The sequence below is a fragment of the Rousettus aegyptiacus genome, unplaced genomic scaffold (genome assembly GCF_014176215.1).
Source record: "Rousettus aegyptiacus isolate mRouAeg1 unplaced genomic scaffold, mRouAeg1.p scaffold_m13_p_6, whole genome shotgun sequence".
NCBI classification, from domain to species: domain Eukaryota; kingdom Metazoa; phylum Chordata; class Mammalia; order Chiroptera; family Pteropodidae; genus Rousettus; species Rousettus aegyptiacus.
Window position 1 is genome coordinate 15,725,721 of NW_023416309.1, and position 66,494 is coordinate 15,792,214.

Genomic DNA, 66,494 nt, shown 5'->3' on the forward strand with positions numbered 1-66,494 from the left:
TGAACTGCCACGTGTGGCTGGTGCGGATGCACAACGGTGTGACCATTTTGGCAGTTTCCTAAGAAGTTGTGAACACACATCTACCATATGACCTAGCCATTCCACTCCTAGGTGTTTACCCAAGAAAAATGAAAGCATCCATCCATACAAACACTTGTATGTGGAAGTTCATTGCAGCTCAAAAACTGGAAATAACCCAAATGTCCATTAATGAGTGAATGTATAAACAAATCGTGATGTGTGTTGTAACATCCAAAACAATGTAATAGTATAAAATAAATTTTACTTAGCCATTAAATGGGAAAAAAGCTCTAAATAACATGAAACTAGATGGGTGAACCTCAAAAGTAATTATGCTGAGTGAAAGAAACCAGACACAAAAAGAGTATATATACTGTATGATTTCCATTTACATAGAATTCTAGAAAATGCAATCTAATCTACAGTGACAGGAAGCAGATCAATAGCTGTGCGAGGGCAGAAGAGGAAATATTTAGGGATGAAGGATATGCTCGTGATCTTGATTGTGGTGATGGTTGCACAGGAGCATACATATGTCGAAACGCATCAAACCGCACACTTTAAATATGTGCAGTTTATTGTAGATCAATACCTCAATAAAGTGTTTTTAAAGGGAAAAATATAATATCGCCCCCAGGGTCACACAGCTAGTAAGGGGCAAAGCACGATTCAAAAGACTAAGTCTGCATTTGTAGCCGGCTCACTTAACCCCTGAGCTCCCCGAAACAAGGGCACGAAGGAAAGCGCTGGAAAGGAGCCGACGCCGGTCGCAGCTGGCCGGAGTTAATGATTACGGGTGGCGCTCCTCCGCGGCTGCGCTTCCCGCCCCGGGGCGGCCCGAGCGCAGCCGCGCCTGACGGCCGCCCTGTGCACCCCGCGCCGCGCTCGCCCTCACCGCCGCCACCTGCTGCTCGACTGCGTACGCGCTGCGCCCCGACATGGTGAGGGGGGATAGCGCGCCGCCGCTACCGACGCAGCCCCGTTAGGAACAGGCACGCAGTGGGGTGCGCAGAGAGTAAGGGGGCCACGCGGGGCCCCAGGCCCGGCCGGCTGCAAGGACAGGGCGGGGCAGGGTGGGGCGGTAGGGTGGGGGAGGGTTCCTCCGATCCCCTCCCAGACAGACACGCGCCGGTTGGAGGGAGAGTCGGGGTCTGCGCTCTGCTCCCATCCCGGATGGTGCCGCAGGGATAGCTGGGCTCCGGAGAGGGCCGTGGCGGGTCCAGGTAACAGCCAGGCCTGCCCCTGGCTCTCAGGCCAGAGCCCCTGGGCGCCACAATGCGTCGGGCGGGCCTTAGTAATCGCCCTATGCGGAGGTGGGGCGGTGGGACTAGGGACAACATAGTGAGCCCGCAGATATCTTTCCCCTCCGTGGTACGACGGTTCTGTTCTGTATTTGAGGAAGAGAGGTGGGGCAGGCGGTGACACCTGTGTGTGAGGAGGAAAGGCTGAATTTGTGTGTTCCTTTGCATGCCTGTTTTCTGCCCTTCCGGCTTGCTCTTCTGGGCACAGGAGCTGGCCAAGCCCTCTGGGCACCCGTGTTCTCCCGGCCTCGGAGCCAGCCCTGGGACCTAGTTTGAGGCCTTCACCCAAGCAGTGGGGACATGATTGATTGCTCAGAATCTTCCATCCTCCAGGCTGTTTCCCCCAACGCCCAGGGTCCCAGGCCCTGTGCTCAGCCACGCTTCAACACCCCCACCCCAGTTAGAGAGGTGAAGGTGAGACCTGGGGGCAGCCAAAAGAGGGGAGGCCCCAGAAGCTTTACTTAACAGCCCATTTTTGGCTTGAATGTGTTTGAAGCAGTCCAGACTACAACTACAGTGACACCTAGGAGGGCATTTTGATGGCTATGGCTCGGAGGCAGAGGAGGTACTTGAGTGAGGCTGTGAGGTGCACCAAGGCCCCAAAGATGCAGGGTGTGGGTAATCAGTAACTCCTTATACACTCCCCCAGAGGCAGGCAGGCCTGCTCCATGATTTACTAAGTAAACACCACCCCTTCACCCTCTCTGAGGGGCTTGTCAGTTCAGCCCCAGGCTTTGAGTCCTGGGGGATTCCAAAAGACTCTAGAGAGAGGGAGGCGGGGCAGGGACCTCCCAGGAGCTCACTAGTACCCACCCATTCCTTTCAGAGCCAAAGAACTAAACAGTGGGCTCTGATGCCTTGGCTGACATCTGGTCATCTGGTTGCCTGGATACGTGGACCAGGCTTATCAGCCACTGAGAAAGAGCCAGCTCTGGAATAAAGATGGGGGCTGGGCATGTGATGCGGATCTCTACTGCTGTCTCTAGACTTCTGGAGCCTAGGAGTGGAGACAGACCAAGTCAGATCTTCCAGAGTGGAGACAGACCAAGTCAGATCTTCCAGAGAACACACGTTTTCAGGAGGGAGAAAAAGGCCGACTCATCAGAGTGCTGCAGTACTTTTCCAATTCTACCCCAATCTGCAAGGCCCATCATAAGCCTACTTGCCCCAAGAAGGCTCCTTTTTAAAAATGCAGATGACATTCCCTTATTAAAGGGTCCCACGGGCTCCTCTTGCTGATGTGAAGTGGACGTTCTGGTCCCCTTTTACCCATGAAGCCAAGGAGTTGAGTGTGCAGGGCCATCTGGCTGGAGAATGGCAGAAGTGGGGCTTGAACCGGTCCTGCCAACTCAACCCAAGTCTGTGGCCTGCCTCATAAATGCTAAATTTAACCTCCCTCACATCCTCTCCCTAGACCTTCTTGATTGATTTCATCTTTCATTCAGCACTCTACAGTTTGTCCTTGGTTAGTTCTATTTCAGGAGCCTAACCTCTGGGATCCCTTATGCTCCTAGATGTGGATCCTCCCAGAGGATGGGAACTTTGCTTCCTTCTGTTCTCTGAGGGTTCTGAACTGTACCAATTTGGGCTGCCCTGAGGGCACTTTGCACAATAGGTAAATATATGGATGGGGCACCAGGTTTGCCAGCCACTTTGGCCAAGTTACTTCCACTTTTAACAGCTGTGTGGCTCCAGCTTCTCAGGCCGACAGAAAAGAAGGTGGAAGTCTGAACCCTAGGCCTGGCAGCGGGGAACCAGAGGCTGCATGGGAGCATTGTGGAGTACCTACTGGGAGGTAGTGACAGTGCTTGTCAACTGCAATGTGGCTAAGAATCACCTGGAAGTTAAGTGCTGGGTCCTTTGCTGGCCCCAGGGAGGCAGAGGCACAGATCCACTTCGGGTACAATGCCTGTGCTCTCACTGACTGGGGGTGAGGGTGGGGGAGAACAGTGGTCATTTCCCTCTTTAGGCCTCAGTTTCCTTTTCAGTATACCTGACAGTGTAACAGTAGGGGCAATGCTGGACAGTGAGGGGGTACTCTTTGTTCTGAAAGGCTATGTTGTAATACATAAACAGCTGGGATTGGTTTTGCTTTCACTGCCTCATTAATGTAAGACACCTAGCTTTCTGGGGAAAGGGCTATGTAAGGTTTTGGGGACAAGGGTGGGGGAGAAGTGTTTGTTAGTCCCAAAGATTTACATCATACCTCAGGATTTTCTGTTGAGTGGAATGTAGAATCTAAGAACCTATCAGTGCATGAGCCAGGGCCCCACCTCCAGGGCAGGGTGCCACCCTAGACACCTCCCAGTCTATTGCTTTAGACCAGCTGCCCTTTGACTGTGTCACCCCACATCCAGAGCAGCCGGTGGAAGCTGGCTCAATTCCCTCAAAGGTCTGGCGCCCTCTCGTTTGTCCTGTACAAAGAATTGCCCTTGGGCCTCTGTTTTTTCCCTTTCCTAGGCTGGCAAAGCACACAGGCTAAGTACTGAGGAGAGGGACCAGCTGCTGCCAAACCTGAGGGCTGTGGGATGGAACGAGCTGGAAGGCCGAGATGCCATCTTCAAGCAGTTCCATTTCAAAGACTTCAATAGGGTATGGCACCAGGGGGGGACGGAGTTTTCTGAGACTGGGATTAATGGGGTCACACTCCAGAACTTGTTCTCCCCCTTAAAGTCCTGTTAGCCAAGACTCTCAGACACTATTAATTCAGGAAGTGTCATCTGTGGGGACTGGAGAGTGGGCAAATGAATCTTGGGCTCTCCACACCTGGAACTTTGAGAGGATATAATTAAGTAGGAAACATTTTAGTAGACAGAGAAAAGATTGGCCAAGACTAAATACCTTGTTAGTGACCCAAGTAACAAGACCTTCCTACTCCAGAAAGACTGCCTTGAACTCCAGCCTCAGAACCAGTGGCAGGATGCCAGGTAGAATGATTAAAGCCAGAAGGGGTTTTCTTACAGGAAGCTCATCCAACCTCCTGATTGAGGCCTTACACCGGCCATATAAAGGTGCCCAGCAGTCTCTTTCTCAAAACACTAACTTACTTCACTAACTAGGCTTTTGGCTTCATGACAAGAGTGGCCCTGCAGGCTGAGAAACTGGACCACCATCCTGAATGGTTTAACGTGTACAACAAGGTGAGTGATGTGTGCCTATTGTGCTCAGCCCTGTCCCAAGTTCTGAGAACGCCACCTCATCCTGAAGGCCCCTTCCTTGGATTTCCCTATGTACCTTCCTCACCCATAGGTTGACTGTCCTCTCCTCCTGCTTCTTTCATCTTCCTAGAATCTACATAAACACTCAGTCTCACTCTACATTAAAGAAATGCAAATTAAAACACTGTGAGATAACCTATGGTTAAAGTAGACAGTAAGTAGACATCAAGATGGCAAAACCCAAGGAAGGAAAGCCCATAGGAATCAGACATATTCACTGTTAGTAGCTCTACATGACTTAAATCTTTCTGGAGGTATGAAAGAATGAAAATGTAATAAAACTGAACTAAGAAGAGCCATGCACAGCAAACAGATCAGACTGTCTGCTGAATGAACTGGAACAGTCATTAGATGCCTACCATGTGCAAACAGCTATCCTGGATTCTTTCTAAAAACATTAAGGCTGGAAAAGATGATCTGTAAATGGATAGTGTTTAGGGAGCTGGAGTTGGTTTTGGCCTAGTCTTTCACTTTTATAGGTTGCTGTTAATATTTGGATATTTCATTTACCCTATAGCTGAAGTCACCATTGTTTTTGGAGATGTAGAAGATAGCAATGTAATCAAATGTCAGGATGGCAGACTCCAGGGGAGATTGTAGTGTCTGGCTATTACAGGCATGCCTCAGATATACTGCAAGTCAATTCCAGCCCACCACAATGAAGTGAACATCACAATAAAGCAAATTAAACAAAATTTTTGTTTCCCAGTGCATATAAAAGTTATGTTTGTGCTATACTGTAACCTATTAAGTATGCAAAGCATTATGTCTAAAAAACCAATGTACATACTTCAATTAAAAAATACTTTATTGATAAAAAAAAAAAAATGCTGAGCCTTGAGCGAGTTTTAATCTTTTTGGTGCTGGAGTGTCTTTTATTTCAACTGGTAAAAAAATGCAGTATCTGCAAAGCACAATAAAATGAGGTATGCCTATTTTCTAGAGCTCTTGATGTGGCTGAGCTGAACAGCTAGTAACTCTCTTGCCCTTAGGGTAAGTAGTGGAATCAGCAGGCCCTGAAAATCTGCTTTTGTTTCAGGTTCATATCACCCTGAGCACCCATGAGTGTGCGGGACTTTCGGAACGGGACATAAACTTGGCCAGCTTCATTGAACAAGTAGCCGTGTCCATGACATAGACCCAGCCTTTCTGCTTTGAATTCTTCAGGGAAAGAAGTGACTGAACTGGAAATCCAGAGAGAAGGAATAGGGGAGCCCCAAAATGTTGCTACAGTCAAAATTGACAAGTCCACCCTGCTGCCTCCATGGAGGGGTGAGTCCTTGCTGTGGAAACAGATGCCAGCATCACTGCCGACACCAGGAACTTAGACCTTTTTCCCCCACACTACACTCTTCATCCTTGGGGCTCTATTAAATGTACCCTAATTTGAATAAGACCTTCCCATTCTTTATAACTTCTCGGCAACAGCAATGATTTTCTTTCCAGGCTGTGCCTTCCTTTCTAATTCATTTTTCAGGAAGCTGTGATAGAAGCTGTGCTTAAGACAAAATCTTATCTTAGAAAAAGCCAATCCTATCCTATGTGACAGAAACACATACGCTCTTCCGCCTCAAATAAAACTATCCTTTCACTTGGCCTCAGGCTCTAGAATCTTCTTTTCCACAGGTCAAGCATTTGAAGCACTATGTTCAAGGATCTGGGGAAAAGGAAATCAGACCACCCTGCCTTCAAGGAGTTCTTATCATCGAGTGGAAATAAACAGGAAAACCATTAACTATTACTAGGCAGGATGAATTAACACTAGATGCAAGGATAAGAAATGAGCTAGAGAATAGGAAGTGATTAACAAGGGTCAATCTGGTGGCTTCATTTGAGTTGTGCCTCAAAGACCTGGATTCTTTTTTTTTTTTTTACCACCTCTTTAATTCGCCAACCCCCTCCCCAATCTCCCTCCCTCCCGCCGCCAACACACACACACACTTCCACCCCTGACTTACGGATGTTGCTGTTTCCCCTTGAGAACTGGATCTCTGAAGCCGGGGTGTCTCTTCCCACACGCTCGCAGTGTGCACCTGGATCCAGACGCACCCAGGGGGCTTGGCACACTTGGGGCCTGGTGCACCCGAGGCCTAGTGCACCTGGGGTGTGAACCCAGGACCTTCAGCATGTAAAGCAGACGTGCTAACCACTACACTATGGAGCTACCCCCAAAATCTGGATTCTTGAGGCAGAGATGGCTGAGGGAGCATCATGAACAAAGATAAAGGTGTGCAGGGCACCTGTAATATACGGTGAAACCTGACTAGGAAGGCAATCTGGGGCCGCAGTATCAGGAAGATTTCTAATCCTGATGGTTTCTGCACTTGCTTATAAATTTAGCCAGTCTTAAGGCTTGCCTGCTTTTACAGTATAAGGACAATGACAAAATCCACAGACAAAATCTGGCAAAGTCTGAATGGGCTGAAAGCTAGAATAAAAAGCTTGGTTATCTGAATGACAGCCTTTGGAACCTGAGTGACCCTTTGGAAAGACTTCTCATTTCTTAGTCATAATGGAATAAGACGTCCAGCAGTTACAGGTGCAGACACTCTGAGGGGTTCTATCAGCTCCCAAACCAAATGCAGGGTTTGAAGTCAGTGTTCTTGGGTGAGACAGAGCCGCTGTCCAGGTAGCTGAAGACTACCTCAAATGGCTCAATCTATCATTAAAGTTTAAGTAGAAGTTGGTGATGAAAATGACAGAAAACATAAGGCAGGGTTCTGGCCCTGGGGAATTAAAGACTTGAGTTCCAGACCACCTTAAAACAGGTACTACCATTACTCCTGGCAGAGCTATGAAAATGCTGGGAACTAGGCAGGAGTGCTGCTCATTCATTCACTTCTTTGGCCCTCATAGCAGTGATCGCATACAACCGTTTCACCACAAGGGGGCGATCTCTCACTAGCAGCCAGTTCAAGAGCTGCCAGTACCCCATCTGGGCTCACACATGTGCACCTAAATAAATAAATAAATAAATGCAGCCATCCACAACAATTAAGATTTGGGACATTTAATTACTTAATTGCTTTTAAAGAGATTATTGCTGCAATTATGTTAAAGACAAAAGATTTAAAGGAGACAAGTACCATTTTCCAAGTATAAAACAATATTAAAAGTGTCATGGCAGTATATACAGAGGACTACTTCTAATGCAGAAACAAGACAGTACAGTTTTTGCAGAGGCAAATGTGACATCTGCTAGCAACGTGGTATCACCTAGACATTCCACTCACCTCTGCTAGAGACTGGGTGTTACTACATGCAAATACACACAGAATGGAAAGCCCCAAAGAGTTAAGTCAAACTAAGGCTCATGATCATAAATTAAAGTGGTTACAGTAGGTCCCTTTGAAAAGCACCCCCACCATCACCAACCCTACCCCTCCCTGGACAGCAATGTTGTCACAGAACAGAGGAAGGTCACGGGAGACAACAGAAGCAATAGAACACTCTGTAGGTCACATGCTTCTCCATCTGAGCAGCTGACAAACCACAGTGGTGCCTGCTGAGTGGGTCTGGGGTCCCTGGACTTCCTCCAACATAATGAATGCAATGAGACGCAAGAGACAATTCATATACAGCTCTGACCACACCTCCTCTCAGGAGGTGCCCACCAGTTCACAGCAACTAGAGGGAACATTACCCCCAGTCCAAAAGATCTGTCTCTTCCTCTAACACACACACATGCGTGTGCACACACACAGCGCCCAAATATTCTTGGAACCCACAATAGACAGGAGGAAACACATACACACCAGCCCTGCAAAGACATGGCCAGTCACAGTTTTACGTAGGAAGTACAGTGCTAAAGAACAGTTCAGACAAAAGTGGTAAGGAGCTTAGGGAAAAATCTGGTTGTCTTGGCTTTCCTGGCCACCAGCATCCCAGTGAAGGAGGTGAGCAGATACTAGCATAAAGAGGCTGAATATTCAGGAGTCCCTGAGAAGGGTAATGGAACAGAGAAGTTTTTCCTGACTTATCCTAAGTACTCCCTTAACCAAATAAAAATCTCAAAGACTGATCCATCCCCCCCCCCCGCCCCCCGCCCACCACCACCACGGCCTGGGTTAGGAATAGCCCACCACTGCTCCCTGCTGAGGAAAAAGGCACACACAGGATATGTCATCATTAGGGTGGGTAGGACAGTGGCTTAACTTAGATCCTGGCCCCAAGCAGGGAAGAAGAGGGTAGGAAGTGGGTGCAGGGTTTGGTCCTGTCCCTGCACCACCCTGAGCAACTAGTCTTATGAAGAAATCCCAGGCTCTAGGCTACAACTGACACCATCATGGTTTCCTATTCCAAAATGTTTACCTCATCCTAGCCAGGGCTGAGAAGCGTCTAGTACCTGAGGCTAGACTGCCATATTACCTTTGGGAGTTGAATAAATGGGGAAATGACAGGAAAAACACACTAATGGAGAAATTTTTCCTTGCCTTGGGGGCTCTCTCACGCCCTCTTTGCACCACCTAGGGTAAATCAAGGCACAACTTGTGAAGGTGCTTTGAGTGGTCTCATACACGATGGCTTAAAACCGTGGGTGAGGGGAGGACCACACCAACTTTGGTGACATATTTGCATCTGGGTGCTCATTCTACTCTGATTACTCAGAAAAATAAAGGAAAAGGTCTGGTTTCTGATCATCTCCAGCTCTGGAGAGGGCTCATATGTGCTCCAAAGACTGCCAGTTCAGAGGCAGCACTAAGACCAGAAAGTCCTACATCCTCTGGGAACCACATTCTTTTCCTAGCCCACGGAAACAACAACAAACCAGTGAGAGCACAATTTCAAATAAGAATCTCCAAAAATGGTGGCAACCAAGTATCAAATGAAGACTGCACTCCAGAAGAGGACAATGGACCACTCCATTCTATGCTGCATAATAGCAACAATGGCCTGGTCAGTCATGTCCTGGAAAAATAAAATGAGTTACAATAAAAGTAACTCCAAGAGAAACAACTAAATTACTCAAAGAGCCAGGCTGAAAAAGCCTCCTGCTTAGAGTATACCTAACACTCACTGGAAGAAACGTGTTATGTGACTGCTTCCCATGTGACCATCCAATCTGCCTGAGATTCCAAGGAAAACCTTTTTCTATCTCATAAACTGTATCCCAGCCGCCCTAAGAAATCAGGACAGGTCAGAACTGCCACACGATTCAGTGAGGTTGAAAGCTAGAGAGGTTAGAGAAGGAAATGGTTAAAACAATGCCTAGGGTGACATTTAAACCAAGGGCAAAATAATTACGTAATGGAATCCTCCAGGGTCTTCATATGAAAAAAAAAACACACACAAAAGGATGCTAAAAAGAGGAACAAGAGTTCTGAGGATCGAGCTGTCTCATGGTCTGTCTGTCTTGTGCTCTATGGAGCAAGACCAGATGTTGAAACTGTGTAGCCTCTTCAACACCCCTAGAACCTTCTGAAGCCAGAAGTTCCTCGGGGCTAGAAAGGGTCCAGGCTCAGCGGGGTTTTGGAGTGCCATTCATCTGGCTGCCCTGAGTTACAGTGTCTGTGCTGAAAAGGCTGTCCAAGAAAATGGAGGACAATTCTGCTATCTGGTTCCTGTCGACGGTGGTTTGGGCCATGCCGTAGATAGCACCCTACAAACGCAGGCAAAGAATCGCTGTCAGTGATGAGGGGATAGGAGTGGTTATGACCTCCCTCTCCCCCCGCCTCGCCCTCCAGGTGCCCTCCTCTCCCCGACTCCGTTCCCGCCCCCGGCTCCATTTGATCAAAAAGACAAATGGCTTTCACTGGTACATTTTCATGGGTACTTGACAGTCTGCCTTTCTGCCCAAAGGAACTATCCTATGGGATTTGCTATAGAAAATTCCATTGAAAACAGGTTTATTGTCATTCCTGTGTCAAACTTTTCTTTGCAAATGGACACTAACATTACCCGCCTTTGTACACCACAACCAAACTTATAAGGTGCTTTATATATACTATACCTCATTTGAAACTAAAAAACCTTAGGAATGGGTAAGGAAGACATCATCAGCTCCAAGTAAATAAGGAAACAGGTTTGTGGATAAGGAACAGAGATAGGAACAGACTCAAGGTCATCTGATTCTTTCAAACCACTCCTCCCCCCAACACCTAAACTTCCACAGGAAGAAAAAAACCCCACGTGTCCCTACCATTCCTGTGGTCTTTGCTTTAGGGTTCTTCATAATCTGAGTGACAGATTCCCGGATGTCCTTCAGGAACTGTATGGCTACACGCTTCCGCGTGTGTACCAACGTGACGCAGAAATGAATACTATGGGTGAAGAAAGAGGCACGGAGAGGTGAACGTTGGGAAAAAAATTCTAAAATAAAGCAGCCCCCAATAAAGGAATTGACTGGTTGCTTCTTCATGTTATTTGTGACAGTTTAGTCATCCAAATTATACCCAGCCCTGGGCATCAGGGTTCTCAAACACACGGGTTGTCAAGCATGGGCTTGCATGAGGTTTTCTCAGTGTGATCAAGAACCAACTTGACAGAATGAATACAGCTGGCTGTTTTGTCCCAGCCCTCCCCTCGAAAACTGTTCACCAGTAGTCCTGCACCTATGTGACCACCAGCGGGATTCTTTTATCTTAGCTGATAAACCCTCATGGTGATAGGGACAAAGGCTGGGGTCTTAAAAGGATGTGAGGGCAAAAAATAAACTCTAACTTCCCCTGGAGAGAGACTGGAGTACAGAAGGATTGTGAAGAGGAAAAATCAGAGTCCAGACGGGACTGGCAATGGTGCCAACATGTGAGAGGATCACAGGTATGTGGAGGAGACTGAAGTAACCTATTCTGTTGGGTGGAGTGTTTATTTAAAGGCATCAAGGCAGATTAGATTAGAAAAGCATAAAGAAGACAGTAGCAGGCCTGAATGATTAGAGGCCCACTAGAAGGTTTTGAGCTAAATATTACTCAAGTAACGAGTCAGCTTAGAAGAGCCATCCGATGACTGTACAAGACAGACTGGAGAGTACTGAGCCTAGAAAGAGAGTGCGGATAGAGGGATCTTATGATTGACTGCTGATCTCAAGAGGCTGCTACCTAATTTTGCCAGAGTCTAAAGCTAATGGTCTTATTTTGATACTGAATAACTCCAGGTGACAAGACAGAAATCCTATAGATACTATGATTGCCACTATAGTGCTGGGTTCTAGCAGTCAAGCTCTATACTCAGGTCACCTTATTACCTAAGTTCTTCAAAAGTCATGGAGCAAAGGGAAGGAAGAGGATTATTCAAGCTTACCTGGATGGGAACTGCAACTGGTTCAAGTTCCACCCCTTAGCAGTCATCAGGTTAAATAATCGGTAGATGTCAAAATCATGGGAGCCCAGAGCAATGACTGATAACTGAGGATTCCCCAAAACAAAGATGCCTTTGATATTTTCCAGTCTTAAAACAAACAAGAAAAGGAACAAAAAGAAAATTCAGCCACATCTATTCCTCTAGTCATCATCTCTTTTAATCAACTACTGTCTCCCTTATAACACAGTCTAACCCTTTAGGGCATTAGTGTTCTCATCTTCTAAAATAAGGTGGCTAGACCGAGATTGGTGGATCCTACACAGCACAAATATTTGAAGGCCCAGATCCCCTTTAGATTCAGTGAATCAAATTCACTGGCTCCTAACCCAACTCCCAAATTATGATATGCCACCAGGGGCATCTGAGGGTTAGAAGATGTACTGTTTTAACAAGTCATATATATAATCCCTAAAGCAAGAAATGGCAGCAGTTCTCAACAGATTGGTATGAGACATGCCCACTGGTCGCTTTCAATCACCCTCGAGACTCTGAAAAAGCCTCCCCAATCCTGGTGATACACAGAGAAACAGGCGGGTAATATGTAAACAGATGTGCTAGATGAAGCATGCAGCCTAGTTCTAGCCTTAGCTTAACCTGAGATTTCATCACCCCACTTCCTGTTCCTTCTATCTCCCCAACCCCCAATTCTTTTCTTAGTCCAATGATTCTCCAAGTATGATTCCTAGACCAACAGGCATCAGTATCCACTGAGGACTTCCTAAAAATGCAAATTCTCAGACCCCTTCACTGTTTCAGATGTACTGCATCAGAATTCTAGGAGTGGGGCCCAGCAATCTGCATTTTAATAAGCCCTGCAGGTGATCAGGGTGCATTGGTCAAGTTTGAGAGTCACTGTCTTAACCAGGTGTCCGTCAGCACCTGGTAAGAGCTCCCAGTTAAGACATCCTTGGAGACAAGGTCGCCTACAAATGAAGGCCAGATTTGAACCTCCAAGTCATAGCAGAACAAGGGCTCTTATCCTCCCAGCCCAGCACCACACTCTTAAGCTGCTATCCTAAACTCTTGGTCTCTTAGGAGACACAAAATAGGCTGGGACTATGGGTGCTTAGCCAGGTAGAGGCCTTGAGCCCAGCAGCAGACAAAGCAAGAGACGAGGCAGAATCCCAATCTTTCACACATACTCTGACTTGAGGAAGCGAGCAGTTTTGATGATCTGTTTGGTAGCTTCAACATAGCTGCTCTCACCGAAGTGCATCAAGGTGGCCCAGCAGGCTGCACTAATGCCACCAGGCCTTGAGCCTGCGATGGTTGGGGAAGCGTAGATACCACCCTGCCAATCTGGATCAACGAAGAACTGAAAGCTCCTGTACTTCTTGTCACTGTATAACACCACTGAAGAGCCTTTGGGGGCATAGCCATACTGAGGGGGGAAGAAACAGACAGGTGAGTGTACAGTGCTGTATGGCAGGCCTGTCTGGAAACTCATCCCACAAATTTCTCCTTCACTTGTTAGTTTCTCTATGATGTTTCCCACTCATGTTAAAAATTCAAACTTAGAAAGTTAAAGGGTAGAAGGAACTGAAAGGATGGAGCTGAAATTCTCTATTAGGGATGAGGAATCTGAGGCCCAGGTAGAATAGCACCTTGACCAGTTAATCAGTTTACTTCCCCTCCCCCGCCCAGTATGTGGTTTTCCTTATTTAAAACATTACTCTGTATGGACGCAAAGATAACTTTCCACTGGAAGCCAGGGAAGGATGGAATTCAAGTCTCTTGGAACTACTGAAATCACGATCTGACTCCCTTCTGATCTTTTTTTGCTTAGTATTCCACTTCCTTTTTAAGAACATCATGGTGCTCACAATCTAGAAGCTACTTAATTCGGCTTTAAAATAAACTGATCTAGACTTTACCTCTGTCCACAAAGTGTGGCAGGCATGGATGGACGTTTCAAACATTACAAGTCAAACATTCCTAAGCATGTTAAGTTCTTCCCTTTTTCCAAAGGACTCTCCCATCAACATACTCCTGTCACTTAGGTGCAGGAGCCCCAGGAGCATGGGAGCTACATTGCTAACATACCTCCTCCTCTCTTAGGAATTCCAAAATCAACCTCACTTCTACCCTCACCCAAACAACCTGAAGGCTTTAGGGAATTCTTGTTAAGGGCCACTACACTAGCAGGTCCATTACATACAGAAATTCTCTCAGTCATAAGACATAAAGATAATAGGTTCCTTTCCACTACTGCTTGTCACCTCTGTCACTATACCTTATCACCTGAATCGGCTGCCCTGGTGAGAACAAGGAACTAGATTTAATTTTACAAATTGAGGGGAACCTAATGCTTTAACCAATTATAACGGTCAAAATAATCAACCGTCAACTTATTCTCTTCCAAAGCTCACCTTATGAGTGTCCGCTGAAATGCTGGTCACACCTTTCACCCGGAAATCAAATGGTTGCTCCAGTGGGTATCCTGCTTTCTCCATGAAGACGATGAGGAAGCCCCCTAGACAAGCGTCTACATGAAGAGGTATTTTGTATTTGACAGCCAGCTGGTCCCAAAAAACAAAGACCACACGAGAACTTCATTTACAGCCCTAAAACAAAAATTCTGCAAGACGTGAGTGGAAACATGGCTATAACCACAAGGCTATCATGCTGTATGTCTCCCATGTTTTAAAAAACTGGCTACTTTTGACATTCCTAATGAAAGCTCATTTTTCTAATGTAGTTAGCCTTCAAAACAATTCATATGAAATGTGGTAGCTATTTTATATTTATATATGCAGGTCCTTAAACTCATGGCAAAATCAAGCAGGAAATGAGTAGTACTGATTTAGGCTGCCTCTGGAGGAGGAAGGAGGTTCTGCTTTATTAACTGCAGAGTACAGAAGGACCGGGGGTGCTATGGGACAGCATGTTGAGTACCACCCTCTGGCAGGCATGCTCCTAAATGAAGATTATTTCCTGCTCTGAATCAAAATGTCAGTCCTATTTCAGAATATCCAATTTAAGCAAAGGCTTCTTCCTTTTATTATCTCTCCCCCACAGCAAAAGGTAACTTTCAGAGGCTCCGAACACAGCTGCAGACTTACCACAGAGCTGAGGAGAGCCATTCATCACTACTGTGTTAAAATCTAACTCGAAATCGCTTCTATCTGCCAAGTACTGTACCATGAGATTCTATTTAAAAATTTTAATTTGACTGCTTAGCAGCCCATTCCTCTCATGTACCTTGGCCACTTCGGGGACAGGATCTATCACACCGTGAGGAAACTGTGGGGTGGAACAGACGAGCATGGCAGTGTTCCTGGAGATGGCTCTTCTCATTGCCTAGGGTTTAATGTTGAAAGGAAAATGAGCATCCACGTCACAGTTACTCTTCCTGTCACTGCCAAAATTAATCTAGGCTACTAACTTAGAATTTCAGTTTCGCTAGTGCCCCCTCCTTCACCTCTCCAACCTGGGAGAAGACCACCTCCCCACCAAGGTTGTAGAAAACAAACAAAGCCAGGTGAGTCCATTTCAAGAAAATGGTCTGAGAGCACAATATAAAAACAGCAAAATCACTGTGGGGATAAAAGAATACTGGGCTAAGAGGAAAAAAAGACAAATACCCCGCCTACTAGCAGTGAAACCTAGAGTAAACCACTTCGCCAAATCTGTTTCCTCGTCTGTGAACTGCAATAACACTAACAGCTTCTATGACCTTCTTGGGCATCATAAGGTTCAAGTGCAATTCTGATAGCACTCTGAAAACTGGAAAGTTCTACACAAATGCAAAGCATAAAAATAATTACTAAAGGATTATTATTCACCCTTTAAAAGAAATCCTGCCATTTGCAACGACCTGGGTGAACCTGAGGGACATCATGCTAAGTTAAATAAGCCAGGGACAGAAAGATAAATATTGCATGATCTCACTTATACGTGCTATCTAAAACAGTCAACTTCATTAAAGCAAGAGTAGAATGGTGGTTGCCAGAGGCCAGAGCATGAGGGAAATAAGGGAGATGTCGGTCAAGGGATACCAAGTCTCAGTTATGCAAGGTAAGTTCTGGAGATCTAACATATTGCCATGTGACTATTTAACAAGAATTGTTAACACTGCATTGTATGCTTGAAATTTGCTGAGGGATCTAGTTCTACATATTCTAACCATTAAAAAGAAAGAAAACAGTAACTATGTCTATGCTACTGATTGTGATTATTTCACAATGTACACTTACATAAAATATTAACTTGTACATCTTAAATATACACAATTTTTTCTTTGTGAATTAATTTGTCAGTTAATACCTCAATAAAGAAGAGGGGGATAATGCTAGTGCTAATAAACAAGAACAGTTAAATTCTGAAAAAAAAAGGTACTATTATCATAGCAATGGTACTATAATTCATGCCAATCAAAACCACAGTGAGAGTCTTGGGGCAAGTTAGTCCATGGTCATTTTACAGAGAAGAGAAAGAGATGGTACTAACAGAAAGACTTTAAAGTCTTTAAAGTCTCCAGTTAGAGACTAGATCACCTTCTTAATAGAATTCACCAATCTATGAAAAGATGAAGCTGCAACCAATCATCACTGCCAGTGGTCGTTTCTGCAACTGTGGCTACCAGAATCAAAGGTATTTTGAGCCAATCTGCATGTGACACTGGAAACAATAATCAATCAGGTAGTATTTCCTGCTTCTCACATCCCAAGGCCAAAAATGGCCTTTCAAAGGGACTCACCTGAACATTGACCTCCATCATTTTGTTCAGTGGAACCCGTATAATCTTCATCCCAAAATAATGGGCTGCTTTGCTAAATGCGGCATGGGCACTTTGAGGGGCCACACTAAATGAAAGGGAAGAAGAGAATAACAAAATCCAGATCAAAACGGGGCTCAAGAGAGAGCATACTTAGCAGCTAATCTAACTCATCAGGAGTAAACGTCTAATTATTTTTCCTCAAATTTTAAAAAATGCTTATATATTTACTTTTTAAACATAAAAGAAGTCAATTAATACTCTAGAGAAATCTCCCTATTATTTAGGAAACCATTTTGGCAATAGGAAGAGCTCAGAAGTAATCCCACAGCAAGGGATCCAAAGCATAAATTAGGGCTGACAGGTAAAAGTGACAGAAACTTTGGATCACATCAAGCGGAGCTTTCTAGTGGTTGTCTATCCAAAGATTATATAGGTACCTAAGTGGGAAGAAAGCTTCCTGACATGTTCAAGGAAAAAATTGTAAGGTTGTGTGACAGGGATGTTAAAGCAGCAGCCAAACATCAGGTCACTGGTCCCCTCCATCTCTAAAAGACCATGACCCTCTGAAAAACTAAAATCCCCATTTTCACTACACACTTGGAAGCAGCATTTCAAATAGTACTGAAAAAGAAAAGTGAGTCACAGTTAAGTATTTGCTTCTAGACATCTCTCAATTATTCAACTTTTATAATTCATCTGTTCCCTTTAAGGAAGAAAAATCTCTAATACTGATTAAGTACCAAGCACTAAAGATTTATGTATGAAGAAAGATGGCAGCCTGATTTGTTTTCTTAGGCTAAGTATGAATCAGCATGAGATCATATTCAACAAAACCCTTAATCACTTGCAGGAAAAACGTTAACCCAAACAAGTAGTATAAACAAACTGTACAAGGAGGGTCTAGAGAAAAAAACGCAGCCAAGTACCAAAACTATGTCTGTGGGGTACATACAATATGGGTAAATCTCAAAAAGATTTTTAAAAATGTTACTCCCAGAAAACAGCCCTCAGGATGAAATTTTCTTAGGGAGCACCCCAAGGCAGCCTATTATATTGAACTAACTTTCACTGAACTAAGAAAAGCAGAGAGCTGTCCTTAGGCTCCAGGTAATTTATTGTAAATATCACAGAATTCAAAGATGTAGTCCTGTCGTTGTTACTTTTAGAAAAAGAATCTCATTCTTGCTTACAGCATATACTATATAATAAACTGGGAGGGGGAGGGGTGATCTTGAAAATTAACTGGCTGATCCACCTAGGATTTTGCTAAATATGAAGGGATAAAGGTCAAGGTTACAGGACAGGAAAAAAAGAGGACTAGAATTGCCAGAGGAAGAGAAGAAGTAGAAAAGAGATCATCAGTCTGTTTCATACAGCAGTATTCCAAATAGACAAATTTAGGTGGGTGTGGATGTGGGGGCAGCAACCACATATACATACATTTCTGGAGTTTTGATGCCGTTCTCTAAGGCCAGGTCCCGATAAGCTTTGCAGGCCATCAGTATGCTTTCTGTACCCCCAGAGGTCACCTGTAAAAACGAAGAGATGTCATCCATAAAAGACAGTTAGAAAGAGCTGTCAGCATGCACTTCCTGCCCTGATATCTGATGCAGAAACAGTTAAGGTCTTGCATGCCGCAGACAAGACACTGCTATGTCTTCCAAAAGGAAAATTCTTCTTTGTTGACTAAGCACAATCTTGGCACAGGAGAAGAGTAAAAACTACAAAATAAGAATGAGCGGCAGCTCTGCACTGCCTGGACAAATTTATGTCTGCCCAGATTTGTGCACAATCCATTTCTGCATTAATTCATCTGGTTGCAGATATGCTAGGGCATTTCACACCCTTCAAAAGCATCAGGATTACTGACTTTGATTTAAATTTTCAATGCCCATTGAAGAATGTAAAATTGTGAAGTTACAATTCTAGTAAACTATGTAATACATTAAAAGATCAACTCAGGCATTCCAAAGGGAACCTGTGGCTTTTAACAAATTTGAAAGAGAGAGAAAAGCAGAAGCCTCTACTTCATTTATTATATTACTTATCTGAAATCAAAACAAAAATCCTTATGTTTTTAAATGAAATAAAATGTCTTCCTGAAACTAGGTCTAGCCTCTTTGACACAGGCAAATTTCTTTACCAGAGTTGATAACAAAACGGTTAAGAGATTATTTCATTCATTCTATTGTCCTCACTGTAGTACAAATTCACGAAAGTGGGGACTTTACAGCAATATTCAGTTTACAGCAATATTCCCAGCACCTAGCCTAGTAGCTGACACTTAAGAGAGCCTCAACATTTCTTAGTGCCGGATTTGACTCTTCGTAAACCCTGACTAACAAAGGCATATCATAGCCTTCTGGCTGTCTTTTGATAACATCGAAGAACAAATAATTTTAAAACAAACAAGAAAAAAAGAGCCATAGCACTGAGTTAGGTAGATATTTTCTTAGATTTATTGTTTCCGAAGATTCATACAATGTTACAAACCTTTTTCATTTTCCGGGTGAGAAAACTGAGCCACTGGGAGACTGAAGTAATTCACCCAATGTCACCCATTAATTTCTGTATTTAGTATAGCTTAATATGAGATGGAATGAGAGAGGGTGGTTACTGAAATTTCCCAAAATAATATCCACATATAGGACAAAAATAGCATTGGATACAAAATGCTAGTGGTCAGGAGTTATATGGAAGATTAGTTGGGGAAAGTTAGGTTTTGATTCCGGAAGTCTTCATGAAATAGGTATCCAAAGTAATGCAATGAACTTGGGCACGAAACACGTGTTGTAGGTTTCTGCATTTTTATGCTAGAGCAGACAAAATTCTTACGGCTGTCAGCTCTGCAAATCAGCAGCCTATTCTGTGGTCTAGCATAAAACCTCAGAATAGCGCGTGAGGAACCAAACCAGTTATGAAGAAAATCAGGAAAGGACCAACAAAGTCCAGCCTCCAGGACATTGCTCTTTTACTATAGGGCCAGGCATGACCTCAGGAAAAAAATATTTCCAAATACTTAGTCACTCACCTCACATATCCTATTTTAATAACTAATCAAACCAACATCATTATCTGTAAGGCAAACACCAGTGTACTTGACTGTAAAAGCAGGAACACCTAAATTCTACTTCTAATTTTTATTTCTGATCCCCAAATTCTATGTTGAAATATGCTACTACTCTTCCATTTCACTCCACACCCTTTACTCAAAGGAAAACAAAAATTTAGTTGTAAAATAAGAAGGTACAGACCTCAGTAACTACTTGTTATGTTAGTCAACTTCTTTCAACATTTATAAAAACTCTCTAACACATGATATCTATGTCAGAAAACAAGAGTAAAATGCGACCTATTTGGAAATTTTTCTTTTAGATGCTGTTTGGCACTAATAGTATTTGCATAAGCCAAGACTGTTTTCCTTGCCAACCTAATTTCTTTTGGTATATGAAGTCACCTCTCGTCCATTCTGAGGCAAATGAAGTTAATAAAAGTAAAGAAGGTTGAAAAACTAAGAAGGAGCAGAGTTTAATACCTTAATTGGAATACTCTAAAAACAACCCAGCTACTTGGCTTTGTCTTCATGTTTTCAAACTTTGAATTCTGAATTTTCTTCACCAAAGGCAGCTCATCAAGAGAAGACAGAGGGATATACAAAGAGAGAGGAAAGACACTGAGGAGAAACTCAAATAATCTCTGCGGTAATTAGTTATCATCATATAAAAGTCCTTAAGTATTAGCAGAGACTAGGGATCTTAGACTTTATCCTTCCCAATCCATGAGACATCCATTAAAAAAAGGTCATAGTGGGAGCAACATAGCTTAATTGTACCAATACCACCCCCCCACACACACACCCCAAAAACAAACAAACAAAAAACACCCTAGCATTGGACTCTTGGATTAAAATTAAAAACTAAAACTACTTCACAGATCTCTCTCCCAATATCTGTAAGGATGAAAAAAAAAAAAAATAGTAAAAACTTGCAATAACAACTGCCAAACAAGGAAAGAAGAGGTAATCTAATGCGATAAACTTCAAATACTGGCAATGAAAAAAACAAAAACAAAAAACAGAGGTTTCCAAGCCATAGCAGAGAGCAAAACACAGTTCCTAAAAACAAACCCTGAAAATAGTTCTGGGTGAATCATCAAAATTCTGAGAATTTTTATTAACACCTCCCCCCCCCCCAAATCTTCAAAGAAGCAGGTGGAGGGGCTTTCCTTATCTTCTTTCCTGATCTTCAGTGAGTGGTGGACATGATGGGAAGGAGAAACAAACAAAATGGGAAGAGAGAATATCTGGACTGATACTTTAGAGTGAAGACTTCAACGACACAGGATGGGTTAAAGAAATAATCAAAGACCAAACTAGGCAGAGTGAACTCTGGTAGATAACTTTTAACAAATTTCAAGATGAGACCTAGATATGTTCTAACACAAGTGGAACAAAGCTTTAGCTGAGCTCTGCCCGCAAACAAATTCTCTCAGACAAGAAATCACCCACCATCCATCAGAACAATTAGAATGTCTAGAGAAAGCCACCTAAGCATGAGACAAGACGAAAGAAAATGGCACGGTAACTATGCAAACATATACAAAGAAAAAAAAAACGGTGTGCAAAATAAAAGCTTAACTCTACAAGTAACCACCCAAGCAACAGAAGGAAATTCTTCATAACTGTTTCTCTCTATAGGACAATATCATAAGAACAAGAATTCAAGAAAACAAGAATTGAAAGATGGGACACCGAAACAACAAAATGAGGCTGCAGACTTAAAAAAAAACAAAGTACCAAACAGCACCAATACAGAACTCATTAGGAACAGCAAGGAACAAAATTAAACCCCGCTGAGAATAAAATGTTCACTCAGAGGAGAGGTTTAAGATAAGTGTAGTGAAACTAGATAAACAAGACTGAAAGATCAAAGTCGCTTCATGCCAGGTGTCCATCTGACTAGACGTAGAAAACTAAAAAAAAATTAAAAGAATGACAAGGATAGATGGCAATCTGTGGAATCATATTCTCTAAGGAAGAGCTGAGTAACCTAGGAAAAATGTGGGAGAAGACAATTCAGGGAGAGAGAGGCTTTCAAGTATACAAAGGTCTCGCACACTGAACAAAAAATTATGGAAGTTCCATTTCCAGAAATCCAGATAGATAGATTATATATCTCGGGCAACCCTCTTACCTCAAACAACTAAAACCTAACATAATATTTAAATTTTTTTTTTACTTCTGCCACTGAGCTAACATAGAAGAATATACTGAACTCCCAAACAAAGCAAAATCAAGAATCCTAAAAGATAAAATGACTGCCAAAGCTGGCTTTCTCTTGAGGGTTGCTACTGACCCCTAGAGACCTCAAATTCTTACTCTGACAAATGAACAGGAGATAAATTTAGGGCCTGTCCAAAGTAAGTAGTCTCATGGGAAATGGCTGAAAACATTGGAACTAAACTCACACTCTGAGGGGTACAAAAAAGAAACCTCATTAGTACCGAAGGGGACAGCAAGAAAAATTGCTTTTCTCGACCCTGATGCTCAGGTAAAGAAAAAAAAGGATCCCTCAAGAATGTATAACAAGACAGCATTTCTGTGAGTCTGTCATCCGAATTCATACTTCCTCTGCAGTATAAAACTACAAGCTGAGAACCGAACTTAAGTTGGTTCCCATGCAGTAGCACTTCCCAGCAATTCTCCAGCAACCAGCCGAAGTAATTACAAGTCTTCTTTGGAAGAACTTTGGACTATGCCTTTGGACTATGCCTGTTTCGCAATTAAAAAAAAAAAAATCACAACTATAAGAATATAAGACAACGTAAGTGAAACCAGAATGGAAGAACAAAAGTATAGATTAGACACAACTAAGGAGGGAATTAATAAAACCCCTGTACTTATCACACAGCTACTGAGAATACCAACTGTTCTAACAGTTATACCTTTATAGGTTATCTATTTTTTCTGACTGCTTTAAACACCAATTAAATGTGTGTTAGCCCTTCTCACTCCATCCTTCATGTTTCTTAACATCTCTTTTATACCTTATATTTTTTGTCTCTCTGGATTTCTTTCTGGTTAATTTTTTTTTTTTTTAAATCAGTCTTGTTCTACAAATTTAACTAAGGAACAATATGAATATTTTACATAGTTATAAATGAACCAGGGCTCCTTGGACAAATGGCTGATTCTGGGTCTGGAGCAAGAAATGTAGAGTGAATGTGGAATATTTCATCAAATAAAAAATATTTTGTCAAAAAAAAAAGTAAAGGAAGAAAGAAGAAGAAGAAGAAAGAAGGAGGAAGGAGGAGGAGGAGGAAGGAGGAGGAAAGAAGGGGAAAGGGGGAAGGGGGATGGAGGAAGAAGAGGAAAAAGAGGTTTAAAGTGTTTAAAATAAAAAATCAGAGAGAAAACATCTAGAATATATGCCAAAATGTTGATACTATATGTATTACAAAAATACAGGTAGTATTTTAAACTGCTGTTAATCTGAAACTTTCTACAATAATCACATATTATTCATGTAATTAAAAAAAGTAAAATGACTTTAATAAACTTTTTTATTTTAAGCTAAAAAAATTGTTAGATGCCTCTTGCATATACTTACACATCCACAGGAATCTGGCCCCCCATTGAACAGGGAACAAGCTATCCTCACGATCTCTGCCTCTATCTTCCGTAGTCCTGGGAAGACATCAGGATGCAATGGATTACTCCATGCAAAATCGCCGTAAGCCTGCAAAGAAATGCAAGCAGATATGAAGTAAGACAATTACAGTGCACAGGACAAAGAATTAGACACTAAACAAAAGTTTCTAGGTATCAGGCACAATATCAGAAACTAGAAAAATGGTTAAGATATGTTCCCCAACCTAAAGACGACCAAAATATAGTGGAGGAGACAGACAAACTAATTTACAGTGTGGTAAGAGAAGAAGTATAAATGTATGTAGTTAAAAGCATAGACTAAAACGCCAAACAAACCCAGTCTTAGCTTTGCCTGTCCCTTCAGCTGTATAATCTTAGACCGAATAACCTCTCTGAGGCTCAGTTTCCTCATATGGTAAGGAGATAATTATGGGACTGATCTTATAGAGTTCTAGCAATAAGCAGATAATATATGACATACTCAAAGCACTTAGTAGAGTGTCTGGCACAAAGCAGCTATTGTAGGTGCAATACCAGATGTGTATACGTGATAATAAGGGGCCTTTAAAAAGGGAATAATGAACATCCCGAGTGGTCTGGAGGTGTCTACGGAGTGGAACCATGAGAGAAGAATGAGATTCGTTACTGAGAACAGGTGGAACAAAGGTGAGACATGAATACAATGTAAAAGCAAGGTGTACTCTGTAAAGAGAAAAGGCAGGAGTTAGTGTTTATGGAAGACAGCAATAAGAGTGGTTGAAAAAAACTAGGTGGGAGCTGGCTCAGGAAGGCACTTGTATTTTGTGCTACATAAGCAGCTTGTATTTTATCCTGTAGATAATGGGAAGCCACTGCAGGATGTTTAAGCATAGAAGATCAGAACATTATGTCAAGATACAGCTAAGCAAAACCTGTAATATTTAGCAAGGTACGAGCAGTTTCATGATCATTATAATCAAACACAAAGACCTTAGAGACCATCAGTCAATGCTAACTTTATATGGCAAAATGGAATTTCAAAAATAAATTTGACTAGAAATGGAAGATACTAAAGGCAACTGTAAAGTTGACAATGACAGAAAGAATTATTTTAATTATGAGTGAGACTACTGCTCATCCTCAGATGATATGACTTGAAATTCAGATAGTATAAAAAATTATGACCAAGTGTCTATCCCTTGTCTCTTCTTATCAAACGAAATGTCTTATCATTAATAATCTCAAACAATAGGACTACCTTCCCTTGGTAATCTGCCTTCTACATAGCTCATCTGTAAGTAATATTTTACTTTATTACAGATTAAAGATTTCTTTGACAATATTATATATATATTTACCTGTTTCGGTGAAGAGAAATTTTCTAGACTTCAGTTTTATTTTAACGATAAACTTTTCTTAATTTTTAAATTATAAAAGTAAGGAGAAAAAGTGAGGTAATATAAACTAGCATAGACCACACACATTCCCTCTGAGTACTGGGCATTCACCTTCACCAAGAGCTCGGTGAGCTTCTCCTCCCCATTGTACACCACGCCGGAGGCTCTCCCTTCTTGCCATAAGATATCTACAGAGAAAGTTAAGATCACTGGGTCAGTAAGCAGAAACTTTTAAGAAGAACAAGTTCTCGTAAAGAAGAAATACAAAGAAACCCCTCTATTGCTGAGTGGCAATCCAAAAGTGTTCTTATATTATTATATCAAGAAAGAAAGAATTCCATTAGAGCTATCTCAGCAAAATAAAGATGAAAGATCATCAATTACAACCAACAACAGTGTGTTCATCCCCAACTGCCTTCTAGCAGCATGAGTTTTCCTCTATCTAGACATTCAATTTCTGTCCTCATCCCCAACTGCCATCTAACAGCAGTTTCCCTCTATCTAGACACTCATTTTCTGTTCTCTGTATGGCTTAGGTTGACCTTTTTCTGAAATGCTTCCTTTGTCTCTCCCTTCCTATGTAATCACAGAAAGTGTGGGAACCATTATGAGCAGAGTTGGCAGAAAAGAACAACGCAAAAGTGAAATTTCAGTACTCTCTATCAGGGTTGGAGTCAGGGAACTGAATGTCCGACTAGACAAGCCACGGTGAGACATCTTAGTCTCAGGGGCCTCTCTTCCAGATGAGCCCAGAAACACACGCAATTTGCCACCTGCTTCTAGCAACCTACACTGTAGCATTCACATCTGCACTACAGGGACGGGGGCGGGGGGAGATAAAGCTCCAAGGAAAGGTTCCTGAGAAGAATATAAAGGTCTGACTTTCTACTTCTTGTCTGAGATTCTAAATTCTACATCATACCAACAAATCTGTTAATGTGGGCATCTCAGGTCCTTCTGCTACCACATGGCTATGGCCTATCAAAAGTGGGTAGTAAGAGCTATTACAGAAACACACTAACTGAAAACTATAGTCATGGGCTCTACAAAGCAAAGATCTTTAGCTCCAACAAGAAAGCAGAGGACTGAGTAGTGAATATTCAGCCTAATCCCTCAATCTCAGACAATCTGCCAAACTATGGCTTGCAGCCAGTTTGACTTTCCCACTTTCTTTAGAGGACGCTGCTCTGCACCAGGCATGCCTTCAGACCAGAGGTCACCAGACTTTCATAAATAGGATACATAGTTTCATTTCCTATTTTACTGGTGCTAGAGTATGGCAATGGACAGTGACTTAAAAATGGAAGGGAAGAAAATATGGTGGTAGCAACCAGTCCCTATAAACATAGAAATTCTTAGTATAGAAGGTCTTAAAATGCTAATCCCTGCTTTATATAATCTATAAATCCTGGGTTGTATCTAATTTTGTACCAGCCAATGTCAAAAACTCAACACATGTCAACTCAACATTTTAAAATATATTTGTTGAAATGCAAATGTGGTATCTTGTTTTGAGTCCCAGAACTGAAAAAAAAAGGACATTAGTGGAAAAACTGGTGAAACAGGAATAGAATTTGTAGTTTAGTTAATAGTACTATACTAATGTATATTTTTTAGCTTTGATAAATGTACCAAGATTATTTTAAATGTTAATATCAGGAAAAGCTGGGCAAGGGGCATATGGGAAATCTCTGTATCTTTGCATTATTTTCTATAAATCTGAAATTATGCCAAAAAGGCCTACTTTAAGAAAGTATTTATAATATGACCTTAATCTGTAACAAAATTAATGATCTCATTAATTTCTATAATTATTCTTTCAAGTAAGTATTACTATTATTATACCCATTATAGAGAGATAGAAATTGAGGCACAGAGAAATTAAGTAACCTACCCAAGATCATACTGTAAGTAGCCAAATGAGGATGTGAATCCAGGCTGATTCCATGGCTGTTCTCTTAAGCATTAAGCTACTTGGTGCATTTATCCTTCCTATATGTGTGCTCATGTGTGTGTGCTTATTACACAAAACACTATTAACATTCTGATAAACACACATACACACACATCATCGGTGTTTATCTTTTGATGAGGGAATTATAGTGACTTTTGTGTCTTAATGAAGATTTTACAATTTCCATAATGGATCTGTAGTGCAATTAAAAATTATTTTTGTATTTCATTTTTACTACACATATTCTCTTTTAAAAAACAAATGCATCTGTTTTATTCAGGCTCACAAAAGGAAACAAAACCAAGTTCCACTGTCTTTGAGAACTGTTTACTGTATGGATGAAAGAGGAATCTAAATATAATTTTTAAAATATGAAATTCAACCTCTGAGACAGGAAGTGGGCCTTGCTGATCATGTAAGTACCAGGGATGAACTGTTCTTAACCCACCCAAGCATTAAACAACGGCCCCTGCCAGGTTAATGAAGTAGATGGTACGCATTTGTCAAGAACCATACCCATAGAGCTGTACTCCTTGAGCTTCTCCAGAACTGCAGATGAGCTCAGACCTTGAGAAGGCAGAACTTTCACATACTCTTTATCCACTTTCAGAAATGACAAGTTCTTGCTAATGTCATTCTTGACCTTGTTCAACTCATCTTGGATCTCCAAAGATAAGAAAAAAAAAGTTAATGAGGAGATGGAAGAACACAGTATACAGAGTAGAAGAACCAGTTATGACACCAAGTCAACACCTAGAGGTGGGACACCACATGAGTGCTACAGACAAGGGTGGCTGGTATATTTTTTTTTCCTCTAAGAGATATGGTGACAGTCTGTTCAGGTATTTTCTGGCATGTGCAACATCTTCTTAGAAGTCTGAAAAGTCATCTTTCTAAAGGTCAAAGATGCACTCAATTTCCGCCCTCCCACCCGTTCCTCTGCCAGGTCGACATCACCACTGCTTTACTCGGTTTACATTTGCTAAAGTCGGTACTTCTATGAGGGAGATATTTGGACCTTGTTCTTGCCCTGGCAGCAGCTAGAACATGTGTGATAAAAGAAACTAAGGCAGAGCCATGAACAATAGCCAGAAAATAGGCCGTACAGCAGAAAAAGGGATTTTAGTGCTTGTGCAAATGATGAGGTTCTTCTACAGATGCACAGAGCAGGAATCTTGAAGCCCTGCACAAGTCCCCGCATATAAGCTCAAGACATCCTGGGAAGTGCCAGGAAGACTGCATTCTATCCTGCATTCTATCGCCTCAGGTTACTGACAGCTTCTACTGTTTGACTCTTAAGTTCTAGGAGGACTACAGTCCTTTCGGCTACATAATTAATCACACAAAAATAACTGTGGTTATTTCTTTTCCATCCTCATAGCAACAACTTCTGAGACATTTTCTTTCAGTCATTCGATCACTTAATAAATATTTGTTAACTCCTACTGTGGACCAAAAATACACAGTGAACAAAACAAACTGAAGCGGTATACAGTGAAAAAAAATTCCTGTTCTCATGAAGCTTATTTTTAGCAGCAAAGGCAGAAAATAAGAGTCAGGTAATAAAAAGTATTGCGGGTGGGGAGAAAAGAGTAAGGATAGTAGTACGGCAGGTGCTGCCATCCGTGATAGGAGATGCTTGACTAGGTTTGGGGAAGAGCGGCTCTATGTCACATTTAGTGTGTGTGACAGTGATATCTGTGTAAGATCTCACTCCAAATGTTTAGATTTTTCTCATCTGTAGCTGTAAATGATTATACAAGGGATCTTCTTAGATATGGCCCTCAATGAAAACATAGCGAAATCCACTTCTTTAAAAAATGTCTACAATAGTCTAATAGGCAGGCGCTGGCAGGTAGCAGAGTCCTCACTCTTGGGCAATGGTGGGATGTGTGATGGCCATGAAGATATTTTTTAAGTTGTAAATAAAGAATTATGTGTATAAAGGGCGACCGTGCAACAGGAACAAGCTATAAAAGCTGAGCTTGCATGCAGACTATGCTGTTGTCATAAAATAAAATGGATAAAAGAAAATGGTAGTAAGAGGTGTATTAAAAGCAGAGCGAGTACTTTCCACCTCAAATTCTTGCCTCAGGACCTCTATCACACTTTAATTTCTTTGCAGTATGCATTTCAAAGTGAAATTCTTATGTATTTGTTTAATTATTTTGTCTTTCCTACTAAAATATAAGTTCCACAGAGGAAGAACTTGGTCTTGTTCACCACTATATAGCTAACATCCAGAATAATACCTGTTACTGAGCAGGTACTCAATAAACCAGCGCTGAAAAAGGAAATGCAAGTGAATAGAGAGGGCTACACATGTACTCACTCAAAAATAAATAACATTCTGTCTCTGAGCCTCAAAGTCTGTTTCTAAAAAATGAAAGGTGATTATGCAATTTCTAAGTCCCTTCCAATCCTGTTATTTTATAATGAGATAACAGAATGGGTTCTGAAACCCTATCATTGCCTTGAAATCTGAAACTGAAGGAGCAAAGTGTAAAGAATACGAGCCAAAAAAATACAGGGACTGATAAAAAGATATGCTATTATCCTTTGTGATCCAGTTAATCCTTTATATCTTCCCTCCTCCTTTACCCTTTACTCAATAAGGACTTTCTCTTAGAACTTAATATAATTTAGGGTCAAATAAGAGCCTATTATCTACTCTCATGCCCCTTCTCTACTCCGTTACTACTTCTACTTCCCCACAGGAAGTGAACCTGAAAATACAAAGTTTGGAAGAGTTAGCACAGTGGTGTGAACGGATTACAGTCAAAAGCTAAAGATAACTGACATCTTTTCTGGTTTGGCCAGGAAAGGAGAAAGGGAACTGAAAACCAAGAGTAAAAGAAAACTTGATGGAAAGTTGAGGAGCAGAAAGGGTATTGGGGGAGATAAAGCTATTAAGGACTCATTTGCCTGCCTTAGAACTTGTAATAGGGCCTGCCCTGTTTACCTTTTTCTGTAATAAAGAACCTGTGGGAAGGGTACAGAGGTGACTGTTTTATCCTCAGCATGGGTGAGGATACAGGAAGGGAACACACTAGACTATGGATAGACATAAAAAGCAAGAAGATAGCCCTTCTATCTAAGTTTCTAAACCTGAGATCGGCAAACTACAGCACAAATTTGGCCTACATCTATTTATATAAAGAAAGTTTCATTGGAAACAGGCAGGCTCATTCCTTTACCTATAGTGCCATCTCTGTGTTCCCTCTACAAGGGCAGAGTTGAAGAGTTGTGAGACACACAGTATGGCCTTGTAAGGCCTAAAATGTTTCATATCTAGCCCTTTACAGAAAAAGTTTGCCAACCCTGATCCAAACTATGTAAGCACCCAATCCTTAGATAAAGATCTAAATTCAGCCCAACCAAATATTGCTCCAAAGCATCATGTGACTTCTCAGGTTTTCTAATTTCAAATTCTTCCTTAACAGACATTTCCTTTCTCTTTTGGTCACGTATGTTGGAGAAAGGGTTAGTCAGGTTTCTCAGTCTTGGAGCTTCTGATGTATTGAGCCAGATAACTCTCTTTTGTGGGGGGCTTTCCTGTGTACTGTAGGATGTTTAGCAGCATCCCTGGCCACTATCCATTAGATGCCAACAGCACTCCCCTCCAGTTGTAATAACCAAAAAAGTCTCGAAACATTGTCAAATGCTCCTTGAAGGTGGAGAACAAAATCACGCCCCCTCCCTGAGAACACTAGGTTCAGTAACTAGAAAGAGGTGGGGTAGAGGAGGATGTTCACAGGTTCCACTTACCTTTCGACCAATAACAGGCATCTTCCTGATGAGCTTAAAGCTTTTCTTTTTAAACCTTGACCATAAACCTAAAAAAGAAACAAATGGTTCTATTATCCAAATAAATTTCCACAGATGTGACAAGCCAGTCACAACGTATGAACTATTCAAATACGTCCTCCGCAATCTCACTTGCTTTAAGATCATAAGGTAGTGTTTCTTTCCTTTAAAAAAAAATCTTTTAAATTTAATTTTTTAATAAGTACTGTATTTACATGGTTCAAAAAGTAAAAGAAATATAAATACACACAGAGTTACAAGTTTCTCTCTCATCTACCCCCAGACTCTCATCGTACTCCCAAGTAAACACCACTATTAGTTTCTAGAACACCCTTCTAGAATTTCTTTATACATATATAAACAAGAATAAATAGGTGTTCTTATATGTCTATCCTTTTACACAAAAAGTAGCACACTCTAGCACTGTACTAGGCCTTGCTTTTCTACTTAGGAATATTCTCCTAAAGTCAGAGCTTCCTCATTCATTTTATAGCTGTAGAGTATTTCATTATATGGATATCTCAAAATTTATTTAATCTGCCCCTTCCTGATGGACACTTTTCTAATATTTGCTATTACAAACCATGCTGAAATACATAACCTGTAACACACGCCATATGGCATATATAAGAGAATACCTACAGGGTAAATGTCCAGAAACAGAATTCCTGGGTCAAATGACATATGTATTCCAGAGTTCTGTACCAGCTCAGGGTTTCCAAATGCCAAACATTTCTCTTCCTTCCCCCTAAACAAATGACCAACCAATACTTTTTTTTTTCAGAATCTAGGCTCCATATATCCTAAAACTTTCTGGACCTAAAAAGGCCTTCAACATCATGGACACCAATCAGATTCCATTCTGTCTGTCAGTATATAGGACAAATATGGAATTCTGACCCTGTCGTTACAATAACTTTAAATACATGGCACTGAAATAGACTGTTATACCTTTAATGAATTCACATTAAATGTATCTCAACTGACTCTGATTTCGAGGTTGACATAGAAGGTACTACATAGAAGGCAACAAAGAATCAAAGCATTAATAACTTGCTCAAGGCCACAGATCAAATCAGTGATGGAGCAGGGATTTAAATGAAGTCTTTGTTTTTTCAGTAGACACCCAAGAGTCTACACTGCTTCAAATGCACAATAGAAATTTTCAGTTATCCCAAATGTGTCTAAGACCTAGCTTTCATGCATGACATGGACTGAATATGAACTGTTACTAGATTCCTAGGAGATCTGGGCATTACAATTTCTCTGGCCAGAAAAAGTGCTCTCTCAACAACCATAGAGCATATGTGTGCCTTCTTTTGGTATTCGTCATATGGATGCCTTTCATTGTTACTAGTTTTTGCTAAGGTTGTACCCGTCTTTCTAGCTCACCCTATAGTGCCTAGCACTGTAGTCAATACTCTATAAATGTCTGGGACAAAACCAGGTGACTAAGACACAGACTGAATAAGATGACAAAGGGATTGAAGCCACTTATTTATAGTTACCTTTCTGTTTAAATTGTGGACTATTTCCTTTCAGTCTCATGTTCTACACACTGTAATACATAGCTGATATCTTGCTGTACATATAATATTGTATTCTCTTCTCACTTAGAGCACTTTCTACATTAAAAATTCTTCCTAAACATATTTTTAAATGTTACCTTGTAATTCATCAAGTGAGTATAATTTAGTATTGAATATTTAACCTGCTTGTTATTTGACTATAGTACATCCTTAAACAACATGAGTCTGAACTGCGCAGGTCCGGTGACAATGTGGATTTTTTTTTTCAATAAATCTGTAGCCCCCCACATTCCAAGTTTTCATAACCACGAGTTTAACCAACTGCAGGTCAAAACCAGTGTCTGCAGTCTGCAGTGGGGAGTCTGTGGGCAAGGAAGACCAGTTGCACACACTGCTCTGTGCCATTTTACATTAAGGAACTTGAGCTTCCACATATCTTGGTACTCACAAGGGATCCGGGAACCAGTCCCCCATGGATACTGAGGGGTTGTCGTTAAGTTTTTTGGGGGTTCAAAAGTTATACAGGGATTTTTAACTGTGCAGGTGGTCAGTGCCCTAACCCTCAAATTGTTCAAGAGTCAACTACTTTTCTAATAATGTTAAAGCTGTAAAAGACTCAGAACCACTTTCTTATTTAATAGATGAAATAATTGATTCATGAGGTAAAAAGAGGACTGAAAACCAGCAGACTGAGGCAGGTGTCCAAAAGTTCAGTAATGTGACTAGGGTGAAGGAGGAAAGAATAGACTAATGTGGTGAAAGTAGCGGGACAAAATGGTACGGAGTAAAAAGAATAGAATACAGACTCTTAGGTTCAAAGTACAATCTGATAGTTACCAGATGGGAGGGGAGTGAGGGGCTGGGTGAAAAATGTGAAGGGATTAAGAAGTACAAATTTGTAGTTACAAAATAGTCATGGGGATGTAAAGTACAGCACAGGGAGTATAGTCAATAATACTGTAATAACTATGTGGTGGTTACTAGACTAATTAGGGGATTACTTCATAAATTACATAAATGTCTAACCACTACTTTATATGCCTGAATCTAACATAAAATAATACTGAATGTCAACTATAAATGAGAATGAAAAAAAAAAAAGAATACAAGATTGGAGATCAAGAAACTAAAGATGAAAAGATAATGTGGTTATGACCTAAAAAAATTACCTCAAAAGTAAAAGTCCCAGAGGCATAGAAAGAAAAGTAATTAGAATGTTTTAAGGTAATAAAATAAGAAATACCAGTGTAAGAACAACCACGTATGGCTCTTTATAGTTTACAAATTTCTCTTATACAAATTATGCCACCTGATCTTCATACTAGCCATGACTAGGTGAGGCAGCTAAACACAGTTTACGACACCCTCCTATCACGTAACTGATTTCTGTTGATGAACTACAGACAATCTCAGTTAAAATCAACATCAAGTTGCAGGAATTTGAGCTGATAGTCACAGAGCAGAATTCAGGAAAAGAGAACACCTTAGGGAGCTGCTACGCTAACCCCTGCTCATCCTCCCACTCCCATTCTCCTCCTGCTCCTTCCCGTTCTTACATCCCCGGGCATCATTCTGTGTTCCAAAATCACCCTCTCCCCCTCAGAAGGGCATTCAGAGTTTCAAGATCAGCAAAATTTATCACTAGTCCAGACTTTAGACTTCTCTAGGGCAATATACTAAAAATAACTCAACTATTTAGTGATGTATAGAATACTTATACATGAGCAAGGTGCTAAAAAAATTGAACTTTTATCAAAATGATCTCCAATTTCTGGAGGGAAGGCATTTTTATCTGTGTCTAAAATTCAAGTTGGAAGTTACAAAAGAAGGAGTGTGCCGTGCGCGTGTATATGTTAAACTATATAAAATGGGCAATATTCAACAATTTTTTACCTAAAAAACTATACTTTGGTTCAACTTGATTCAGCTATAGAAAGGAATATAGACATGTAAATAGTGGTTATCTCTAGGTAGTAGGATTTTAATTTTGTTCTTACAGCTTACCTATATGTCAATTTTCTGCAATAAACATATACTACTTTTGTAATAAGAAAAAATGTTATTGAAATTAAAACAACTGAAATGGTTTGGAGTTCAGGTCACAAAGTTTAGATGGCACGCACCATTTACATACTACTATTAACTTTTCTCATGGAATGCTCAGAGGCCACCATATTCTTTCTTGAACACTAAAGGCGCTAAGTACCAGGACCAAAGATGGCTGTGCTGCTTCTACCAGTTAAGCAAGATGCACACGGGGAACATAGGCCGCAGAACAGAAATAGAGGTAAATACCTAAAGCTAATATTTATCATAGCAAAGGAATATAAATTTCAAGATCTCTAACCATAGTACAGTTTTACAAATGCACCACTCTAAGAGGAAAAGTACCTAGAATGGTGGTGGCTGTCAGGAGCTGGGGAGACTGGGAAATGGCTGTTATTGTTTAACAGGTACAGACTTTCAGTTTAGGATGATGAAAAGTTCTGGATGGCAGTGATAGCTGCACAACAATGAGAATGTACGTAAGGTCACTGAAATATAAACTTAAAGACAGGTAAAATGGTAAATTTTATTTTATACATATCACAATAAAAAAAAGGACATAAAAAAGAACATTTACTGATACTCCTTAGAGTCCTCTGGAATAGGTCACTTCACCTGGAAGGACAGGATGGTGGCACCAATGAATCAAATGCTACCCAAGAAAGGAACAAGCATGAGGAGAAAGACAAGGGTTGCATCTATTTTGAAACCAAATAGCTATGAAAATTTTAAACAAACGAGAAATGACAAGCACATCTCTCCAATGTTATTGGTTTCTTATCCCAAGAATGTTAACTTGAATATCCTACTAGGGGTTGGGAAGGAGTACAGAGCAGTGTTACAGAAGAGCCACCAGCACTCCTACCATTTACTTACCAAGCACAGCCTGCAGGGGAGAAATAATTCACAAAGAGGAAACATGCAACCATGTCTTTTTGGTGGGGGGAGCAGGACCTTAGGAAGGGTAGAGGATTTACAAACTAATGGCTAATAGACTTCTCATCTTCTGCACCCTGAGAAGTGGTCTTCTCTTTCTGTCCATCTGGCCCTCTGAAGTACTACCTAGGAAGCTCAAAGTACATTGTTCCTTGACATCAGAAGTTCACCTCCAAGAAGACAGGGACTCTCTATCACTTGTGTAGATAACTCTAGAGCTTAGCACAGTGTCTGGTACATGGCAGACATTTAAGTGATCACTGCATGAGTGCTGTTCCAATTTTACATAGTCTTCAAAGGATGTCCTCAAATGAAACAATAAAGTTCTGCATGGGGAGTTCCAGGTGGTGACACAATTACGTTCTAGGCAAGAAACTGAAACTGGAAAAGGTTTAAGCCAAACTCTGAGATATTGATGGATCCTTATGATGACTAATTTCTCAGGAGTTTTTATGTAAGCTAAAAATCCAGAAAAATAAGCCTAAGCAGTAATAGTTACACAAGAGTCCTATTATAACTTTATCAGTCAGAAGACAATGTCTCACTTTCCATTTAAACAGTTTTTAAAAAATCAGAACCAAACAAAAAGGCAAGAAAATTAGTCTAATCCATCAGCTATGAGTTCCAAAGCTAGTGAACCTCCACTATACCTTTACAGAGAGGATAGTATACTTACTCTCTGGCTGGAAGACAAACTCATATATCCAGACTATTAGCAGGGTCCACACGACACTCCATGCAATTAGCTGCCAGGGCTCATACTTGGTGCAATGCCCATTTACATAATTCTTGGCCTTTGTGAAATATGCTTCCAAAATCTCGAAGTAGGGCTCAAAACCCTTCTAGAAATATAAAAGAAAAAAAAAAAGAAAGAAATATTACATTCAGAGAGAGAAAGGAAGATTATTTTTAGTTCGTTCTTTAAATCTCATTTTTCAAGGGCAAGGCCATTCATGATCTGGTGCTACCCTGGCAATAATCTTACCATCCTCTAAGGTCTTAAAAGCTTCTGTTTCAGTTACTCCAGTGTATACTGCCCGTTACAAGTCATGTGGACTTTGACAAGATTTTGATATTCTGCTTATTTTGTGAAATAAAAAGTTAAGCTAGATCATCCTTTCAGCTCTAAAGCTTCTACATGACTAGTAATCACCGTCACACTCTCCTGACTCAAATCAAGCCTCTCAATATCTTTCTTTTCTCCTCGACTTTATTTGAATCTTTCCCGTCCTCTACCTCAGGGGTCAGAAGACTGTTTCTGTAAAATGCTGGAGAGTTAATACGCTAGGCATTACAGACCAAACAGTCTGTGTTCCAACTACTCAACTGCTGTCATAGCACAAACACATGGGCTGTGTATAAACAGATGAACATGGCTGTGTTCCAACAAAATTTAATTGTAGATGCTAAAATTTTAATTTCATATAATTTCACATATCACAAAATATTCTTTTTATAAAAACAATTTTTAAAATGTAAAATATCTTAGTTCACTGGCTGTTCAAAAACCAGCAGCAGGCCCAATTTGGCCCATAGGCCACAGTCTGCCAATTTCTGCTTTAAGGCCTTATTTGACTAAAAAACACTTGTCGGGCCAAGGACAATACCTGGCACAAGCAAGAAAAAATCCTCTCATCTGAAAATTTACTAGAATACCTCACTCATGAGATTCATCTCTATTAAATTCTCCTCAAATACTCGTTAGTGCCTCTACATAAAGCTTATCACAATGTGTCTTGCAGTCTACTCATCTGTTTCTTATCTCCTTGCTTACATGGTTAGTCCTTAAAGACAGATCTTAAAAGCCTCCATAGTGCCCTGTACAAAAAAAAACTCATCTGACAGTTTGTTATTCATTCACTTACTCAACATTTATTAAGCATCTCCAGTGTTTCAGGCATTAAGCTGGAAGAGCATTAAGGTAAAAACCATCAGTTCTTGCCCTTACTGAGCTTTAATCTAATGGGAGAGGTCTATGAGTGTACGTGTGTATGCACATACACACACATGCATACATGCATACGCAGGCACAAACATATATAAACAAATCATTAAAACTCTTCAGCATAAACACTATAAAAAGGATATAAGTGAAGTGTTAAGAGAGATCACTAAAGAAGGCCTATCTAACTCTACCTAAGAAGAGATGAGAAAGATATGACAGAATAAAATCTAAGCTGGTTAAAAGGGTAAAAGAATGATCAATGAAAATTCTCTAGGCAGCAAAGTCAAAGGAAAAAAGCCATACCAAGAAAAAGAATAGCAGCTGCAAACACATTAAAAAAGTCTTAGAAGGGCAAAAAGCTCTCTGTGTGGTAACAGGCTAAGCTGGATGAGGGCTGGGACCACATCTGTCTTATCCAGCACTAAATGCCAATATACAGGAAAGTGCCTGGCACACAATTTATACTGAATAAAAACTAAGTGGTTGACAATGACCAAGTAAATGAGTAAATATATCAATCAGAGCATTGAGGCTGGGAGTACTCTAAGTCCAGACTGAAAATGATTATATGGTGCCAGGTAGGTACTCAATTTATCAGGGGGATCACATTGTAAATTATATAAATGTCTAACCACTATGCTGTACACTTGAAACTGATACAAAATAATACTGAATGTCAACTCTAATTGAAAAATAAAAATAAAAATAAATTGCCTTGAGAATAAAAAGCATGGGAGTACTTTTTGTTAAGTGATTTGTCAGTGTCTGCAACATTTTAAATGTATATTTATTTTAACCCAGAAATTCCACCTTTTCTCACCTACAGACTTGCACGTGTATACGGAGACATGGGTAAGGATACTCACTTCAGTTATAACAACGAAAGAAAAAAACATAAATGTCCATTCATAGAGGAATGGTTAAATAAACTGTATTAAAAAGATAGATCTAAATAAATTACATGGGAAAATTTCCAGAATATAATGTTCAGTAAAAAAAAAGAACATTGCAAAACAACAACAAAACAAAAGTCATGAGAGTAATTTTTTTTTTAACATAACTTGGTGAAAGATGAGAAGCAAGACAGAAATTAGGGGGAAAAAATTCTGTTAAGATGACTGTTGAAAAAGTCCAAGGGAAAAATAAATTGAGTTGACCTTAAACACTAGGGCATTAGGGACAAAAAGCAGTATTTGTTTGAAAAACATTTTTGGAGGTGGAACAAACAGGGTTTGATAACTAATTAGGTATTAAAGTGTAGAGCAGGAAAAGTACAAATAATTCCAAATTTTCAAGTTCAAGAGACCAAGTGAGTGTATCATAGTTAACCATGACAGACCAGAACAGGAAGGGAAGCAGAAGGTAGAAGAGATTTGAGAAAAAGATAATGATATTGGTTTGAGTTCCTGTTGGATATCTACACATAACATTCTAGCAGGAGCATGAAAGCTTAGGAGGAGGATAGGTGCTCAACAAATGTTTGTTGAAAACATGTATACCCTTAGCAATTAGGCTGCTGTATAATTAACATTAGGCAAGTACTGGGTTCCCTAGGGGGCTATCCATGGAAACACAACTTATCTACAACCCTCTCCTAGCTCTTGATGGCCATTCCCCAGAGCCCCCTGTTGCTATCAACAATCTCAATCCTGCACACCAGAGGCAGTGGCAATGGCAATGGCAGCGCTGGTCAAGACCTGAGAAAAGACCAGAAGAGTCTATCACCATCAAACAAATGTCATGATTGCCATCATTATAAAGAATCTTCTGTTAAAGCTGTGATCAAACCAAATGGTTAAACAGTGTGTATGAATGGGATGATGGTAGAATGATAATTCAGATCAAGCTTTTCCTCTGGTGATACTATTTCCTAATTTACCCAGAAAATAGAGGTTATTACCAGTGTCAAAAGATAACTATAAATATTATCAACTCTTCACACCACTGAACAATAAAGTAATATAACTAGTATTAGAGAAGGAGCAAAGAATCAGCAAATGAAAATTAATTTAATTTTTTTAAAGCCTATTAAGATATGAAAGCATTCCTTGCTAACATTTATAAAATTATATTCAGCAAGAATATATCTTCTTAATAACTGATACAATAAGATAATGGGAGTCCTTGAATTCAAAGTCCTTTCCTCCCTAAGAGGAAATATATTTTATATTCTCTTACTCCAAAGACAAAATGATACTGTATTTGGATGGGTCCTACCAAGCTTTATGAATAGGCAACTAGTTGGTCACAGAAATTATACTTCCTGGCCTCGTATGAGGGTCCAGCCTAGGCTCAGTCCCCAATGAAAACGCAGCTTACAACACTGACAGCTCATTGCGTTATAGGGCTCTGTGGGGTAATGTATGCTATCTCCTTGGGAAAAAAGAATGAGGCAGTTCCTTGGGACCTTGCAAAGAGCACAGACTCCGGGCTGGGTCCTGATGCAATACTCCACCCCTTGGGAAGCATACAATATAAACACTGAAGGAAATTTCAGAGATCGAGCCCACATTTTCACTTTACGGAGAGATCCCAAAGTGAAACCGTGTGCCTAAGCTTATACATGCAGGCTTGTGTCAGAGTGGAGACTAGGAACCGAAGCCTCCTGATTGACTCTTCCAATTCTTTATTCTCATAGGCAGAGAATAACCTAATACATTATATTCCAGTGTCATCCCAAGGGTTTTCTTTTCACAATTTATGTTCTTGGCAGAATCTACCTTAAACATTGGTACGGCTCATAACAAACTAAAATTCTGAGTCTCCACTGGCTTAGTTACTTCATCGCATCCTGGCCACATATAGCTAGGTCATGACTACTGATAAACAACCAAATAAAGATGGGACAAAAACTTATTATAATTCCTTCCTTCACACTGTTATAAAATTGAAAATGTGTTCCTCTAGAGAAAACATAACACTTTGCCCAAAGAATGTATGTCAAATGATGGTAAAGAATACCATAAGCCTTTTGAAAGTATGTTATTAAAGGAAAAAAACAAGATAAACCTTAGTACTATGAAGATTCAAAATTTTACCTACTTTAAGAAGCTATTACCAAATAATGATTACTAAATGACCAGCCTTTCTCTTCTTATTCATTCTATTTCCAATTTAATGACTTAGGTGTTAGCTGATGCCTAAAAGACATCAAAATCGTACTCAATAATCCTAATCATTATTAGACAAAAGGTAGCTACTAGAATTTATGGGAGTTTAGAACTCTACTATTCCCAAACATAATGAACGCTTTCAGCACCCAAAACACTTTAAGGAAACAAGACACTTTCATGAATGTAACATGACAGTGGAAGTCCCCAAATTCTGTAAATTTGGGGCATGTTACTTGTTAGATCCATTAGTTTCAAACTTTTCCAAAACAGTCCCACAGAAATGTATTTTACAACACAATCTGGTACACATATCAACAAAAAGATATAAAACCAAAAGTTTCCAAAATAATATCTAACACCTTACCTTATCACTTGTGATGTATTCGCATTTCTATTCCTTCCTTCCTTCTTTTTTCAAATGCTTGATCCCACTAAATTGATTCTGCATCCCTCTAAACTAATCATGACCTTCTGGTTTGAAACTAGTGCCTTAGAGTGAGTTTGCTGCTGGCTTCCTTAAATTTAGAATGTGGTTGTGTAACGCAGTGAAGGGAGTTAAAACTAAGGTTATTTTCCACTCTACACAATCTCAGTGCTTTTTATACTTATTTATTTTCTCAACATTTTTATGTGGCCAGGATGTGATGAAGTAACTAAGCCAATGGAGACTCAGAATTCTTCGGTCACAAGTTACTTTCCCTATAGGTACTAGCCCACAGCTACTCTCAATGATTTTAAACTCTTTCAGTCCCTAAATTACTCCAAGAGAACAAGATTCTGTAAGCAAACTTCCACTGTGGCATTATCCACACATCCCTTCCCCCCCAAAAGAAACCTCTTTGAGAACTAGTACTGCAATTGACCAAGTGATAGTTAGGCAGTAATATCCCCCCCAACTCCATTAAATTTCTTAATTACCAATTTATACCAGAAAAAAAAATTCTAAAAATGAGTATCATTAAAAGAGAAAGCCATGTGGCAGACATTTCCAGACCCACAGAGGATGATGATTCTTTCCCTGGAGTTGATATAAATCATAATTATTCTTTCCCTATTGTTTAACAGAGGTTAAACATCTGTGTGTTTTATTCAAAAACAGTGGCATCTCCACTCAGGCAGCCCCTAGAGCTGCTTGCCACACCATCCTAAGAAGAGATCTGCCCTGCAATGCTGCCACCACTACAAGCCCACTGCTGCCAAGTGTTCCCATCATTGGACGATTATTTCCAGCGTGCCTGCTAGTGCATGGAACTATTTCACAGGGATGAGAGTTCACCAGTTCATCTTACTTAAATTTTTCTCTTCCCTTGAAAACTCAAGGATTAGATGATCATGTGATTACAGAGGGAAAAGAACTAATTAATAAAGGAGCAATAACAAACATGCATGGCCACTATTTATTTGCAGAGGATATACGGCAATATTTATACAACTTAAAAAATTTAAACATCTTTCATGTTATTTTATTTGTACTTTATGACCTCAAGAGGTTCTTGGGTTAAGAATAAACAGTTTCACTTTATGAGTGGGGAAAACTGAAGTCAAGAAAGGTTAAGTGTCTTGCTCTATGACAAACTGAGTAGTAAAGAGCAGAGTCAGGACTAAAACCCAAGACTTCACACTCATAGTTGAATTCCAAAACATCTGGAAACATCTTTTACAGCTTCAAAACATAAGTATCTAAACATAACTGTAAAAGTATGGCCTGTAAGAGTACCAAGGAGCTGTAAAGCCAAGCAGAGAAACCAACAAGACTTCCCAAGGTACTTACTCCTCCCCCCTCTTCTCAAACTAAAAGAAATCAGGCTAAAGATCAAAGAAAAACATTCCTCTGTCACTGTTCCACTCTACTAATAATTCCTGAACTGCCACAGAGACACAGACTCCTTGCCAAAAAAAAAGTAGTCATTTTGCTCAGCTGAGTATTTATTATATAGCACTAAGTCTTCTAATGTTCTATGGTCAAAACTAAAGTTCACACAAACTAGTTTCCTTCGGCTCCAGTAACAACTTGTACCTCTCAAACGTCCTGCTTGTCCAAATGCATATTGCTGGCCACAACACAGATCTGAGTTCTAAATATAAGTCACTCACTACAGAAAAGAATTCAAAACAGTAATGCCTAAAAATATGACTGGAGAGTCAATATAAAATCAGCAATTTCATGAAAGCTACTTCCTTACAGAAAAAGTTCATATCGAAGCACAATGTCATCTCTCATTTCTCATATGGCAAATATCCATATGCCTCAACTCAGGTTATTTCTCAAGAGTCGATAAGGGTCAAACTGCATTAGCCAGCTGCGTTGAGTTCACTTGTCCCTACCCCAGGTGAGGGAGAGAAACAAAACAATTGTTTTAATATCCGAACTTTCCCACGGTACCAAGTGCTGATAAAAATACTAACAAGAGGGAGGACATAAATTTTGTATCTCCTACACAACCTAGAACAGCAGTTTCAACATGGTAGGAATTCAACAAATATTCAACTAAAGTGAAATAATTACAGTTCGTTTCATAAGATCCCAGGAAGACTCTGCCTCCCTCTGATACCTCTCCCCGTGGCAGCAGCTTGAGCTTACAGAGGAGAATGGCTTGTTATATGTCACCAGACTCTGCATACACCAGCACCCCTCTGATAAGCTCACAATATAGACCACATCATAGGCCATCTGAGCTGCAACGGACATTAAAGATCAGTTCATGACCACTTTCTGTCCTTCACTGATACAGACACTAAGACACAAAGGTCACGCAGCTCAGAATTGGCAGAGCTAAGACTCAAACCTTTTGGTTTAAAGTGCATTGTTTTTTTTTTTTTTTCATTACTTCTTCCACAGCCCAAGTTTCCAGAGCCAAACTCTCAGTGGCACAAACTATTAGAGACAAACAGATTCAAAACAATTTTCATATTCACGTCATTTAGTTTATTCCAGGAGCCAAATCAAGAGCCATAGTTTCACTACTCTCCCAACTAAGACAACATTGCCAGATTATCTGAACACTGTCCTACAAACACCAAGTGCATTTGGGGTGTGAACTGCTATTCAATGCTGTCCCTCAAATTGAAAGCCTCATTCTTTTCTCAGCAAGACTTACACATGCTATTACCTGCTTCCAAAAGAAAGATGGAAAGAAATTAGTTTGAAAAGTATTTTAAGAGAGTTGTCTTCAAAATCATAAAATGCTGCTGTTCGAAGAAACCTTAGAGACCATCTAGTCCAATTCTTTTCAATCAGGAAGAAACTGAGGCTCAAAGACTAATACTAAAATGTGCTTTTCCCTGGGGTCAAACTAGACACAGTCTCCATCAGAATCTAACTTCTTATTCAATACTATTTCCATTAAACCAGTGCAGTACATCGAAATCATCCAAGGAACTGTTCTATGAATACTCCACCAAGAAGTTCAGTTAAGTATAGATTGGAGCCCAGAAATATCTATTTTAAAATACTCCTCGAAGTGATTCTGATCAGCATTCTTGGTTAAGAACTGTTTCTCTACATTATAACCTTCTCTCCCCAACCTCTTCTTTTGTAATAATAATAATAATAATAATAATAATAATTACCCAACAGTTGATTTAATACATTATTGAAACCCAATCACCAAACTTAATGGCTATCCATCTTAGATGGGGGCTACCAAGGCATTGCCAAGCTTCCCTCAACGTGTTAAAGTCAGGGCCCAGTCACATCAATCAAGGAGGTTAACTCACTGTTCCTGGCTAAAATATTTATTCTTTGGCCAGATACTAATGAAAACCAAATGTTCCACCCTGCAATGATACAGAGAAGAATTTGTTTACCTCTTCCTTCCAATGTCTTCACCTCTAACACAACTGCACAATTCAATCCTCAGCTTTTCTAGAAGAGCCAGAAATCCAAGTTTTAAAGCAGGAAAGAGTGTTGAGGAAAAGAAAAAACTGGATTTACCCAATTTACCCACTACCTTAAAGTCTTCAGATCGAATGGTAATCTAAGGACTGAAACTGGGGTTATGGAGTGAAGCCAAAATATAGAAGAGACCCAAAGAGTTAATTATTTATTCTTACTACCTCTGTCCTAAAAACACAGAAAACAAAGCTAATTGAATCTGATTCTTTCATATATCACATTCTGTAGAACTTCAAAGTACAAAGTAAACAGGTAAGAAAACACTACAGTACAGTCTTTAGAGCCCCAAAAGGCATTAAAGTTCATCGGCAAAAACAGATCACAAGCCCAAAGGGCAAACACCCTTGGGCCACTGAAGTAAGAATTGAGCAACAAAGCCAGACAGACTTCCGACCAAAAGTGACTGTGACACAGAAATGTTTGAAAGGACTGAATCATCATTTCTTAGGAAATAAAGAGCAAATCATATCCCTCCCCCAAAAGTCAAGAGATGGATTATCTGAGTTCATCTCAAAAAGTTTAACTGTCTATGTGTTCCCTTCCAGGCATGCCTCCTGAGTCCGATATAGAAGTTCAGCACTATTCCACAACCACGTGTAAGTCTAAGTGCCCTACAGTTAGCACTGGAATACTCAGGCAAAGCATCTTACCTTACCATTGCTGTGATACAATCTTGGCTTCAGAAAGGAAACAGATATGCAATTCTCCAGTCATTAGGAGGACACCCATGGAAAATCAAAGCTTCTGAGCTTGTAAAAGCTGAGAGCCCTAAACACTGTCAATTAATGATTTTAATTAATTAATTAATTGTTTATTTATTTATTTGCTTGTGGTTAGGACAGAGCATTAAATGAAGACAGATATCGACTTTGTTAACTCATCACTGAGTGCCTCTCTTTTCTAAAATACAACAAGAAAGGCACAACAGAGAGCTTAAACTAGAAGACTAAAATACATAAAACGAAATTCAAGAAACAGAAACAGGCTGAGGGGTGCAGCAGTGAGAGTAATAATAGGTTTTCTTGGTAAATACTTTCTCAGCTTAAGACAAGTAGTAACATGTGGGAGAAAAGCACTATGCAAACTTGAAGGTATAATGCTGCAAAATTTGTTGCTATGAATTCCTAATATCTCTTAAAATAAGTAGCTAAATGACTTATGAGTATATGCATAGAAGTTACCCTTCAAAGTACAAAAGATGTGCATTAATCTCTGAAGACAGAGAAATAACTCCTTGATAATAAGCAAAGTCTAGTGGAAATAACCCCATAATCTTTCCACAAAGGAGAAGTTTTGACTTCCCTGGGCTTACATCAATTGGGGAGAAGTCATTGGAGCTTTTCCCTTTCCATACTTATCTTAATAGAATTGTCTACCTTTGTCACTGAGTTAAGATACCTAGACTTTCCAAACTATATTTAGAAATCTCTTCAATAGCCATGCTGTTATCAGAGATGAGAAACACCGAATATGTGTAACCTAAGTAAACTGCAAAAGCTACTTCTTTAGAGATCTCTAACATGTAATCCTGTGCAAAAAAAAAAAAAACTACACACCTATCCCTGGGTCTCTGACTGACATAAACACTAGAAATTCTGCCTTCCAAATCTAGTCAAAAAGGAGCTACTTTTTAAAACTGAAATAAGTCTCTAGAATTAACACAGAAGAGTTTCAGACTTTTTTGATAACCTGTTGAAGATGCAGGAAAAAAAGTGTGTATTTCCAATGGAAAATTATGCATTGGCTAGGACATGCCTCTGGGTTATATGATTATAATTATATAAAGTTATTTTACAACTCTGAAAGTTGTAGATAATTGATAGCAATGCAAACTATAATCATCTATAAACAGGCAAAATCTGTCATGTTCAGTAGAGGTTCAAATGACTTCTCTCTCTACTGAAAAAACTAACTTTGTCTCCATTTCATATTCATTTTAACATTCCTGATCTATAAATATGTCTGTTCTTTGGACATCTCCTTTGAACCAGTTATACAATGTCTCAATTCTTCTTCACTCTAAGTAAAATAAAATCTTTAATGTGTGTTTATTTTATATCTGTGTCATGATTTTACCTTTTTTTGAAAATTATCTTTTAACAAAAACTAAATCTTCTCAGTCCCCTAAACTCCTGCACCAAAAAAATATACTTGGGAACATAAAATCTTGCAAATAATTATAGAGGATTCAAGACATTCTGAAGGCCAGTCACTGGGGTCTATATTCCACATAATAAACCCTTCTCTAAAAATGAACCCTAGAAGTAGCCTTACTATGACAAGATATTCTATTATAAGTAAAGCACACCAAGACCCCTATATTTCCTATGAGAACAAAAGAGAAACAATATTGGATATATCCATTACTTAAAGTTCTCCAGGAAAAGCCTTATGCCTATAATAAAAAGGAATGAAGTTCTGATCCATGCTACAACATGGATGAACCTTGAAAACATTATAAGAGAAAAAAGCTAAGCACAAAAACCACATATTCTATGATTCCATATATATGAAATGTTCTGAATGAGGAAATCTATAGACAAAAAGTTGTTCGACGTTGGGCTAGGGAATTGGGAAAACAGAGAAGTAACTGCTAGTAAGTACGGGGTTTTTTCTAAAAATTTTCTAAAACTGATTGTGGTGATGGCTGCAAATATACTAAAAGCCAAAGAAGGGCATATTTTTTTAAAAAAGAACATTATGATGGAGAAATTCCATTTATTCTCTCCAAATAGTCTCTTAGCTAAGACCAACTACATAGGATTGTTTGGATTCACTGACTTTCTTAAAAAAAAAAAAAAAGTGCCTTTCTAAAAAAAAACTTCCAAATGGGCCAAAGACAGCAGAAACTTTGCAATTCCAGGAAGAGAAAGTAAAGCTTTGACTCAAATAAAGCAACCAAAAGTATCCAATAATGTAGAAATCTGTAGAGCAATTATATACAATCTAGACAATGAGGATCATTATTGTTTAAAGGTATGTATTTTAAAGCGTTTACACACAGAATTACTAAGTACTAAAATGGTGACTTTTTTAAAAACAATTGTTCCTTTGGCAATTCATAAACACACACTCCAGCCACTTACCTACAATATCTGAAAGGAATGGCCATCTCCGAGTCCTGTCCTGAACTGACTGACACCTCACCACTACTCCTCGCGGACTCTCCAAGTAGTGTTAATGCTGTTCTATTGGCAGCTGTAGTGTTCTAGAAAGTCCGAACTGGTAATCAAAGACTAAGATTCTAATTTTAGCTCTCGCCTAGAAGCTGTGTGACCTTTGGCACATTACTGAACATCTTTGCGACTGGATTTCGGACATTCGCAAAAAGAGACGCCACTGTTGTAATTCAACGAAAAGTTCACAAGAAAAAAAAAGATACCAGCATCCACTCACAGGGTTATTGTGAATTATTAAATAAGGTAAGGTAATAAGAAAATGACTGCAGATAAGAAACATTAAATACTTAATGAATATGAGTTCTCTGATGATAAACATTTTCCTTTCCTCTTTAGTAAACAGCAAAGGAAATAACCTTTGCAATGTCCCACAGTCACACAGGTAGAGCTGGGAAAGGTTTTCAGGAGTTTGATTTATGCCTGTGTTGTATTTTCTTACAGATCATGGTAATAAAATACATGTTAATAGTGAGCTGTTTCTGAATTTTGTTAGACAGATGTTAAGTCAACTCTGCCTTCGATAATCTAATTCAATTGGAAGATTGCAAGTGACCCTTTACCCACCTACAAAACAGGATTATATCAGTTACCTACTTATGTTTACAGATCACAAACCTAATTTCAGGCATCCAGATAGACTGTTGTTGACTGCTACAGCCATGATTCTTCACAAAGCATTTGAAATCTTAATTTTATCAAAAACAGCTAGAGATTTCTATAATCGTAGGCTTTCTTCCAGCCTTCCTGCAATACAGCTACACCAGGAGCAGGTCCACTATGGCATTCTCATATTTTTCCAAGATTACTTCCTAGTAGATTTTGAAAACAGAATTTTCTATTTGCCTCAGATGTCTCAAAGACTTCGTAACATTAAGACTCGAACTCAAGAGAGGACTGATGTACTCTTTTTGGAAAAAGCATCCAGAGAAGGTTTCCCCAGTACTAAGCACAAAATGTAAATACACCACAAGAGCTATTTAGATTCCAAAGAGTTCCAGAGTATTAATTGATTTTAGTCTTGGAATTAACTGCTACAAATGGTGTCTTACAAATCTAAATTCTGCCCTTCTAATACTCAAAAAGAACCAGGGTTGCTTTGTTTCTAGCAAATGTTTATTAATAATTATAAGCCAGATAAACAAGAATTAGGAAGGCTTTCACTCTCCAGGGAAATTATAGAAAAAGGGCATTTCACATTTTAAAAGTGTCTATACTACTTCAGGAAAGATTTCTTAATGCTCACTCTAATGCTTAGTGGGAAGAAATTTAAGATTTGCTGCCTTAAGCTAAATCCAGAAGTTACGTATTACGAAAACTCTAGAGTAGCGTAAATGGGTACAACCACTTTGGAAACGTGTTTGGCAGTATACCTGTGACCCAGCAATTCTATTTATGTTTACCAAAAGACATGTTCAAGAATGCAGCAGTGTCACTCACCTACAGAATGAAGAAAATGGAAAATTGTAAACACTGTAAAACTACATGGCAATACTTTTAAAAAAACTGTTGCTCCATAGAGCATGGCTGAATCTCACACACAAAATGTTGACTGAAAGGGACATCCACAAAAATATATGTACTGTATGTTTCCTTTTAAAGAAAGTTCAAAAATCAGCAACCTAACATACAGTGAGAATGACAGTCTGTGGTGGGTGTCACCTAGAAGGGATATAAGGAGCTTGCTGGGATGCTGGACATTTTTCAGTCTTGGGCAATGAGTACAGTGTATCCATATGCAAACATTTACTGACCTGTACAATTAAGACATGTGCCCTTTTTGCAAGTTATACCTCAAAAAAGAAAAATGCTGTGCTTTTTTTTATTCCAAAATGATTTATTCACTTTGTGAGATAACAGAACACATAAATAACAGTGCACCAGAAGAAACCTGCAGTTTCTGCCCATACAACAGGGAAGTAAGTCATTCATCAAACATTTACAGTTCGCCTATCTCATGACAAAAAGCTCACAGGAACTATATTAAATCAAAAAGCATTATCAGATAAAAAGAGCAACTTATTACGTAATACGTAATAGTTTTAAATCTATATGAACCCAGTAACAAAATCTCAAAATATACACAACAAAACTTAATAGAACTACAAAGAGAAATAGATAAATAATTGATAAGGCATAAGACTTGAAGAAGTACCCACAAAACTGGAAATCTAAATAATCAATAAACATTTATAAAGGACATATTAGTAATCAGGGAAACGCAAATGGAAATCAATTAGATTTCACTCCTACCGAATTGGCGAAAAATAAAAAGCCTTATAAATATCTAAACTGTTAACCTGTGTAGTTACAAAAACTCTCACATACTGTTGCTAGGAATATAAACTGTATTAATCTCTTTAGGAAAGTTTGTCATTATCTAATGAAATTAAGGATGTACACCCGTGACAATTCAACAATTCCACTTCTTGGAATAAATCCCAGAAACACTTTTACGCTTGCAAACACTTGTCATGTGCAAGAAAGTTCATAACAGTAATGTTTGAAAAAGCCCTAAGTCAGAAAAACCTAAGTGTCCATCATCAGTGGAATGGAGAAATAAATTCCATTAGTCATAAAATGAGTTACTACACAGTAATAAAAATGAATGAACTGAACTACATATAAAAACATGAATATATCTCACAAATATTGAGTAACAAAGGAAAAATCACAAAAAATACATATAAATCCATTTATATCAAGTTAAAAAAAAAACTAAATTTAGGGTTGTATACATAGGTAACAATTTTTTAAAAAAACAGCATAGAAATAATTATTCCAAAAATCAGAGGGGAGGGAATGCAATATAATCAAGGTAAGGCACATGGGGTGCCTATTTCTTAACCTGGGTGGTAGATGATTATTTTTATTATTATTATTAAAAATTTATATATGTGCTTCATATACTTTCTGTATAAGTTTCATATAAAAACATTTTTAGTTAAGAAGAAGAATAGGCCCTTTTTCTTTTCTTTCTTCTTCTTGCTGAATGAAACATGAATCTGATAGCTCAAGCTCAAAGCAGCTAGCCTGGACTATGAGTGGTGGAGCTTCCTCAAAGACCTAGTAATGGCCATATCTGTCAGGAACAGATTAATCTGGATTTCTCTTACTTCAGAAAAACATATTTCTTTCTATCTTTGAAAAATCCTTTTTAGATTTTTCTTTTATATACAGCCGAATCTAACCCAGACTGATACAGCGTGATCTGGACAAATAAAAAACTTTCTAACAATTAAAGCTGCCCAACAATGGAAAGAACTCCCTGAGCAAGTATTCTGCATCCACTCTGGCAGAGCACTGTGGATGGAATGGGATTCCTACGCTGCAAGGGAAGCTGGACTGTAGGATTTCTAAAGGCCTATCAGGCAATTAAGATTCAAAGGCTTCAAGTGGAACAAAGCAGCTCTGGCATTGCCAAAGCTGCGGCAACACTTTGCCTCTGAATCTACCCTTCTGTTATCAGTGAGAACAGGCCTTTTCTATAATATTCCAGACTCTACTCAGATACTATCTTCTCACTGCCTGTCAGAACTAACTTGACCTTGACTTCAGTATACTGGGTATCCTCCCTTTGCTCCTCCAGGTCTTCCACTCAACCTGCTCCAGCTCTGCTATGTGCTTCATAGGGCCACCCTCTATTAATTAATTCACCCAGGGTCCTTTATCCTCTGGTCTTCAGTTGGGTTTGACCAATGAGAGGCTCTGGCAGTAGATCAGCGGTTGAATAAATAAGAGTTTGAGGTATTTTGTCCCTGATTCTTTTCCCGCCAGGCCATTGGTTGGCAGTGACTACATTCCTACAGGTAACCCTCTCCTTCAGCTAAGCTCTCTCAAGGTTCCAGAAACTACTCTCCTTCCTGACTCCTTCAGGTCTTAGACTGATAATGGCTCTTAGCCCTGAGTTGTTTCATCATGCCCTGCTGTGTCTTCCTTAACCCTGCTCAGCTTTGTAAAGAGCCCCTTTACCTCCTCAATCACACTGTTGGAGTATGCCAGGAGATAACTGATATACCCAATAAACTACTTTCTGCCTTCCCAGATGGCTCCCATCTCCCCTTACCCATAATATGGTTTCTCTCTCAGTAACTGGATATGTTTCCACATATGGACTGAATCACTACAAATCAATTCCCGATGGAAAATTCTTAATTCCAGGCTGGTTCCCAATTCTCTGCCACCAACGTGTACAAACTGTGTGTAATATTAGATTGGACAAAGCCTAAATAAGAAGGTAAATGTTACTAAAAACTCCTGACACACTGTCTGCACAGCCAAGCCAAATATTGGGAATTGGTAGCTATCTATTTATAACACCCCTTTTCTGCAGAAATTATCATACTTATTACACTTTTGCTTTATTTATAAGATTGAAACAATTCTAAATACCCTGCTCATCCTACAACAGCCACTCATATTGTCAACAAAATTTGAAATGCCCTAGCAGTCTCAATTAATTTTCCCTTTCTTTTAGACAATCCTGCAAATAAGACGCCAGAATCAAACAACAGAAATGAGCTTTTCACATCACCCTTTCAGCTTATTACTTAAATCCCAATTAAGATTCAGAAAGAAAGTATCCCTGAAAAAGATTCAAAGGTCAAAAATAAAGTTCTAGGACCTGGAAATATTCGATTTTTGAACCTAAAAAAGAAAACTGAGACAGGCTTACTGTTTCCAAATCAAGAAAAGAGTGCTACAGAAATGTTGCATTTCTTAAGAATTTTACTCTAGTACAGAAGACACTGGTGTACACTGTCCAATATGTATTCCAAAGCAGCAGGGCTTGATCCATAAGTAAAATAATCCCAAGTAACACTACAATAGACCCATTAAATTTAACGGAAAGACTCATTCCACCATGCACACAAATGCCTGGTCTATGCAGATACTGTTAGCTATGTTAAGGAATCCTAAACCAGGGTTTCTCAACCTGAGTATTACTGACATTTTAAGCCAGGTAATTCTTGCTTTTGGGAAACTTGTGCATATTAGGGTGTTTAATTGCACCTCCGACCTCTAGCGCTCCTCAAGTGTGACAATCAAACACCTCCAGACATTGCCAAAAGTCCCTGGGAGGCAAAATTACACCTGGTAGAGATCCTCAGCCCTAGATAAACAATTATCACTCAAATCCCAACCAGGCCCAAATGGTAAACTTGATTCACCCATCTGAATGCGAAAGAGAAAAGCCACCTAAAGAGTAGACAGAGCTTTATGAAGTACCTTCTTAAAAGCTACAAGTATTTGGTAAGTTGCAACCCTAGCTTAGGTGGAAGGAGAACATGGATAAAAAGAATGGTGCCACAGTGGAGAAAGATCACTAAAAAATTGCCTGACTTGAATTACCTCAGAAAGCATGGCAATTCTCAGATGAATATACTCACTCATCTTATTCTGAGATGTAGGTAGAAAGTATTACAGCCCATGACATGTCATATATGAGTAAAGAGAAAAAGGCAGACAAACTACCCTAATCAGATGAGGGCAAAATTAAGGGCAGTAACACACAGAGGGCTAGCAGTCCAAGCTCCTTATTCTGAAGTATAAGGTTTGTCAAATACAGACTCTAGTTGACTTTTAAATTTTATTATCATTAACATACAGTCCACACAAGTCATTTTCAACCTTATCAAACTCAATGCCCTCTTTTAATAACAAATATTTTTAATGCCTCTTTATTATTATAAAATGAAATTCAAAGATTTTAACATTATATCTATAGATAAAACTTTAAAATTTTCATAATGTCCTAATGAAATGGTTGGATATCCATTTATCAGAGATATTCTAAAAAGGATTCATGCAAATATAAGTAAAAAGTTGCAACATATGACTTCTAGGATTATTTCTAATTCTTACATTCTACTATACACTGCCCTGCATGGAAGTTATTTTTTATTAACTAGGGTCCTTTCTTCCAAGTTAGAGTGTTAAGAACGTGTTTTACACATCATATAAAGTAGCTAAAGAAACACCTTGAACTCAGATCATAAAGATTTAGTGCATCCATTGAAAACCCAGCTCAGGTCATTGGTTCTTTACTGTTTAGACTCAAACAGCACAATATAGTCAAGGAAGGAATGACAACTTTTCCAGGTAAAGCACCTCAACTAACATGTATAGCATCTTCAGAGAGTGATGATTCTCGAGGGCCAGTCGTTATTCACATGAATAATTCCTTACACCAATAAGTAAAGCCAATATCCCTAAACATTCTAGATTAACAAATGAAGACGTGAAAAGCAGTGGCAACAGCTAAGGAAATACTACAAAACTGATTCCAAAGTTAATATTCTGAATAAAACCACTCACTGCTCAGGCTACTGAAGGAAATGCACAGGCCCTTAAAGTAATAAGCACATCTTATTTACATACTGGGGTCTTAATTTACACAAACATATTGATCTATAAGAGGAAAAACAGAATGTGCCAATTGTTACAAATCATTCTGCATTAACCTTTTAAGGTGCTAACAGTGGTTATCCCTGAATACTGGATTATTGGTAGTTGCTTCCTTTTGCTTACTTACAATTTACAGTTTTTCTAACACATTGCTCTTGTAATAAGAATTTAAAATTACATAAAGCTACTTATTAACTACTGATAATACATGAGATTTGAGGCAAGAAACTATTTTAGGTGAAATCTTCATGGATAAACCAAGTATTTATCCATGTCTCTAAAATCGTCCTTGCTCCCTGCCTTAAATCAAAACTAGTCACAGCTTAGTCCCCTTCTTTATCCCTCCCATAGACCTTACAGGTTTCAACAATATAGGAAGTAAGCACCAAGTATTAACAAAACATCATTGTTCTCAGTTTTTGCCAATTTCCCAGTGCCTGCTACCAACTCTCTGGGCTAGTGAGATAAAGAGAAGAATTATTTTTAAATCCATGTTTTTGTACAAAGAGACATCAGACTCAGAGAAGTGACTTATTAAGAACTAAACACAGACACTTTTTCTATATGGGTATTTTCTACATAGAAGCCCTAGGCTCTCCACAATTCTCACACTAAAGAGACCCCATGGAATCATAAATGTCCGAAGAATAAAACATCATTCTGGTAAACACTCATGGAAATGTTATTCTCCCTGCTTGGTGAAAAAACTGCACAGAAAGATCTCATGAGAAAAAGAAAAAGCAGCCTCTACCAAAACAGGTAAACTCCTCAGCCCAAGAAAAAAACTTAAATTCAAACTAGTTTTTTTCAAAAAGCAAGTGTTAAGCACTTACTATATACAGAGCATCCCAATAGGTTTTTATTCTTCTCTATACAAATAAGACATGCTATCTGTCTTCCGAAGAATTCAGTCTGGGAGATGCTTATAAACTAAAATATGGCAAACCCAGAAAAAATGTAATAGGAATTTTAAAACTGTTTCAGTAGTATGGGAAGGGAGAGATTAAAACTAAGAAATTTGAAAAAGAATCTTCCTCATTTATATTAATATATATTCATACATTTAATTGTCATTTATCTATCTTAATCATTAAGCCCAAAATAAATGTAGTAGAATTGCTCAGCTACCAAAAGCAAGCATCAGAGGTGAAATCTCACATTCTGATCCTATGGACTAAAAATAAAACTTAAGGGACAAGCGCCTTACAAGGAGGAGGATGTTTGGAAAAGACTCACCAACATCAGAAGATCCATACTCGGCATCTTCCTCCTCCAGCTGTACTTTCAGTGTCTCCTCTCTGGAAAAGGGAACCAGGTTTGTTTACTTCTAAAACTTTAAACTATTGCGTCGGCCCGCCTAGATTCACCAGAGCAGTCAAGAAATGGTTCTCCCCCTCCTTTGGAAGCTCGGATTTCACTAAGTTATCACACTCCACCCCCAGCACCCTAAACCAGTGAACCAGAACCTTGCTGGCACTGTGCTTCCTCCGACAGATAACCAAATGAATCCAGACTCAGCCTCCCACAAAGCAATGCCCCCAGGTAAATACCAGGGGCAACGCCCCAGCCCGCCCCCGACCCAGGCCCGGAGCCCCGAAGCTCAGCCCATTCAACCTAACTCCTCGGAGAATCCGACATTAAAGGCAGCCCAGTCCCAGGGTCCAGTCACCACTGGACGGACTCCTTTTAAAAACAGGCTGGCCTCGCGCTCTACTTCATCCCTTCCTAAAACCCTTTCCTCCCTGGTGAAGGATCAGCAAATTCCGCCTGCCCCAATCCATTCCCACCCCGCAAAGGGAGTGGAGTTTCAGATCCTGCTCCTTCTCGCCCTGGCGCCCTCCTCCATCCACTCGCAAACCCTGCACTCACTCAGTCCTCGGCGGTCGGCACCCCCACCTTCTGCCCGACTTCGAGCTCGCCCCGCATCTGCCAGCCCCTCATTCCCTCCGCCCTTTCTCCTCCTCATTCTCTGCACCCAGAACTCCCTCCCCCCAAGTCCAGACCCTCCTCCCCTTTCCCCTGCCAGGACTCTCCCCAGATTACCACCTGAAACCCTCCTCTCCAGCCTGGAAACAGCTTCCCCGCTTCTTCCCTCCGACGCTCTCGCCCGCGACGGTCCCCTTCACTGCGCGACCGCCTCGTGAGTGGCGAGGCGCGGGTTCCCAGTGCCGGTGCAGCTATTGCCGCCACCACCGCCGCCGCCGCCGCTGAGATTACAGGTCCGGCCGCGAGCGGCCCGGCCCCTCCCACCGCCCAAAAATGGCTTCCTGGCCCGGCGTGCGCGGTCCCGCTGCCCGCCGGGCGTGCGCCTCCCCCGGGGCCCACGGCGCGTGCGCGTCGCCTGCTGGCGGGGTAGGGGCCGGCCCTCAGGCTCTCCTGGGAAATGTGAACAGCCCTCGCCAGACAGTCAGTATATTCCTCAGCTGTCTTTTAATAAACCAACTTCCTGGCTACATGTGGTCACTTGTAGCCCCCTGAGAGAGTTTTTCCCTGAGTTAGCCTGCAGAACTGTACAGGCTGATCTAAATAAAAATCTAAGATGGGACTCTAGAGGAGGCCTTAGGGATTTTAATGAGTGGCCTGGGGATTTTCCCTTTGTCTTTTTCCTGAAGACTTCCATCAAGGTCCGTGATCCCCAGCGAATAGGGACATGAAAACTCCCTTCCCCCCACAAAAATGGAGAATGCAGACTACAGGTTGTCGGGGAGAAAGAAACTTAACTCTGAAAGCTCTTTCTGCAGGTCTAATAATCAGACATGAGACAAGATTAGCAAAAGAAAATGACCAAATTACAAATATATGCATGGGAACCCCACATACTTGAGAGAGTCAAAGACCCCATATATATGAGAGATTCAGGGACAGAAAAGGAAAATGGGTATATAGACATTTCTGAGCTAAGGATTAGGTAAGGTACCTTAGGGCTTCAGAAGGAAATTGCAGGGAGAGCACATGTTCAGTAATTACAAGTTTGCTCTGCCATGTAAATAGGTCATAAAAAGTTATTTCTGGTCATAACTGTTATCATGGGTCAGGCCCATAACTTAAATTCTTCTAGAGAGTTGGGGAAGGGGTGGGGGGGACATGTTTCTCTTGAACCCACAGGATCTCAGTTACTTTTAGCTCAAAATCATCCTCATACCAAAGAGACACATCTTGGGATAACTTATTCTGAACTCCTACAGGGTGTTGGGCAAAATCCTACCTATACTACTTTATTTTTATGACCAATGTTGGGAATCATCTAATATTTAAGTGAAAGTGTCCACCAGGATCAGAAAAGTTAGCCTTCATTTCCAGATAAAATAACTAAATCTAAAATATATTTTTCATGACTTGCTTATGTTGTCATTACACTAATTCAGCAGAAGCAGAAAGTAGTGGAGTTACACTCCAGGCATGTTGTCCCCATTCCCCATCCTCCACCTCTCTGCTTTATTTTTTCTTCAGCTCCTAGTATCTGCCTTCCCTAGTCTCCATCTTAGATGCCACCTCCTAACCTTTAATCTAGAATATCGGTGCCAGCTGACTAAAGGGCATAGCCCACATCTGATTCCTCCCTATACTTCTGCAGTACAACTTCACTGCTCTTAACACATGGTGAGCAATCTGTTGATTGTTCCCAGATGAATGAACTAATTCTACCATACTGATTAGTTCTTACTGATATGAACTCAGGTTTGTCCCCACCCCCTGCAAATTAATATGTTGAGGCCCTAACCCCCAATGTAATGCTGGGGCCTTTGAGAAGTTATTAGGTTTACATGAAGTCATGAGGATAGTGCTCCCATAATGGAATTATCGTCCTTGTGAAAAAAAAGAAAGAGACACCAGAGTTCTCTCTCTCTACGCACCCCCCCACACACACACACACACAGAGAGAGAGAGAGAGAGAGAGAGAGAGAGAGAGAGAGTGTCATATGAACACACAATGAAGTACTGGCCCTTTGCAAGCCAAAAAGAAGACCCTTACCAAAAATCAAATCTGCCAGAACCCTCACCTTGGACTTCCCAACCTGCAGAACTCTGATAAATAAATGGCTGTTGTTTAAGCTACTCAATCGACTTTGTTAGAGCAGCCTTAGTTGACTAAAACACTTCCTTTGCCAAGAACTACCCTAGGCATTTGTATATCCAAGGTCTAATTTATGTCCTAACTTGCCGAAATCAGGTGACTCTTATTCACCCAACTTGTAAACAAGGGCACTAAGGCTCAGAGAAAGTAAATGATCATCCCACAGACACTCAGAAGGATAGAGTGGAGTTCAAATTTGGTAATTAAGTCTTCAGATTTTGTACAGAGGACCAAAACTATATTTGCCAATTAGAATCAGAGAATGTTAGAGACAGAGGAGCCTTTAGCTCAACCCCATAGCATAGGCATTAAGAAACCCATGCCCAGAGAGGAACATGACTTCCAACAACTCCTGGCAGAGCCCAGGTACCCCACACTCCTTCTGGCTGCAAAATACTACCAGGGATTACAGAAGTGGCCAGAGACAAAGGATGCATAAGGATTAAGGGAGAAAACTAGCTTCCACAGGAGAATCACATTGTACCAAAATGGGACAAAATTCCCACTGCCTATTGGTCTTACATGTCCTAGCTGTATTGGTGGGCCCTTGTGAGAAAGGAAGAGAGGAGAGAGCAAAGGAGATATAAATAAAAGAGGGAGTTATAGTTCAGAGAGAAGAGGGATATGAAAAAGCAAGAAGTATTGGCTAAGGAGGAGACAAGTCAACATCTTTTCCCCCTCTGTCCAGAGACTCCCACAGGTGGCACTTCAGGAGTTCTAGGAAGGAGGGACCTGAGAAGAGGCAAAGTAGGGCCCCCTGGGGCTTTGATACTCAGAATGGTTTCCTAGTGAGCAGCACTGGCATCACCTGGGAGCTTATTAGAAATACAGAGTCTTAGAGCCCCACTCCAGACCTACTGAATCTGTATTTACAATTTAACAAGATCCCTGGGTGATATATATACACAATAAAGTCTGAGAAGTACTTCCTTCACCCTGGTTTCAGAGAAAGCAGTATTTTATCAGGGTTATGTGTGTGTGATGGTGTAAAGAAATCGATGAAGAAAAGGTCTGGGGAATGAGGACAACTAATGCTCCCCAAGTTGGCCTTTAGTGTCATCATGGTGCCTTCCAGGATAATGAAAGATTGAGAGAGACTGGAAATGCCTATAGGGAACCAGTGAGAGACTAAAATTCCTGCTGAAGACAGAGGGCTTGAGGGTGGGGATTTGGGGGTAGGGCAGAGGAAGATGGTCTAGGATTTATTTTCCCCATGTGGCTTCTTTAATTTATCCTGAAAGGGTCTCACTGCAGTGCACATATCTACCAATTGTTAAAACAATCCATGCCAGCAAATTCGGTTCTGCTTTAAATGGCAGCTATCCAGAGCTAAGTTAGGGACACATACACCCTCATACATTAGCACACACTCTCAACTCTAAAAAGCCAGAGAACGCTACCCATGCCTCCATTCTGATCTCCTGACACCCCCTACCAATTGGGAATCTTTATGGTAGCTCACTTCAGGGCAGGGCTGTAAGCAGATCTTAGGAGTTTGTAGCTTCTGAACCCCTCCTGGAAAGGAATGGCCCACAGGAAAGCCCCCTGCAGGATCTCCACTCATGGAGCCTAGAATGCCCTGCCCAGGTCAGACAGGAAACCAGCCAACAGCAGCAGAACTGACCACCAGGGAAAGGAGAAGCTACAGGCCAGCCAGATGTGGGCACACACACAGCAAGGAGTGCATGCCCGTCATCTGCGATGAACAGCAAGATGCAATGGATGACAGAGGTTCATGTCCCAGGTGTCAGTTCAGCCAAAAGTCAGAGTGGCCAAGCCTGCAGAGAACTAACTGTTATTTCCCAAGGAAGCCCCACGTTTCCCACGGAAGCCCCCCATTGCTAGCCAGGCTGCACAATCACTCCTAGAAAAGCATCAAAAACAGAGAGCCACTGCTACCAAAAACCAAATAAATACAAACTTTCTTGGGCAGAAAGAAATCACTGGGACCTGCAATGACAAAGCAGCTTTGAAAAAGGTAGACAGGCCTCCACCTAGAGATCACTGTGCGGTCTCAGGCAAATTAGTTTAACTGTCAGAGCCTGAGCTTCCTTGATTGTAAAATAAAGACTAACAGCATCTACCTTAGGCCTGTGGTGGCAATTGCAGGTCCCAACCCACTGTAGACACTCAAGAACTACTAGTCTAACCCTTACCTCGTATGCCTCAGATGAGATCGGATAAGATTCGAAGCTGGGCTCTGCAATCTGCTCACCTGAGCCCAGCCTTGTCACCTTGTTTCTCTAGGTCTGATTTCATTCCTCATTAGGACCTGATTCTGACAAGTCGGTTCATCCTTCCAACATGTCCCATGTTCTATCTAAGGCAACCTAGGCCTTTGTGAGGCTTGTCCAAGAGCCACAGATCTATTGTTTTCCTGTAGGATTTGTTGTTTGTAGATCAATGAGTCCCAAAGCAAACAGACCCAGCACCTACTGTTAATGGTAAATATATAATGGTTAATATATTTATTAAAAATATATTTGTAATAAATAAGGAGTGTACTTACCTACAAAGATAATTCTCTTACAATGCAACAGACTGTCCTAACTTTAAAAGTGAATGCCATGACAGTAAAATCACACGTGAAGTTACAATGGGTAAATATGCATTGAAGAGTAGACATTATTTGAAAATTGTCACTTTTCATTTATATTTGACATTTTGAAACAAGGGCTAAATTAAGATCTTTATATAGCTATGTACAATCATCATCAATGGGAAAGCTACATGTGCAGACCAGGATAGAGGTGTTGTCTTAATGACTCAATTACTATGTGAGCAGCATTGCCATGGGTGACATGATTTTCCAAAATGGTGGATTTAAGGGTTGATAAAGTTCCAAACAAAATGAATGACTACTTACATGTAACTTTCAACATTGTAGTTGTACTCCAGGAAGAGTGTGTAATAAAATCATGTTTTGAAAAAATCCATTTCTTGTACATAAAGTGAAATGGAGTTTCTGGTTCATGTAACTATGAACTGACTCTTCACCTACATGAATATTCTGGCAGGATGTTCAAAAGACGTGTAGGACTCAAGACAGTTCTTCATTGTGAGGGGCTACCCTTGAAATGTCTGCATTGCAAGATATCTAGCATTCATCACTGAACACCAAAGGAACTACCCCCATCAGTGTGACAAACAAAACTTTAAAAACTTTTAGGATACATTCTAGGGAGCCAAACTGCCCCACTGAGACCTGCTATTGTGGACTGATACTAGGAATACACCCTAGCACAAGACTCATTTTACTATCTATAGCTCAATACCTGTCAAGCCAGAAGGGACTTAAGCAATATCCAGACCCTTGCTTCCCAACTAGCAACTGAGCATCAAAATCTCCAAAGAGCTTTTCAAAATTTGCATGTCAGGGCTCTCCTGCAGACCTAGCGAATGAGGACTAGGGCCCAGACATCTGTATTTTAAACACCCTCAACAAAAGCTGCTAGAGTCCATTCATTCTCATCAATTTCTATGCTTTGGTCTCACAGCTAATGCAGACTAACCTAGAATTCCTGACATTCCAGCCCCAGAAGCCCAGGCCCAGAAAATATAGTGAAACCTATGGCTTCTTGTGCTGGCTTTGGGACTCATGTGCTGTGTGGCTTTTTCTTGCACCCTTTACCCTCTCTGGGTCTCAATTACCACACCTTGAAATTGGGTGGAGAGAGGAAGCTGCTCACTAGCTCTGTCAGTCTAGAATTCTCGAAGCTCTACTTGGGTTACACTTCTCAGAAGCCTCTGTTTGAAAATTTCACTTCTGTGTCCCCAGGTTCCCAAGAAGGGCCCTCTATCAGTTATTTGGTTGGGGAGGGTATCTTTCTGGTTCTGCTTGGAGGATGAGTGGTGTTGCCAGAATACCCTGGGAGGCCAGGACACCTTGCTCTTTCTCCACCAGTATTGACACGGATGGGATGCAATAAAAAGGCCCAGTGTAATATGAGTCCTGGGTAAACAGACAACCAAGAGGGTAATTACGAACCTTGGCCCATGGCTACAATTTGCTTAGCCCTGCAGAACTGGTTTCCAGACTGACTCAAAGGGGCTGGGCTTTAGATAGCTGAGCACACCTGTATCTCGAGCTCAGGAGTCAGAGTAGGAGGAGAGGGCATCCATCCATACCTACATGGGAATGAATACTTTTTTATGTCCTTAAAAGTGTATTTAAAGGACTTTTCTCTAGTAGGTTTTGAAAACACTAAGGGCAGTTATTTTCCATGCCCAGGGGAACTGACCTAGGCAGAAGGATCAAGGACAGTTTGAGCTGAGGGCACAGGATGAGCAGGAGTCAACCAGGCAGAGAGGAGCAGACAAGTATTCTGCTGACAGAACTGTATACGCCAAGGCCCGGTGGTCGGCGCAGAAAGGCCAATATGTCCCAAGAGATAAGAGTAAGTGGAAGGGGAAGGAGAAGCTGGTGCTCAGGTTAGTAGGGGCAGATGTGTAGGGTAGGTGTACAAATCCACATGACTTCAGGGGCCAAGCAAGTAATGTGACTGCTACCATTTGGGAATGTAAACCCAGGCTCATTCATTCATTCATTCAATTATTAAATGCTAGGTACGATATCCTGGGAGAGAGATGTATTATTGAGCCAACAAGATCCCTAATCTCATGCAAATTACATTCCAGTATAAGTCAACAGACAAATAAACATATGATAAGTTAGAAGGTGCCAAGGGCTGTTGAAGAAATAGCCAAGCTGAGTATAGGAAATAGAAAGTATGGGGGCTGGGGCAGGATGTCATAGATGCTACCGATTTTAAATTCAATTTAAATGGTAAGATAGGCCCCACATTTCAATTTTTCAAACAAAGTCAGAATGTCAACTTTTTGGTAAAATCCCTCCATTTTAAAATTGTGATGTCCTACGAGACTGTCAGAGTCGGGGACTATTCTCATTCTCTTTGCTAGGACTACTTTAGTTCTTTATGTTAAACAATGGGAACAGTTTCAGCACCCCAAGAAGCAGAACCCAATGAAAGAATTCGTCACTGTGTCATAGAAGTAACTTTCAGGTGTTGCCAACAATACTTTCAGCTATCTGCAGAGAGCTCTTCCTTTCTTTCATACACCCAAGCTGGCCAGAGCTCTTGTTTTCTTGTGGCAGACACAGAGGTAGGTGTTGCCCGCAGCCTCGTGCTTGCCCAACTTCTGTTGGGAAGACAGGACTGTTGCTTCAAAAAGGGACGAAGCTCTCCCAAGAGCAGATATGATCAAGAGTGCTGTGACACCAGTCACACCTCCTGATCTCTTCAGGGCACTTGGAGGGAGAAGCAACAGGCAGATCACTCTTTATTCTTAGTTAGCAATGGGAAACAGCAAGCCAGCATAATTTCTGGACAAAAAGAGACAAAAAATGTAGGACTATGTTGTTTTTCTTGTTGTAATCTGCATAATTTATCTTGTGACTATGACATAATTTGCTGAATAGCCCCTGTTTGTTAATTCCATCTTTTTTCCCCAAGATAAAGGGGGGAAAAAAATCTCTATTTGTACAGTAATTGTCAAGAGACCTAAAGGTTATGAAAAGGAATACGACTTAGGTACTCTCAGAACTCTGGACAACTCATGCAATTGTTTCAAAGTTTTATTTTTAAATTGAAACGTACCATATGTGTAGACAAGCTTGATGAATATTCACAGCATGAACATCAGTGTTCAGCACATGGATAAAGAAACAGAGCATTGCCAGTTCAATTGTTTTTTAAATAAATGCAGCTGAGGACTGGCTGCAGCTGGTAAGCCTCCTGTCTGAGACCTCAGGCTCTTGTAGGATATAGTACTTGGATCTTTATCCAATGAGCAGCAAGCAGCCATTGAGGTCATTTTAATTAAGGACCCAGCTGTGTCACATTTATCTTTTAAAACAATCACTCTGTAGAGTATATGTAGAATGACTGGGACAAGATCCAAATGGGCAGACTAGTTACAAGGCTCTTGCATTCATCTAAGCAAAGAATGTAGACAGTTGGTTCTAGGGTAGAATAATGGCATAAGTTTAGAAGATGGACTCTTGGAAAGTGTGACAGCAGATTAAAACCAGATTCCCAGAGACACAGGCTACTCTGGCTAGCAGGCTTTCATGTGTGCTTTAAGCTAGGAGCCTCAGAGGAGAAGTTACATTCATAACTCAAGATAAACTAACCCATATCTGGTGAGCTCTACCTTTAATGTGTTACAGCAGTATTGGGGTACCTCTCCCTTAATCATAGGATTCTGTCTGACTTGATGTTTTCCCAAAAAGTAGAGTTAGTTGCAGTACCAATCACCAGAGTGGCTGCATGGTGCTGATGCTTTTTCTATCTACCTTCATGTTATGAGTTGAACTGTGTCCCCCAACAATTCATATGTCAAAATGTTAACCCACAGCACCTCAGAATGTAATATTATTTGCAAATGGGGTCATTGGAGACATAATAAGTTAAGATGAAGTCATATAAGAGTAAGGTTGACTCCTAATCTGATATACCTGGTGTCCTTATAAAAAGGGGAAATGTGGACATAGACATGCACACAGACGGAATGCCACACAAAGATAAAGGCAGAGATTGAGTAATGCTTTTACAAATCAAAAAACACCAAAATTTGCCAAGAAACCACCAATCTAGGGGAGAGGCCTGGAACAGATTCTCCCTCTCAACCCTCAGAAGGAATCAGCCCTGCCGGTACCTTGACCTCAGACTCCTAGCCTCCAGAACTGAGACAATACATTTCCATTGTTCAAGATACCTAGTTTATGGTACTATGTTACAATAGCTCTACCAAACCAATACACCTAGATCCCCAAACTAGCCCCAAACTTCACTAGGCTGACAAAGGAGGAACAGGAAGGGCATGGTAAAACGACCATTCCTCAGCAGCCTCATGTTCCCTTTGAGCATCCAAGTGTCAGGGTCCACTGCCAACCGGCTTCCTGGTGGGCAAAAGAAGCCCGAAGCTAGATCTGTTAGAAAGGACTGCCACATTCAGTTTAGAGGTGACAGATGTTGCAAGGGGCACTGGAGAGGAACCACTTACTCAGACATATTTTAAATGCCTACTTTTACTATCCATTTTCCAAGTAATTTGGGCATTTCAAATATTTAAAGCATTTCCACTGGCTGCCCATTCAAACATCTAACTCAACATTTCCTGGTTATTATATCATCATAGAGCCAATTAAACTCATTTCATTTGAATATTCTTACAAGTCTCTCAAATATACAAGTCATTCCAGTCCTACAAAGCAAGTTATTTATAGCTAGTAGTCCTACTTCTGACCAGCTATACCCCTCCAAGGAAGCCTTACAAAGTTCCTAGTTGGGAACAGTAGGCCCAAAAGGGATTGCTCAATGTTGTCTCAGTACACAATCTCACAACTGTAAAAACGAGTCAAATCTAAGGCCTAGTGGCAGACAGGACATGTATGAATAAAGATCAGTAGCTATTATTGTCTGGGCCACACCCCAGGCTATATGAAAGGTACCTACCTGGTAAGTCTTCCACAAATAACTCATAGTACCAAACATCTACCAATAGATGTACTGATCCATGAATTAGATTATATCTGTAGAAGATGACTTCAAAAGGAAGACACCATAGTCAGCCCAATTAATTGAATGCTCTTCTTGAACTTGGCCCATAAGACCCCTCCCTTATGATCCACCACTGCCTCTCTCCACCTTCATCTCCCCTGTTTCCATGTCACTCTAAGACTTTATGCCCCAGGCATACTTAGAGTGACTATATAATTTATCGTCTAATCTGGGTCACTTTTGAAACTGAGGACATATTAAGTTTTCTGGGACAACAATCATAAACTGGACTGTCCTGGGACTTCTGGTCTCCCTATAAATTATAAATGTAAGTTCCTTAACATGCCATGGGTTCTTATATCCCCAAACTTTTCCATATGCTCTCGCTTTTTCTTGGAACATCTTCTCCTCCCTGGTCTACTTAAGGCACACTCTATAGCCCACCCCTTTGTGGATCCTTCTTCAAGTCTTCTAGGTGGGCAAGGGCTCTCCTTCCTGTGTCCCCGCTGTCCCTAGCACTTATCACATTCTATCTTAATTTCTCTGGCCACCCATAAAACCAAGTATTATACTTTTTCATCTTTGTGTTCTCTAGCCTACTTCATGCTGTAGGTACCCAACAAGTATGTGTGTAATCAATGATTTTGTGATTCGTTTGGAGAAGAGGTAGGTGTGAGAACTAATTTCAAATGTCTAAAGGGTTCGTATCATAAAAGAGGGCCTAGACTTGATTTACATGACCATAATGCTCGAACAAGAATATTGACTGGAAGCCTCAAGGAGATATATTTCAGCGTTAAAATAAGAAAAGCTTTCTAGACAACAACGCTATACAGAAAACAAACAGGCAGCCTTGGGTAGTAGAGAGCTCTTTGCAACTAGAGCTGTTTTGTTGACTAGCATTGTAGGAAGCAAGGATTCAGGCATGTAGTGGGTGAATGGCCTGGATAACTACCTAAGGCTCTGTGATTTATTCATTCATTCAATGAGCATTTACTGGGCTCTAGGCATTGAACCAGGAGCTTGATGAATTAGCATAAAACAAACACACCCATGTAACCACCATGCAGAGCAAGGCCCTGTGCTTGGTAATGAACAAGATGAATATAGCCTTTGACCTCTTGGAGCTTACAGGCTTGCAGGAGAGATACATGAAATTGTAAAAATTACTTGGTATTAAAAGAGAGTGTGACCAATGTTTATAGCAACATTATTCACAGTGGCCAGGACATGAAAGCAACCAAAGTATCCTATGACAGATGATTGGATGAAGAAGCTGTGGTACATATATACAATGGAATATTACTCAGCCATAATGAGAGATGAAATACTGCCATTTGCTACAACATAGATGGACCTCGAGATAATCATGCTAAGTGAAATAAGCCAGACAGAAAAAGTTGAATATCACATGATATCACTTATATGTGGGATATAAACCTAAAAGCAATAAAGGAACAGGACAAATAAACAGAGACTCATGGACATGGACTATAGACTAGT

General features: G+C 40.3%; 2 protein-coding genes across 12 annotated transcripts; one reads left to right on the forward strand and one right to left on the reverse strand.

Moving 5' to 3' along the window:
* The first annotated feature begins 843 nt into the window (after positions 1-843).
* PCBD1 (pterin-4 alpha-carbinolamine dehydratase 1) lies at positions 844-6,136 on the forward strand. Of its 10 annotated transcripts, XM_016121042.2 has the most exons (6): positions 946-962; positions 2,837-2,937; positions 3,018-3,222; positions 3,783-3,914; positions 4,382-4,462; positions 5,580-6,136. In XM_016121042.2, exons 3-6 carry the CDS (start codon positions 3,088-3,090, stop codon positions 5,676-5,678), a joined length of 447 nt encoding a protein of 148 aa, XP_015976528.2. In that variant the 5' UTR covers positions 946-962; positions 2,837-2,937; positions 3,018-3,087; the 3' UTR covers positions 5,679-6,136. The 10 variants fall into 10 exon arrangements, with proteins under 10 accessions (XP_015976534.1, XP_015976535.1, XP_036078376.1 ...); XM_036222483.1 differs by lacking the exon at positions 2,837-2,937 and having other exon boundaries at positions 902-962; XM_036222484.1 differs by lacking the exon at positions 2,837-2,937 and having other exon boundaries at positions 945-962; positions 3,018-3,117.
* A 1,398-nt stretch (positions 6,137-7,534) lies between these two features.
* Positions 7,535-55,640, reverse strand: SGPL1 (sphingosine-1-phosphate lyase 1). 2 transcript variants are annotated; one of them, XM_016121036.2, is made up of 15 exons: positions 55,440-55,640; positions 54,630-54,691; positions 35,533-35,698; positions 30,307-30,374; positions 27,055-27,202; positions 24,696-24,772; positions 23,168-23,296; positions 18,000-18,088; positions 16,539-16,644; positions 15,041-15,139; positions 14,209-14,358; positions 12,982-13,220; positions 11,780-11,926; positions 10,680-10,800; positions 7,535-10,139 (listed from the first exon to the last, which is right to left on the reverse strand). In XM_016121036.2, exons 2-15 carry the CDS (start codon positions 54,654-54,656, stop codon positions 9,999-10,001), a joined length of 1,707 nt encoding a protein of 568 aa, XP_015976522.1. In that variant the 5' UTR covers positions 54,657-54,691; positions 55,440-55,640; the 3' UTR covers positions 7,535-9,998. The 2 variants fall into 2 exon arrangements, with proteins under 2 accessions (XP_015976522.1, XP_015976523.1); XM_016121037.2 differs by lacking the exon at positions 55,440-55,640 and adding an exon at positions 55,263-55,317.
* Between the last annotated feature and the right edge of the window lie 10,854 nt (positions 55,641-66,494).

What these genes read in the sequence shown, in the direction of transcription:
- PCBD1 (XM_036222483.1), top strand. Translation starts at nt 3,088, where the DNA reads ATGGGAGCATTGTGGAGTACCTACTGGGAGGTAGTGACAGTGCTTGTC. An exon ending in ATTTCAAAGACTTCAATAGG is followed by an intron (nt 3,915 to 4,381) that starts GTATGGCACCAG and finishes TTCACTAACTAG; the next exon opens with GCTTTTGGCTTCATGACAAG. An exon ending in GGTTTAACGTGTACAACAAG is followed by an intron (nt 4,463 to 5,579) that starts GTGAGTGATGTG and finishes CTTTTGTTTCAG; the next exon opens with GTTCATATCACCCTGAGCAC.
- SGPL1 (XM_016121036.2), bottom strand. Translation starts at nt 54,656, where the DNA reads ATGCCGAGTATGGATCTTCTGATGTTG. An exon ending in CAAGGAGTACAGCTCTATGG is followed by an intron (nt 24,773 to 27,054) that starts GTATGGTTCTTG and finishes CTTTCTCTGTAG; the next exon opens with ATATCTTATGGCAAGAAGGG. An exon ending in AAGCAAAGACCACAGGAATG is followed by an intron (nt 10,140 to 10,679) that starts GTAGGGACACGT and finishes CTGCGTTTGTAG; the next exon opens with GGTGCTATCTACGGCATGGC.